Genomic DNA, 67,210 nt, shown 5'->3' on the forward strand with positions numbered 1-67,210 from the left:
TCAGACAAGACTGTCACCCCAAAACTATATCTTGATTGTCAATTTTGCTCATTTAGCAATTTAATAATTGTACCCAGGTTCTGATCTGGCTCTGAGGCATTAGCTGGAGAGGATGTCCTTTTCCCAGTGGAAAGTTAACTTGAGAAATAAATAAAGGTTAGAAGATTGCCTGATGAGAATAGTTAAAATGTCCGGCAGCCTAAGGCATCAAAAATGACCAGGCATACACTACACTTCATCCCATAGCTCCCACACCCCAAATCTGGCCCAAATTACAATAATCAAAATTTGTAATAGCATCCTACACTGGAAAATGTCATACATGATAATGATGAGATCAGAATTTTACCTGATGGCATTGTTGTATGGCAGAAACCAATACAACATTGTAAAGCAATTATCCTCTAATTTTAAAAAATGAGAATTTTACCTGATGATATCCCCCAACTTAGTTTTTCTAGCTGAGATTGCTGCTTACTGTCGTTCTCTCAAAGCCATTTCTTTTCAGTTCTTGCTTCTTCCTCTAAAGCTGCAATACAGCTTTATCATATTTATTGTCCAATACAGTAGCCACTGGCCAAATGTAGCTACTGAGCACCCAAAGTGTGGCTAATTTAAACTGAGATGCATTGTAAAATATATACCAGGTTTGGAAGACATACACTAATGAGAATATAAAATATTTCATTAAGTTTTATATTGAATACCTGTGGAAACGATAACACTGAAATTTATTTAGGGATACATTTGGTTAAATAAAACATATCATTAAAATCCATTTTACCTATTCCCTTTCACTTTTTAATGTATCTACTAGAAAACTTAATGTTACATATGTGTTTCACATATTTTTATTGGACAGTACTGATGCAATGCTTCAGAAGGCCTCCTCTGCTACCTTTAGTTGTTTTTTTGTGGTTTGACCTCTCAGTCATTCTTTGATTTTCTGTTAACTGCTTAGACTTAGAAGGTAAAATAGCAAGTCAAACTCTGTGGCCAACCTTTAAGATAAGATAAGTAAGTACACTGATAGACAATGAGAATCATCCATTCTTCAACTTACTGGATTGGTGCTTTACTGCTGCTGCTGCTGCTAAGTCGCTTCAGTCGTGTCCGACTCTGTGTGACCCCATAGACGGCAGCCCACCAGGCTCCCCCGTCCCTGGGATTCTCCAGGCAAGAACACTGGAGTGGGTTGCCATTTCCTTCTCCAATGCATGAAAGTGAAAAGTGAAAGTGAAGTTGCTCAGTCGTGTCCGACTCTTATCGTCCCCATGGACTGCAGCCCGCCAGGCTCCTCCGTCCATGGGATTTTCCAGGCAAGAGTACTCGAGTGGGGTGCCATCGCCTTCTCCAATTGGTGGTTTAATATTAGAAGAAAAGGGAGGAGTGTGCAAATAGCCTTCATTGGCGTCTGCAGAGATGGACTGTGTGTATATGGAGTACTAAAGAGGGAATGCAAGAGCCATTCTGGGGAGGAAACACACACACACACCCCCTGCAGTAGGAAGAAGAATATATTCCATCTCCAATCTTCCCCACCTGTCTAGGTTTTTTAAATCTATTTTTCTTTTGGCTATACTATTAATAATTTGTCTCTCTTCTGTGTGTACTAATTTAAGACTGTTCCCTGGATGGAATGTAACTATTAAGATGATGAGAAACTGCTGGGAGATGAGGATACAGGGTAATGTATCAGATCTAAAGACCAAACAACATAGATGTTTACTTCAGTTGAAAAAGAACTTAGAGATCACCCTGTTCCATCTTCCACCCAAATGCAAAATCTTTTTATATATGGGATAAAGGCTGTTTGTGTTAAAATATCAGTATTCATTTATCATACCAAATATATACTGAGAAATGGGAGAAATCCTCTGAAAATATTTTTAACAGGAAAAAAACATGAAGAAGAAAAAACACGATGCCACTGTTTATGAACCTAAAGAACTTCTGAATCCCTCTCCCAATGTAACAAATTGTTGCAAATCACTGTGGGTGAAATACAGTTTTCAGAATGTTTACATGACCCAACTTGTCAGCTCCCAGCCAGTTTCAGCCATGTCAAGGAACCCAGGTAAGATATTATTTGTATTAAACTAAGTTAAATATTCTATTTAGCTTGTATTTTTCCTGGTACTGAAGATATAAAATTGGGCACTGGAGTATTTAAACATTAAGAAGTAGTGTAAATCTATTCATCGACGTTCTTACATAGTAAAAATCTAAAACTGACTTTGCTTCATGGTATAAACCTCCTAGTTTCTTTTGGCTCTGAATCACTGATGTGACAACTAATTAAGATGATCCCAAATTCACTAAAATAGATCAAATTCATCTTTTAATAAAAAATATACCTTTAAACTTGACCTGAAAATGTCTGCATTGTTGAGGTAGGGAAAATTCAGTGTAGGTTCCTTCTTAATATTGTCAATATAGGAAAGAACATGAGGGAAAGATAAACTTGAAATTTTGTTTTTCAAAAATGTATGATTCCTAAATGTCCCAAAATGTTGGAAAATTAAAGTGCTGTGTTTGAAAAAGCATTAAAGAATGTTAGTGTTAAATGCACGCGGTTTTAGACTTTTAGATGAAAAACACGCTAGACACCTGAAAGGATTTAAATTAATCTCAAACTATTTTCCACTTTAAAAGAATTACATGCCACTAAGAAAGCGGAAATTTCAAGCATCCTAATGAGACTCTGGCCGCCACATCAAATATGGTATCCATTTTCTAAAAAGAACTCAACTGACCAAAATTTTGAATTTTCATCTGGACAGGTGTCAACAATGAAATCTCCAAACCCGAGACTGTGTCACCTATGATTACCTTATGGAACATACATTTCGCTTTTCTAAGTTGAGATGTAACTCGTACCATAAAGTTCACACTTCTAAAGCACACAGTTCAGAAGCTTTTAGTATATTCACAAAGCCGTGCACTATTCTAGAACTTGTCTTTTACTGCAAGACTTTTCCAATGTTTTCACACTCACTGTATTACTTAATCCTCACCGATCCTTATGAAACTGAGGTGCACTGTGGGCGGTTGCCACATTTACCCCCAAAGCTTTCCTAATTAGTTTCACCTCAAAAAAAGCAGAAGGGTGAAGAATTACTAATGCTACTAAGTTACAGTGACAGCCAACAGCCTAATCTGCATATATATATATATATTTTTTTTTGCATAGAGTTCTCATTTTACTACGTATGTAAAATCTTTGTGTCTGGCATTTTTGTCTGGTGCGCTAACAGTGCAAGCCGCGGCCGCCGGTTACCGCCCAGTCAGAGGCGGTGGCGGCCAGAAGCCGCGCCCCACCCCCACTCCCATTTCCTTCCCTCACAGGCTCAGCAAGAAGCGTCGTGTTTCTCCTCTTTTATCGCTGAAGGAATGGAGACGCGCAGACTGAAGGGGGCAGTGTGAGGGACACTGAGTTGTTATGGCGTCGAGAACGCTAAAGCCAGGGTCACTGGAGGGGCCTGGTGGTATACCCCGAATACCTAGTCTCCCTCCTTCTCAATCGGATTTGAAGCAGGTAGCGAACAAGTTCGCCTGGAAAATCCCATGGACGGAGGAGCCTGGTAGACTGCAGTCCATGGGGTCGCGAAGAGTCGGACATGACTGAGCGATTTCACTTTCACTTTCAAGCATTGGAGGAGGAAATGGCAACCCACTCCAGTGTTCTTGCCTGGAGGATCCCAGGGACGGGGGAGCCTGGTGGGCTGCCGTCTGTGGGGTCGCACAGAGTCGGACACGACTGACACGACTTAGTAGTAGTAACGCACAAGGGGCGCCACCCCCCGGCGCCGGAGACCCCCTCTGGGCACACCGCGCCGTGTGCACTTCCCACTGGGCACAGCCGCTCACGTGACCTCTACTGCCAGCCCCGCCCCAAGGGTTTTCCGGCCGACGACGGGGTCTGGGCAGCGCGTCTGGGGAGAACCCTGAACACGCAGTCATCCCGGTGTGGTTGGTCGCGTGGAGGACCCTGGGACGCTCTCCTGCTGGGCACCTGATTGGATGGATGGACGGATGACAAAGATAGATAGGTTAGATAAATTAGATAGAGCGAACTCTTAATGAAGAGGCTGATTGAGAAGATCCCTTTCTCCTTTTAGTGCTTTTGTCCCAGGCTGCAATACAGACTGAAAATGAAAATCACAAGCCATTGTTGGCTGGAAAGTGACCGGTTAAAGCCCAAACTTATCTGTTACTTTGGGGGTATTCTCTTGATGAAAGTGAAAAAGGAGAGTGAAAACGCTGGCTTAAAACTCAACATTCAGAAAACTAAGATCATGGCATCTGATCCCATTACTTCATGGCAAATAGATAGGGAAACAATGGAAACAGTGACAGACTATTCTCTTGGGCTCCAAAATCACTGCGTATGGTGACTGCAGTCATGAAAGTAAAAGACGCTTGCTCCTTGGAAGAAGAGCTATGACTAACCTAGACAGCATATCAAAAAGCAGAGATGTTATTTTGCTGACAAAAGTCTGTCTAGTCAAAGCTACGGTATGGATGTGAGAGTTGAACTATAAAGAAAGCTGAGCACCGAAGATTTGATGCTTTTGAACTGTGGTGTTGGAGAAGATTCTTGAGAGTCCCTTGGATTGCAAGGAGATCAAACCGGTCAATCCTAAAGGAAATCAGTCCTGAATAGTCTTTGGGAGGACTGATGCTGCAACTCCAATACTTTGGCCACCTGATGCGAAGAACTGACTCCTTGGAAAACACCCTGATTCTGGGAAAGATTGAAGGCAGGAGGAGAAGGGAACTAGAGAGGATTTGATGGTTGGATGGCATCACTGACTGGATGGACATGAGTTTGGGCAAGCTCCAGGAATTGGTGATGGACAGGGAAGCCTGGCCATGCTACAGTCCATAGGCTCGCAAAGAGCTAGACACTACTGAGCAACTGAACTGAACACTAGCCATATGAACATATCTGTTTGGTGCTGGGGGAGGAGGAACCCACAGTATTTGTATGGAGAATGTGTGTGTGTGTGCACACGCATACACCTGTGCTCAGTCGTGTCCAACTCTTTGCGACCCCGACTATAGTCCACCATGCTCCTCTGTCCATGGGGTTTTTCCAGGCAATAATACTGGAATAGGTAGGTTGCCATTTCCTCCTTTAGGGGATCTTCCCAGCCCAGGGATCGAACCTGCATCTCTTTCTCCTGCATTGTCAGGATTCTTTATCAGCACCACCTGGGAAGCCCATGTACAACTAAAAGACACTTAGAAAAGTTGAGGAGGTGCATAGGATTTGGAGAAGTCCAGAGCAACCGTCCTGATACATCATTTAAGATAAATTAGACACTCTTGGGAAAACAAAAATGATTAAAAGTGGAAAGAGGCCCTGCCCACTTCTAAAAATGTAAAAAGTATTGATAGGAAAAGTGTGTGCGCTCAGTCATGTCCTACTCTTTGTGACCTGTGGACTACAGCTGGCCGGGCTTCTCTGTTCATGGGATTTTCCAGGCAAGAATACTGGAGTGGGTTGCTGTTTCCTTCTCTATTGATAGGAAAGGGCAGACATTTATACACACACATAGAAAAATTTCTTGGCATCCAACAGGACTCTGCACTTCCCAATGCAAGAATCCCGGGTTCAATCCCTGGTCAGAGAACTGAGATCTCACAAGGTGTGGGGTGTGGCCGAAAAAGAGTCTGTCAGCAATGAAAGAGACCCAGGTTCAACCCCTGGGTCAGGAAGATTCTCCAGAGAAGGGAATGGCAACCCACTTCAGTATTCTTGCCTGGAGAATACCATGGACAGAAGAGCCTGGTGATCTAAAGTCCATGGGGTCACAAAGAGGCGACAACTGAGCAACTAACACAGAGACACTCATAGATATATAGGTAGTGTAAATGGGATATATTAATTGTAGAAGTCAGAAGAGGGTCCAGTTTTCAGCTGCTTTCTGCTTCTGAGAGTGCTTGTATTGCAGAAAGGGGGGCCCCCAGGGTCCCCCTTCTGGCAACACTCGGGTGTTCATTTTATATATATATATATACATATATAATATATATATTTTTTACTCTCTAGTTGTGGTGCATGGGCTTCCGGTCGCAGTGCCTGCTTCTTGTTGCCAAGCATGGGCTCCAGGGCATAAGGGCTCAGTAGTTGTGGTGCATGGGCTTAGTTGCTCCATGGCATGTCGGATCTTAGTTCCCAGACCAGGGATCAACCCTGGACCCCTGCACTGGCGGACAGATTCTTAACCACTGGACCACCAGGAAAGTCCCTTGGATGCTCATTTATGCTTTTTTCTTTTTTTGGTGCTCCTAAGGCTCACCATCTCTCTCTTTCCTCCTCTAGATGGACACATTGACTTTTTAAATTCATTTTAAAAAATACTAGGGCCAACTGTATTTTAGGCACTGCATTACATACTTGGGTGACAATAATAAACAAAAACAGCAACAGCCCCTTCCTTCCTGGCACAGATGGTCAGGTAAAGAAGGCAGACAGCAGTCAATCACATATACCAATGTTAGATGTAATATGATAGGGTGCTAAGAGGTCCAGATGCTATAATGGGGCTTTGGCCTAGGAGGGAGGTTAGAGAAGGCTTCCCTGGAGACGTAACCCTGGACTGAGACCTGAGGGGGTTAAGGAGGGTGCAAGTTGCAGGCAGAGGGAATGGCTTGGGCAAGGGAGAGCTAGTAGCCTTTCCCCTTCGATGACTGCTCATCTCACCCATTTCCACTAAACATACACTGATCTTGCCTCCAAGTTCTCAGAAAATACTCTTTTCTTTTAATTCTAAGTTCTTAGGGAGTAACGGTGACCCATAATTACTGACATAGACAATGTGTATCCAATAGGTAAGTATGCTGATACACACATCTCATATGCAGTATCATCTCTGTTATTTTGGGCTTCCCAGATGGCGCTAGTGGTGAAGAACACACCTGCCAATGTAGGAGACTCAAGAGATGTGGGTTTGATCCCTGGGTCAGGAAGATCCCCTGGAGGAGGAAATGGCAACCCACTCCAGTATCCACAACTGGAAAATCCCATGGACAGAGGAGCCCAGCAGGTTACAATCCATGGGGTCAAAAAGAGTTGGACATGACTGAGCACACACGCATTTGCCACGCTGCAAGTGTTTCACCAGTAATTGTTCAAACATGCATGAAATACAAATAGTTGTTATGCTGAGTTCCAGAATACAAAACACACTTCTTGCTTTGAGCACAATCTTCTGTTGTGTTCTATCTCTAGGTCCTTCCTTCTCTGCCCCTTTGTCTACCCAGCTGAAATACCCAAGGCTTGTTAGCATTCTTATAGCTGCATTTCTCCCAGCGTCCATTACTGGAACTTACCCAACTTGTATTCCATCTTCATACTGAAGATACTAGATTTTGTACTTCCCAGGTGACAGTCAGTTAAAATGATAGTTGCAAATCATCATGCTTTTGATTGGCACAGGTAGGGCTGGTCCTAAACCCATTTTGAAGTTGATGATACTCATTTGGAAGGTCTCCCCACTCAGTTGCCCTTTCTTCCCTCCACTTGCTATGTTACAAAGGTAAAAGGTTATGCAAATACTCTTTTTTTTTCTATTTTTATTTTATTTATTTATTAAAATTTTTATTTTTACTTTATTTTACTTTACAATACTGTATTGGTTTTGCCATACATTGACATGAATCCGCCACGGGTGTACATGAGTTCCCAATCCTGAATCCCCCCTCCCACCTCTCACCCCATATCATCTCTCTGGATCATCCCCGTGCACCAGCCCCAAGCACCCTGTATCCTGTATCTAACACAGACTGGCGATTCATTTCTATGCAAATACTCTTCACATTCTCCTAAGGCTCTGGGATTCAGGAGTGGTTGCTACCACCAATCAAGTTCATAGGTACTGAAGTGATTTTCCCTGAGAATAAACATCTCCAAGTAATGAAATAGTGGATTAAAGCTGTGATTGCTTAAATCAGGCTGAGTGCCAACAAAAAAAGTTGATCAGTTGGTCTAAGAAAGAAACAGAAATTTTATTTTGAGCCAAATTGAAGATTGCTGCTGCTACTGTTGCTAAGTCGCTTCAGTCGTGTCCGACTCTATGTGACCCCATAAACGGCAGCCCACCAGGCTCCCCCATCCCTGGGATTCTCCAAGCAAGAACACTGGAGTGGGTTGTCATTTCCTTCTCCAATGCATGAAAGTGAAAAGCGAAAGTGAAGTCGCTCAGTCGTGTCCGACTCTTAGCGACCCCACGGACTGCAGCCTACCAGGCTCATCTGTCCATGGGATTTTCCAGGCAAGAGTACTGGAGTGGGGTGCCATTGCCTTCTCTGAAATTGAAGATTATAACCCTGGAATAGCCTCTCAGAAAACTCTGAGAACTGTTCTGTCCATTAAAGGTCAAAGCACAGTTATGTATGGTTTTGAGACAGTATGCTGTACATTAAATGATGGATTGTTGACAGTTTACATAATCCACATCTACAAGTAGTGGGTCATGGAAGTGAAAGTTGCTCAGTCGAGTCTGACTCTTTGCAACCCTATTCCTTCTCCAGGCGGATCTTCCCGAACCAGGAATCAAACTGGAGTCTCTTACATTGCAGGCAGATTCTTTACCAACTGAGCTATCAGTAGGAATCGAACTGGGGTCTCCTGCATTGCAGGCGGATTCTTTACCAACTGAGCTATCAATTAAGCTTAAAGCTTTAAAGGAAATCTTTAAACTTAAGCCACATCTTAATTGGCTTCTCATTTGCACCATAAACTTTCTGTATTACCTTTGTTTTCTGGACTTTCTCACTGCCTCTCCTCCACTGCTGACACGATTTGTAGTTATGATATCTACAAGTTTCCCAAATTTTCAATCGTGCTATGTTTTTGATCAAATCTCCCTTTCCTTGGGGACTTCCCTTCTAGAGCTGTTCTCTTGTTCCAGTCTCATCACTATCTGGGCCTGTCATCCTGGGACTTCCCTTCCCAGCGTTGGATCCACCTTTTGGTGATTTTTGTTTTCCCCTTGATTTAGTCATACTCTGTTTCACTGGAAAACCTCCTCAAGAGGCTTCCTAAGAAATTGTTTATGGGAGAACAACTTCCTGAGTCCTTGCATGTCTGCAGATGTCTTTATTCACCTCTCACAAATTATCGAGAATTAGGTAGGCAGAAACTTCTAGGTTGAAGAGAATTTTTTATAAAATCCTCGAGGGTGGGAATTCCCTGGTGGTTGTGGTTAGGACTTGATGCTTTCACTGCCAAGGGCCAGGGTTCAACCTCTGTGGTCAGGGAACTAAGATCTTGTAAAGCATGTGGCATGACCAAAAAAAAAAAATTCTTGAGGGTATTAATTGTCTGCTATATTCTAGAATCCATTACTGATGGGAAGTCAGTCATCAAACTAACCCATGTTTCTCTTTGGAGATCTTTAGCATCTTTAGCCAAAATGACATCTTTTGAAATGTCAGTATGGTCCAGAGGTGAGGATTTTATTTCCCCCTTTTGTTGTCCTGAGAATTTGGTGGGGCTTTTTTCTTGGTGAGATGTTCTAGCCTGAAGTTTGTGCTGGGAAGCTGTCTTATGCTGTTTAACAATTTTCCTCCTCTGTTTCTTTCTGTGACTCTTACTAATCTGGTGCTGGTCTTTCCAGATTGGTTCTGTATATCACCTATCTTATCTCGCCTATTTAAAAATTCTGATTTTTTTTTTCTGAGTGATTTTCTTTTCTCAGACGGTCAATTGTGTTTTTAATTTTAGCAATCATATTTTTAAAAACTGAAAGATTTTGTTGTAGGTTTAATCTTTTTTCATAGCATTTTCTTTTGTTTCCTAAATGTAATATTTTCTTTCTTTTTTTAAATAAAGATTTTGTTTTTGATGTGGACCGTTTTTTAAACATCTTTATTGAATTTGTTACGATATTGCTTCTGTTTTTATGTTTTGTTTTTTGGCCACAGGCCTGTGGGATCCTAGCTCCCTGACCAGGGATCAAACCCACAACCCCTGGGGAAGGTGAGTCCTAATCACTGGATCACCAGGGAAGTCGCTAAATGTAATATTTTCTTAAATCACTCTAAAGATATACATTAGAACTTGCAAACATTCTCTTCTGTTTCCTGAATTACATCTGTTTTCTTCAGGATCACTATTTTGTTTGTTTATCTGGTATTTCTCTTTCATACTATGGTTCTTCTCAGTTGCCTGGTGATCTTCTGTTATTAAAAAAAAAAAATACTGACCAGGTAACTCACTTATATAGCATTTATCCATGTTCCAGGTGTGGTCCTGCACAGTTAAATGTATTAACTCACTTAATCATTTCAACAACCCCTCTACAAGGTAGTTACTATGGTATCTTATTAAGTTTGTGCTGTGTGCTCAGTTGTATCTGACTCTGTGACCCCATGGACCGTATCCCACCATGCTCCTTTGTCCATGGAATTCTCCAGGCAGGAATGCTGGAGTGGGTTGCCATTTCCTTCTCTGCTCATTAAGTTTAATTCCATCAATTGTAAAATGTACTATAATTTTGTTTCCTACTAAGGAAATGAACAATGCTGTTGGAATATGACATGCCATAGACTATAAAACATATTCTCGGAGGCATTATAAAATCTTAGAATTGATAAAATAAGATAGTACCATTCCCATTTTAGTTGAGGAAACAAAGGCATAGAGAGATTAAATAACTTTCCCAGGTTACAGTTTTATCTATAGATTTTACATTTGAACCCAAATGATTTGGCCTCAGAATCTTACCACTATGCCTCACTGCTTCCCAGGGCTCCTCACTGAATGGGGACTCAAATAGGGGGTCTGAACTGGGGGAGTTTTAGGGTGATGAGTTAGGGGAGCTGACTTTCTGGCTCCAGATCCCTCAAATGCCAGAACAAGGCACCAACATTCATAAAGAAGTTTTAGCTCTCTCCACAAGATTCATTCTCCTGTTGGAGAAGAGTGGTCTGGATTTTCCACCTGAAATCTGATGGGTCCAGTGGGCTGGGGTTGCCAAGGGCGCCAAGCGGGACAGTAGATCCTCATCAGCCAATGGCAGGCTTCCCTTTCCCAGCTTCCACGTCCTGGTGAGTGAAGGGGCTTCCTATCCTGGGTTCTTGGCACTTTCTCTTTCTGGCTCACTCCTCTATATCTTGTCTTTTCTTCTTTCTGCCTTCTAGAAACACGTATAGATCTCTCATCTGCTGTTGACTTTGCTTCCCATTCTTTTCACTGTTGCAGCTTTACTCTTTTTTATACTTTCATTTTGGTGGGGTCTTGGGAGGGACTAGGAGAAACGGAAAGGTCAATGCTTGTGCTCAGTCTTAAACCAGAAGGCCCTAGATCTCTCTTTTTTATTAAATAAAATCAAGATTATAAAAAGATGACCATCATCTGAGACAATAAAATATTCACGTCATAGCTGGCAGTGGAAAAGCACTTACAAAACCTTAAAGTCATATTTGCTTGAAAGTTTTCCTAAGTGCAACAGAAAGAACCTTTTGTATGTTGATAGAACATTTTTTAAAGTCCCAATACACTGAGGCTTGTTATTTGCTTTAAGAAGGAATTATTCTTTTGAAAAAATTAACAATGAGATTTTTGCAAATTCCCCACTAGGTCATTTAGATGACAGTTTTATTTTCAGAATTTTATGTGGATATATATCTCCACACAATTTTCAACATAAAGTGAGATAATTTTTTCTTTTGGATATTAAAAATTCAGTATTGGAATATAATAGAGCACTTGAAATGTGGCCAGTGCAATTGAGGAACTGAATTTTAAGTTTTTTAAAATTTTAATTACATTTAAAAAACTGATACTTGATTTAGTTGTTGGACAAGTTTTAGGTATGTGTGGAACAACTTGGATATATGAATTTACTTTTTAATTGTAAACTTCATTAAATCTAAATACAAATCAACACTTCATGAAATAAAATACAAGGTTTTCCAATGAAATTAGTTAATATCTGGATTGAGATGTGTTGCAAGTATAAAATAAACACTGGATTTTGAAAGCTTAAATTAAAAAGTGCAAAACATATCACTAATAATTTTATATTGATTATATGTATAATACTTTGGATGTGAGAGTGTATAAAGAAAGCTGCATGCCAAAGAATTGATGCTTTTGAACTGTGGTGTTGGAGAAGACTCTTGAGAGTCCCTTGGACTGCAAGGAGATCCCACCAGTCCATCCTAAAGGAGATCAGACCTGGGTGTTTACTGGTAGGACTGATTTTGAAGCTGCATCTCCAATACTTTGGCCACCTGATACGAAGAGCTGACTCATTTGAAAAGACCCTGATGCTGGGAGGGATTGGGGGCAGGAAGAGAAGGGGACGACAGAGGATGAGATGTCTGGATGGCATCACCGACTCAATGGACATGAGTTTGGGTAAACTCCAGGAGTTGGTGATGGACAGGGAGGCCTGGCGAGCTGCGGTTCATGGGATCGCAGAGTTGGATGCGACTGAGTGACTGAACTGAACTGAGCTTTGGATATACTGTCTTAAGTAAAATATATTACTAAAATTATTTTTTACCTAATTTTACCACTAGAAAAATTAAAATTTATATATAGCTTGAATTATATTTCTACTGGACAGAGCTATTTATTCCATTGCAAGGCTTTGCTTTCAATAATCACTATGATGATGGGATTTCATTCCTCTCATTGTCTAAGACAGTTTTAAGTGACTAGTGGTGAGTGATAGTTAATGCAGTTATCTCTTTGAACTTTTTTCTATCAATGTAGGTCACAATCCACCTTCTCAGCCAAAGGAGGATAGTATTGGCCAGAACCACCACCAGGAGGAAATAATTCACAAGTTGGTCGTGCAGCTGAGAAACATTGGGGACAGCATTGAGCAGAGAATGGTGCAAGAGGTGAGACTTAAATTTCCCCAGCAAGGGCCTAGCTGGAAAGAGCAAACAGAACAATGGCTGCCAAGTAGCTGGAATGCCCAGGAATTAGCAGAACACGTGGATTAATAATGTCCAGATTACCAAGCATTAGATCTGAAAATTGAGAACCTGAGCCAATGCCAGTATTTGATCTCACATTTGCCTCGCAAAAAACTGGTCCACGGACCAGTGGCATCAGCATTATTTGGCAGCGGACCAGATGTGCAAAATCTTGAACCCCAGCCCACAGCTCTGGCATCAGAATTTACCATTTTGCACACACCCTCGGGGATCTGAGTTATAAATGTGAGAAACTTTGCTTCACACTCTCAAACTAGGATGCATGTGAGAATCACCTGTGGAGTTTTAAGAACTACAGATGCTGGGCTCCACCTTGAGAGATGAGTCCAGGTGAATGTAATGCTCCATCATGGAGGAGAACCTTTGACTTAGATTGTGGTTATCCTCCTTGAACCAACCCAGGTTATGCTCTAAGCCCAGCTCTCCTTGATTTCTTTGTTTCTCCTGATTATTATAAGAAGTAATAAGGGAAAACAGAAAGATTACTGTTTTAAATTCTGTGAAAGTGTTAGTCGCTCAGTCATGTCTGACTCTTTGTGATCCCATGGACTGTAGCCAGCCAGGTTCCTCTGTCCATGGAATTCTCCAGGTAAGAATACTGGAGTGGGTAGCTGTTCCCTTCTCGAGGGGATCTTCGTGACCCAGGGATCAACCCTGGTCTCCTGCATTGCAGGAAGATTCTTTACCAGCTGAATCACCAGGGAAGCCCAAATCTTAGACGTGATGAAATCCACAGCCAACTTAGTTTTCCTCCAGAACAACCTGTAACTGGCAGCAGAAAGAGAATAACCATGTGGGGCTCTGTGCTAGGACAGGTGGCTGACCCTTAGAGCCCAACTTCTTGCCCTTAAATTCATCACAGGACCAGCACCTGCGGCGATTTCTTGTTTGTCCCTGCTGCTGCCATCATGCTGACCTCAGGGAGTGCCAGGCCCCTTTTTGTGCTCTGGTTCAAATGTGGCAGACTCAGCCATCCCCTCAAACAAAACATTCCTGGAGACAAAACAAGAACAGAAGGTCCCAACAGTAATGTTACTAAAAGTAAGAAGGAAACAATCACATAAAATACCGATAGACCGATTATGCACATATTTATTGAGTACCTACTATGCGCCAGACTCAGTCCCAGGTATTGACAGACCAAGTTCACTCAAGTATTTATTGAGTGCTTCCTATATGCCAGACTCAGTTCCAGGCAGAGAGCAGGACGGAAGATGAGCCTACTCTCATAGGACTCATAATGTAGGAGAGGGACAAACGGTGAAGTAGATGACTAGACTGCCGGGGGTAGTGAGTGATGGAGATGACTCGAATGGGCCGTCAGGAAAGGCTTCTCTGAGGCGGTGATATTTGAGCAGAGACTGGAAGTGAGCCAGGGAAATACCTGGGGAGAAAGTGTTCCAGGCAGAGGGAACTGGGAGTGCCAAGCCCTTGGCGTAGAAACAGGCGTAAGGAACAGCAAGGAGGCCAGAATGGCTGAGCGGGGTGGGTGTTGAGGTCCAGGGGCTGACCTCTGTCTTAGGAGTGGTGGTTAAAGGTTTTTGGGTTTTACCCTAAGTGTTTATAAGAGAAGCTTCTGGAGAGGGAGAGTAAAAGAGTGCCATGTTCTGATTTATATTTAGAATGAAGCCAGTAGACTGTTTGAACACTGAGTGAGATAATTCGATGGAAAATAATCAGTATGTGTTATCAAAGCCAACAACTTAATTTGTTTCTGGCCTTATTTGAGTTGAACACTTCTTGGCCATGTATCATTTATTACAGAGCATTCATAGTACTCTCCACCTTCCTCCGATGCTCCACTTTCTTCTGCGGTTTTCACTGATGACTGTGCTTTATGAATTACGGGCAAGTCCTTAGTTCAGCTTTTCTGCTTCTTTATCAGCTAGCACTCTGAATACTCCTGCTTCCTTCTAATTTTTTCTCTGGAGAGAGCAGAGTAGGAAAAATCACAACCACCTATTTGCTACATTTATCTCAACCCAATCAGGAAGCCACTTCTCCCTGTCACCTCCGCTTCCATTTCCCTTTTCTTCCTTTCCCTTACCTTTTTTTTTTTTTTTTGGTAATGATTTTTTCCCCTTACCTTTTAAGCTATAATTTACTTATGTGTTAAATTTACCTCTGCAGCTTAATAAATTAACTTTTCTTTAAAAAAACTTTATTGAGAAAATTCACATGTCATACAATTCATCCATTTAAACAGTATAATAGTGGCTTTATGTTTATTCATAGAGTTGTATAGCCATCATCACAATCAATTTTAGAACAGTTTCATCACCCCAGTAAGATACTGCACACCCAATAGTAGTCCCCTCTTATCTCCTCCCGTTTTCCTTCCAGCCCCACCAATCTACGTTCTGCTTCTCCGGATTTGCCTATTCTGAAATTTCATATAAGGGAACTAATATAATATGTGGTCTTTATGTGTGACTTCTTTCACGTCAGTTCAGTTCAGTTGCTCAGTCGTGTCCAACTCTTTGCGACCCCATGGACTGCAGCAGGCCAGGCCACCAACTCCCGGAGCTTGCTCAAACTCACATCCGTTGAGTCACTGATGCCATCCAACCATCTCATCCTTTGTCATCCCCTTCTCACTTAACAGTGTTTTTTTCAAGGTTCATCCATGTGGTAGCATGAATCAATGCTTCATTTTATTGATGAATAATTTTCCAGTGTATGTATACATATCACTTTGTTTATTCATCAGTTGATGAACGTTTGGGTTGTTTCCACTTTTTGACTATTATAAATAATGATGCTATGGACATCTGTGTGGAAGTTTTTGTGTAGATGAATGTTTTCAGTTTTTTTGAGAACATACATAGGAGTGGAATTGCTGAGTCATATGACAACTTTAACTTTTTGAGAAACTTCCAGACTGTCTTCCAAAGTGGCTGTACTATTTTACATTGTGGCCCACCAGCAAGGTATGAGGGATCCTGTTTTTCCACGTTCTTGTCAAAATTAGTTAACTATCTCTTTGATTATAGCCAGCCTCGCGGGTGTGAAGTAGAATCATACTGTGGGTTTGATTTGCACTTTCCTGATAGTTAATGTTGTGCATCTTTTCAGGTGCTTATTGGTTATTTGTATAAATCTCTGGAGAAATGTCTATTCAGATTTTTCATTTTAAAATTGGGTTGTCTTAATTCTTGAGTTGTAGGAGCTCTTTATGTGGGCCTGCCAAGTGGCGCTAATGGTAAAGAACCCGCTTGCCAATGCAGGAGATGTCAGAGATGCGGGTTTGATCCCTGGGTCAGGAAGATCCCCTGGAGGAGGGCATGGCAACTCCAGTATTCTTGCTGAGAATCCCATGGACAGAGGGGCCTGGAGGCCTACGGCCCATAGGGTCACAGAGGCACACATGACTGAAGTGACTCAGCACAGCACAGCAGCATGGTTCTTTATATATGCTGAATATAAATCCCTTATCAGATATGTTATTTGCAAATATTTTCTCCCATTCTGAAGGTTGTCTTTCGTCTTGACAGTGTTCTTTGAAGTGCAAAAGTTTTAAATTTGATGAATTTCAGCTTACCTATTTTCCTTTGGTTGCTAGTGCTTTTGGGTCATATCTAAGAAATCATCATGAAGCTTTATGCCTATGTTTTCTTTCAAGAGCTTTAGACTTTTAGCTCTTAAATTTAGGTCTTTGACTCATTTGGAGCTAATTTTTATATATGTATGAGTTATAAGTTCATCTTCATTCTTTTGCATATGGGTATTAAGTTGTCATAGCGCATCTGTTGAAAAGAGTACTCTTTTCCTGCTGAATTGCCTTGGCACCCTTGTCGAAAATCAACTGACTATAAATTGGGGATTTATTTCTGGACTCTCAATTCTATTCCATTGATCTGTGTCTATACTTATACCTGCCCTAGTTTTCCTTGCAATGTTTTACAAAGCTGGCTTTGGCCTAGACTTTTAAAGTAATCTTTCTTGTATTGCAAAATTGTCTTTTAGAACACTTCAAATAGACCACAGAATATTTTTAAAATATTTTTAAAAATTCCTCCTCAGTTTGACTCTAAAATGCTAAAAGGCTTTACTCTGCTGCTTCTAGGCTTAACTCAAGTAACTTTAACAAAATATTGAATCTGGTATGTATATTTCTTTCATATGCAATCATTTATTCACATTTTATACTTTGTTTAATCAAGTGGTCTCATTGATTCTCCAGATGCCTTCCTGCTTTTGATGTATTTAAAGAAACTTTGATTCTTGCTCTTGGAACTCCCTGGCAAGGAGCTCACCAAGGTGCATTTTTATGTGCTGAATTGATTGTCCTCAAGCTATCACCAGCTTGACTTCTTATTCTTTTCACTTAAGCAAGTGTTTGTTTTCAAATAGGCCTTGATTCTCAACCTATTTTGCCATCTAGTTTTGAGGGGTTTTGGGTCAAGGACCTGTTTTTTTTTTAAAATCTGGGGCATGTAATTTTCCTAGCTATACAGTATGTTTTAAAACAGTCTTTCTATGTTTTTAGGATCTTAAATATGGCTTTGAAATTTTTCTCCATAGACTCTATCCTGGGTCCTAGAAGCTGCCTCCTCCCTGTCCCTATAGGCTTGCTGTTGCTGCTGCTAAGTCACTTCAGTCATGTCTGACTCTGTGCGACCCCATAGACGGCAGCCCACCAGGCTCCACTGTCCTTGGGGTTCTCAAGGCAAGAACACTGGAGTGGGTTGCCATTTCCTTCTCCAATGCATGAAAGTGAAAAGTGAAAGTGAAGTCGCTCAGTCGTGTCCAACTCTTAGCGACCCCATGGACTGCAGCCCACCAGGCTCCTCCGTCCATGGGATTTTCCAGGCAAGAGTACTGGAGTGGGGTGCCATTGCCTTGTCCACCCTATAGGCCTAGGAGTGGCAATAACTCTGCTGTTATGCCACTGTTATGCCTCCTCCCCCCACTTTTGTAAAGCGTCTTCATCCGACACTGTATTATCCTAATTTTAGTGTGTCATCTGTCCTCTCTGGGACCCTGACAGTAATGTATAAGAAATTTCTTAAGTCTGTTAGAAGGACAGATGGGAAATGAACATTTACTAAACATTTTCTTTCAGGTACTCTGAGATACTCTTATTTGTTTCATTTAATTTTCCAAATAACTCTATGAATTAGTGACTCAGTATATCAGGAGAAGCATTTGAGGTTCAGCAAGATTAGATAACCTATCCAAGGTTACTCAGCAACTAAGTGGCAAAACTGGAATTTAAATATATGAGCATCTGACTCAGTGCTCTATACATTTTCTTGTCTGCTTTGCTGGAAGGAAATTCAATTTTTTTAATTAAAAAAATTTTAATTTTAATATTTTGGCCATGCCATATGGCATGTGGGATCTTAGTTCCCTGAGTAGGGACTGAACCTGTGCCCCCTGCAGTGGAAGCACAGAGTCTTAATCACTGAACCACTGGACCACTGTCAAAGTCGCTCAATTTTTTAAATTGATATCAATTATAAAAGGGGAAAACAAGTTCTTTCGTGGTTTCCAGTTACAGTGGCATTTACTTATGGGCTTCCCCAGTGGCTCAGTGGTAAAGAATCTGCCTGCAATGTAAGAAATGCAGGAGGTGCAGGTTTGATCCCTAGGTCAGGAAGATCCCCTGGAGGAGGGGATATGGCAACCCACTCCAGTATTCTTGTCAGGAAGATCCTATGGACAGAGGAGCTGGTGGGCTACAGTCCATGGGGCTGAAAGAGTCAGACACAACTGAAGCGTCTGAGCACGCACCAGAAACCTGCTGAGGTCTTTGCTTCCAACCATGCTCACACTCACCCCTCTTCACCATCTAAAGTCCATTCTTCAACCCCAAAGCAGACTCCCTTGGTTCTTTGGGAGGACTAAGAAAGTGCTCTGGGACGCCAGAGGAAGAGGTTAATCAACCTGGAAAACAGTGCCCAATTTGCTGATAGTGAAGATGGGAATAGATGTCCAAAGGAAAACTTCCCCAGGTTGTGTGGATGGTACGGATATCACGAACAGACCAAGATATTCTTCCACTCAGACACTTCACGGAGCAGCGCAAGAAGCGAGTTTGTGGCACTGACTGAATTAATATTAATACTGAACTTCTAACTTTGGATTATTTTATCGCCTTTTAAAAAAACTCACCCTCCCTCTCTTGCTTCCTTTTTAAACAGAACTTTCAGCAAGAAGGCAGAGCTGTCCTGGCTCACTATGTCTTCGTTTTCTTTGGAGGAGTTCACATGTTGCTGCGCTTTCTCTGGAACAACCATTTGATGTAGAAGGAACGTAAGCGGCAGGCTCTGCCTTCCTTCCATCCTCTGAGAAAACATGAATCCCACTGGGGCAGATGCAAAGAAGACCCTTCTCCTCCTCCTCTCCTTGTCACCCGTCGTTGCTGCTTTTGTCTGGTTTGTTGAAGAACTGTGGACCCACTGGCCATTTGTCTGTTTATTGGTCAACCAGCGATGAGACGTCTGTGACGGTCTCATGGTGGAGCCCAAGGAACCTAGGAACCCAGGAGGCCTTACTGCTTAGGAGACACCAGCACTGAGGATAGCCCCAGTGCTCTGTATAAGGAAGCCTTGTAAGGGAGCCTCCCATGAGTACCACTGAACCTCATTCCCAAACCAGAGGTCACAGAAATGGGTGCTTTCTCCTGGGCCCCCTCCCTGGGTAGCAGGCCCTCCAGTGACCTATTGGCCTCATTCTTGTTGCCTGTGTCCAGATCTGTAGCGACCCCTGCTTTTTTTTTTTACCGTTCTGTCTACCTCATATTCCCTCCCTCTGCCCTCTGAGAAATATGGCGAGTATTAAGAAAGTTTGTTGTTATAAACTGCAAGTTCTGAGTTCTTTGTAGGAAAAGTGTTATTTTAGAAAGTTAATAATTAAAAATGAAATAAATATGGTTATTTTATCGAGCATGAAACACCTGTGCATATTTCTTTTGTGAAGGAGGGATTCCCCTTGTTCCCGCTCATACAAGTTCATAATTTTGTGGCTTGATCATACATAGTGTCATCTTTGTCCTTCCAAAGGGAAATATTCCCATCTTTTAAAGTCTGTTTCAGGCAATGCCTATCATCACCTATGTTTTGGCTTCCCTAAAATATCTTCTTTATTTTTTAACTCTTTTGAGTATGTATTTATTCACTTATATGTTTAAAAAATCAAAACCATATAAGAACATTTACAATGAAAACACTTGCTCTTATTTGCTTTCCTGAATTCTAGTTATAAGTTCATTACATACCCTTCCAGAGTTTCTTTATACAAATACCTGCCTGGAAGAAAAGCTATAACAAACCTAGGTCTGTACAGTCAAAGCTATGTTTTTTTCCAGTAGTTATGTACAGATGTGAGAGTTGGACCATAAAGTAGGCTGAACACTGAAGAACTGATGCTTTTCAAACTGTAGTGTTGGAAAAGACTCTTTAGAGTCCCTTGGACAACAAGGAGATCAAACCAGTCAATCCAAAGGAAATCAATCCTGAATATTCATTGGAAAGACTGATGCTGAAACTCTAATACTTTGGCCATCTGATGAGAAGAGATAACTCACTGGAAAAGACCCTGATTTGGGAAAGATTGAGGGCATGAAAAGGAGATGACAGAGGATGAGGTGGCTGGATGGCATCATTGACTCAATGGACATGAGTTTGAGCAAACTCTGGACAGGAAAGCCTGGAGTGCTGTAGGCCATGGGATCTCAACGAGTTGGACATGACTAAGCGACTGAACAACAACAATATATATTCACACACAAAAGGTAGCATGTAATTCCCTAGTGGCTTAGATGGTAAAGAGTCTGCCTGCACTGTGGGAGACCTGGGTTTCATCCCTGGGTCAAGAAGATTCCCTGGAGAAGAAAATGGCAACCCACTCCAGTATTCTTGCCTGGGAAATCCCATGGATGGAGGAGCCTGGCAGACTACAGTCCGTGGGGTTGCAAAGAGTTGGACATGACTGAGCGACTTCACTTAATTAACAGACCCTGTTCTGTACCTTGATAGATAGCATGGTGGTCAGGTACTACTCGTCTTACAAATGTTAACTTATTTACTCTTCATAAGAGCATCCAGTTCAGTTTAGCCAATCAGTCGTGTCCGACTCTGCGACCCCATGAATTGCAGCACGCCAGGCCTCCCTGTCCATCACCAACTCCTGGAGTTCACTCAAACTCTTGTCCATCAAGTCGGTGATGCCATCCAGCCATCTCATCCTCTGTCGTCCCCTTCTCTTCCTGCCCCCAATCCCTCCCAGCATCAGAGTCTTTTCCAATGAGTCAACTCTTCGCATGAGGTGGCCAAAGTACTGGAGTTTCAGCTTTAGCATCATTCCTTCCAAAGAACACCCAGGACTGATCTCCTTTAGAATGGACTGGCTAGATCTCCTTGCAGTCCAAGGGACTCTCAAGAGTCTTCTCCAACACCACAGTTCAAAAGCATCAATTCTTCGGTGCTCAGCTTTCTTCACAGTCCAACTCTTGCATCCATACATGACCACTGGAAAAACCATAGCCTTGACTAGACAGACCTTTGTTGGCAAAGTAACGTCTCTGCTTTTGAATATACTATCTAGATTGGTCATAACTTTCCTTCCAAGGAGTAAGTGTCTTTTAATTTCATGGCTGCAATCACCATCTGCAGTGATTTTGGAGCCCCCCAAATAAAGAACATTAGGAGATAGGTATCATTATTATTAGCTCTATGGTAAGTCCCCTACATCCAAATGAGTTCCACTTGGAGAGTGTGTTCCTAAGTCCAATTTGTTCGTAGTCCAAAAAAGTTAGCCTAGGTACTCAACTAACATGATTGGCCATCAGTTCAGTTCAGCCACTCAGTTGTGTCGGATTCTTTGTGACCCCATGGACTGCAGCACACCAGGCTTCCCTGTCCATCACCAATTCCCTGAGCTTGCTCAAACTCATGTCCATCGAGTCGGTGATGCCATCCAACCATCTCATCCTCTGCCACCCCCTTCTCCTGGGCCTTCAATCGTTCCCCGAGTCAGGGTCTTTTGCAATGAGTCAGCTCTTCGTATCAGGTGGCCAAAGTACTGGAGCTTCCGCTTCAGCATCAGTTCTTCTAATGAATATTCAGGGCTGCTTCCCTTGTGGCTCAGCTCATAAAGAATTCACCTGCAATGCAGGAGACCTGGGTTTGATCCCTGGGTTGCGAAGATCCCCTAGAGAAGGGAAAGGCTACCCACTCCAGTATTCTGGCCTGGAGAATTCCTCGAACTCTATAGTCCATGGGGTCGCAAAGAGTTGGACACAACTGAGCGACTTTCGCTTTTCCTATAGAACTGACCAGTTGGATCTCCTTGCAATCCAAGGGACTCTCAAGAGTCTTCTGCAACACCACAGTTCAAAAGCATCAATTCTTTGGCACTTAGCTTTCTTTATAGTCCAACTCTCACATCCATACATGACTACTGGAAAAATTATAGCTTTGACTGGACGGACCTTTGTTAGCAAAGTAATGTCTCTGCTTTTTAATACGCTGTCTAGGTTGGTCATAGCTTTTCTTCCAAGGAGCAGGCATCTTAATTTCATGGCTGCAGTCACCATCTTCAGTGATTTTGGAGCCCCCCAAAATAAAGTCTCTCACTGTTTGCACTGTTTCCCCATCTATTTGCCATGAAGTGATAGGACTGGATGCCATGATCTTAGTTTTTTGAATGCTGAGTTTTAAGCCAACTTGTTCACTTTCATCAAGAGGCTCTTAAGTTCTTTTTTGCTTTCGGCCATATGATTGGTTATATAGTACTGTAATAGGTTTATAATATTTTTCACACAAATAATGCATAAAAACAAACACAAAAATAAAACATTTAAAATCTTACAAAACAGTACTTTGAAAAGTATGGGGACTTCCCTGATGAGGAAGGTTCAAACCTGGTCAGGGAACAGCTAGATCCCATTTGCCACCAACTAAAAAGATCTCATACGCTGCAATTAAAGACCCTGTGTGCTTCAACTAAGACACAGCACAGCCAAATAAATAAATATATTTTTTTAAAAGTCCAATAGTATAGTACAACAGGTAGCATACAGGGGCTGTCATTGAGGGACTAGGCAACAAGAGTTACTGACTGGAGGAAGGAGGGAACATGGTAGATGGTAGAGCTGAAGGATCGTCAGCCCTAAGAGATGGACAGCAAGCTGCAGGTTCACTCACATCTGACGCTGATGACACAAGTTCCAGTTCCTTGCTGGAATAAGATGCACATTCGCATCTTTGAGAGTTCATATGTAAGGGACACACTGCTGCTGCTGCTGCTGCTAGGTCGCTTCAGTCGTGTCCGACCCTGTGCGACCCCATAGACGGCAGCCCGCCAGGCTCCCCCGTCCCTGGGATTCTAGGAAACTAAGGCAGTATTTTGTAGACAGAGGCAGTACAGAAGGTAACTAAGTTCCTCAAGGGCACATAGCCAGTAAGTGACATAGGTGGGTTTCCAAGCCAGCAGTTATCCTGAGTCCAGGGACTTAACCACTCTGCTGTACCGCCTCTAGGAGAGCTGGCCACGGTCCACAGAGAACCTGTCAGACGACGCACAGGGTTGTTAAATAAATGGATGCAGCGTCATTTATTTCATCAGCCCTCTCTTTATGGATGCCTAAGTTGTTTCTAATCACTCGGTACTGTAAGCCATGCTGAAATAAATAACCATGTCCCTTCTGTATATAGGCAGGTCTATTTGTTGAATAGGGGCTTCCTGGCGGCTCAGTGGTGCAGAATCTGCCTGCCGATGCAGGAGATGTGCGTTTGCTCCCTGGGTCAGGAAGATCACCTGGAGAAGGAAACGGCAACCCACTCCAGCGTGCTTGCCTGGAGAATCCCAGGGACGGAGGAGCCTGGCGGGCTACAGTCCGTGGGGTGGCTAGAGTCAAACACGACTAAGCGTCTGTTGAATAATTCCATTGGGATTGCTAGGTGAAGGCTACACATTTGCCGCTTTGCTAATCCCGCCATCCGGCCTTCCGCAGGGCTACACCACTTTACATGTCCTCAGTTCTCGGTTCCCCTCAGCCTCTCCAGCAGATTGTTAGGAAACTTTTAAATTTTTTCCAAATTAGCAGGTTAAAAATGATTATCTCAGAATAATGTTAATTTGCACATCTTTTACAGTGAGAGAGTCTGGGCATCTTCTATGCTCAGAAGCTATTTGGCATTTTGTTTTAATGCGGGTGGTCTACGCATGTCCTTTGCTCATTCTTCTATTGGCTCTCTGGTCTTGTTCTTACTGGTTTCTAGGTGCTTATGATTTATCAATGCTAAGCCAATAGCGTCTACACCTTGGCTTTTTTTTTTTAAGGATTTTCTTGAAAACAAACAAACAAACAAAAACAAAAACAAAACAAAACTGTTTATTTGGCTTCAAGGCATGTGGGATCTTAGTTCCCCAAACAAGGATCAAACCTGCACCTCTTGCATTGGAAGTGTGGAATCTTAACCACTGGACTGCCACGGAAGTCCCACCTTTGGCTTTGGGGCAGGTTATTAAGGCTTCTTGCCTCCTTTTCTTCCACGTGTATTGGTTTGCTTTAGGTGTTACAATCTCCCTCGCTTCCCCTCAAGGCAGAGGGAGCTGAAGCAGGTACACACGGGGGATGGGCAGGTGGGCACCACACCTGGAGCAGCCGGGGGCTGTGAAAAGGTGGCAGTTGGAACCCACTAAGTACCTGGGTCTAGGTCAGAACATCACAGCCTCTCTAACGGTGGCATTCGGGCCAAAGGGGAGGCCGTGGTGGGGTCGGAGGTGTAAAGGTCATTCACCCTTAAGGCGAGAAGCGCCTGGTCTGGGTGGACAGTCCGGGAGGCTCCCCCACTCCGTGTCTGCAGAGATGAACATGAAGTTGGTCTGTTGCTGCTGCGAGACCAAAACCAGGGGTTCCCTTGGCTCTGCAGGTCTCACAGAATACCACCTCTGCCCCCTGAAGAGTGCTGCCCACCCGCGAAAGGGGAGCGAGCAAGACCTGTGCCTCCCTGCCAGTGAGCCCTCGGGCACTCTGGGACTCCGCTCTCACAGGGGCCAGCCCCCTGCCTCCCCCAAGCCGACCCCGTGGGCGTGGAAGCTGCTCCCGCTCCTTCATTTCCCAGGAGGATACCAATTACCAGAGCACTCCGTGGACCTGCTCAGCTGGAACCCCAGCGCACAGCACCTGGCACTATTTGAGATTCCATCCCATCAGGCTTTCCAGTTTTGGGGGTCAAGTTCGGGGTTTGGGGAAGGAGGGCCTAGGAGGGCCTAGGAGCGCTGGCTAGGGCCCAGCAGCCGCAGCCCCTGGAGCTTCCTGAGGGACAACCAGCGGCTCCGAGTGCAGTGCAGGTGAGCGCCTGATGGCTGAACCACGGCAGCGCACAGGGCCGCCCGCCCTCCGCCCCTTCCCCACCTCAGGGCCTGATGCAGATTCTGCTGGCTGACCTCGTGCTTAGAACCTGGGCCATTCCTGGGGCACAAGTCCTGTAGGAAAAACCTTTTCACCTAATATTCTTTGAACACGTGAGGAACAGAAAAGTCCCTTTAAAATTCTCTGTTGATTTCCAATGTCGTGTTTAATGTCAGTTGTATACAAAGTGACTCAGTTATATACGTTCTTTTTCATATTCTTTTCCATTATAGCTTATCGCAGGATGTTGAATACAGTTATCAGTGCTGTACAGTAGGACTTTGTTGTTTATCCATCTATATATAATCGTTTGCATCTATTGCTAATCTCAGCCTCCTAATCCTTCCCTCCCCAAAAGCCCCTCCCTCTCAGCAACCACAAGTCTGTTCCCTGTGTCTGTGACTCTGTTTCGTGTTGTAGGTAGGCTCATTTGTGTCATATTTTAGGTTCCACACGTACGTGCTATCATATGGTGTTTGTCTTTCTCACTGCACTTAGTACGATCATCTCTAGGTTCATCCACGTTGCTGCAAATGGTATTATTTCATATTTTCAATGGCTGGGGAACATTTAACATTCAGTTTATATATATACATAACTGCGGCTTCCGTGTCTTGGCTGTTGTAAATAATGCTCCTGTGAACATAGTGGTACATATATCTTTTTGGATTAGAGTTTTGTCTGGGTATGTGCCCAGGAGTGGGATTGCTGGATCATATGGCGATTCTAGTTTTAGTATTTTGAGGAACCTGCATACCGTTGTCCACAGTGGCTTCGCCAATGTACATTCTCTCCAACAGCGTAGGAAGGTTCCCTTTTCTCCACGCCCTCTCCAGCACTTGTTATTTGTAGACTAAAAAAAGTCCCTTTTACTTATCACTGGACTGGAGGTGCTGACTGCAAGAGAATGAAAGGTGAGGGTAGGAGTCAGCACGTGGAAATGAAAGAAAAAACAAATTACATTCCAGGGAGACGACAGGCTTCAAAGTTTCAGGTGCTACTGGGGGTTGTGTGTGACCTTAGGTCCTTCAGAGACCGCGAGGGAAATTCCTGCCCGTCTCTCTGGACCTGGGAGGGCCACATCTGAGGTTGATAATGCCTGCAAAATTCAGGGGTTTCCCTCTCAGCCTAGTTTTTGTATTTTTATGGAGGCAGAACAGCCAGAAAGGAGTGGAATTCATCCCCACCCTCCAGCCAAATACAGAAAAACAGACCCCTCTGACTCAGGTATTATAGTTTTGAATTTGGGGGCTGTTGGTCTCAAATATCACAGAATAGGGAACCACATTCAAAATGCAATTGGCAGTTGGTCCCTAGAGTTCCTGGCAGTCCTGCCCCGACACCTGCATGACACCGCACGCAGTCTCTGAGCTTTACACCATGCAGCTTTTAAAAAATTAATTATTCTATTTTTTGGCTGTGTGGGTCTTCACTGCCACACACAGGCTTTCTCTAGCTGTGGTGAGCGGGGGCTACTCTTGGTTGCAGTGCACACGCTTTCTATTGCAATGGCTTCTCTTGTTGCAGAGCACGCGCTCCAGGGCTCGTGGGCTTTAGTAGTTGCAGCACGTGGGCTCAGTAGTTGCTGCTCTTGGGCTCGAGAGCATTGGCTCAGTAGTTGTGGAGCCTGGGTTTACTGGCTCCATAGCATGTGGGATCTTCCCAGACCAGGGATCAAACCTGTGTCCCTTGCATTCCAAGGCAGATTCTTAACTACTGGACCATCAGGGAAGCCCCAGCAAGCAACTTTCTGTGTCTCCCTTCTGCATTATCAGACTGATCTCCCTTGGAGACTCTAAAGTCCTATTGCTATCCTCCACACATCTTTTTCCTTGCATTCATGCTAGGAATAGGTGTGTTATCATTAAAATGACGTCTGATTCTGCTCTCTGCCTGTCCCTGACTACTGAGGCATCTGCCACATGTTTATTAGTGGATCCGCTCTACTGCAGAGCTTCTCAACTGAGCGGTTTTTCTCTCCCTCCCCAGGGACATGTGGCAACGTCTGCAGATATTTTTGGTTATCACAATTGGTGAGTTGGGGAGGGGTGAGGCTGGCATCTAGTGGGTAGGCACCGAGGATGCTGCTATGTATCTTATAAAGCGCCCGCAGAAGGGGCTGTGAGACCCAAAGTGTCTACAGTGCTGAGGCTGATAAATCCTGCTGCACTGTGAACTGCTGGGAAGGTTCTTTGTCTTAAAAAAAAAAATCAATTTAGAGATGCTCTTGACCTGTCACAGGCATTTTACTTTTTAAATAATGTATTTACTTGTCTGTGTTGGGTCTTCTCTCCAGTTGCGGCACATGGGCTTCTCATTGCAGCGGCTTCTCTTGTTGCAGAGTCCGGGCTCTGGGGAGCGCAGGTTTCAGTGGTTGTGGCACGTGCGCTCAGTAGTTGCGGCCCCCCCCCGCCCCGCCCCCGGCTCTAGAGCACAAGCTCAGTGGTCGTGGCGCATGGGCTTAGTTGCCCCACGCCATGCGGGATCTTCCCAGGAAACGAGGATCAAACCCGTGTCTCCCTGGGTTGGCAGGCAGACTCCTTACCACTCAGCCACCCAGGGAAGCCCGCAGGCATTTTATCTGCCATCTGCATTGCCACGGGAAATTTTGGAATTCCCCCCAATCCATCCTCTTTTCATTTTGTTTATGGTATCTTTGGACACACGTATAAAAATTAATGCAGTCACATATGTGCTTCACTTTTTATTACAGTCTCTGAGTTTCCTGTCCCAGTTGAGTCTCTGCTACCCTTGTTCAGGGCATATGGTTTTCTATTTCCAGTTCTGTTAGGGTTGCTGTTTATTGTTCAATTCATTAGGCCTTAATCCATCTGGAACTGATTTTTGTGACTGGTGGGAGGTGAGGGTCCAAATACAGATTTTTTTCCAGGTAGAGAGCCAGTTGTGGTTTTATCAGACCTCAAATTAGCTATCCTTTCCCACTAGATTAATGTCACACACAACATACGGCTCCCTCTTCTTTTCCAGTGATACTTGTCAATCTTTGGTTAGTACCATCAGATGCTGATTATGTGGTTTTGTAGTACCACAAAGGCCAACTCTCACTTCTATTCCTTTTTTTTTTCCCTTAAATAATTTTGGGGTCAATTCAGACATTTCTTCTTTCTTAGGTCTCCAAATAAATAACGGAAGCCTCTTCTTCCTCCCATGCTGGGTTTTGTTGCTCCGCTTTCTGTTTGTAGCCCAGTGCACTTTTCGTCTGCGTCGCTGGTGAGGACAGTCATTGGTTCCTGGGGTCCCTCCTGCCAGCCCCACTCTGTGCCCTGTCGCAAGCAGCAGCACGGTGCCTGGCACGTGGCTGGAGCTGGAATAAACGAAGGAATGTATGATGCATATCTTTTTTTTTTCCCAAACAGGAAAACTAGTTCTCTCTTTTGTGTTGGTTTGGGACCTGGCAGTCAGAGGTTGGCTTAGTCCTTGTCATTGTCAAGGGGTGGCCTCAGACAGTCGTTTCCCTCCTCTGCTTCGGTTTTCTTACCCGTCAGGCTGGACCTGAGGAGCCCTGAGCACCTTCCACTCTCACGCAGCTGGGGGCGGGGAAGTGATGAAGAGCTCTAGGGAGAAGCACCACACAAGCGGAAACGCTGGGTTGACTCATCGCACGCACAGTGCAGGGGCCTCCATACTTTTAGGGGCCCATGAACATGGCCCAGTGTCTTTTAAAAATTGGAAGAAAACGAGGTCATACCTTTTAAGTCACATGATCTGGCTTTAAATCAGTCATACTCCCTTAAGTCACATGACCTGGCTTTAGGTCCCCCTAGAAAAGGGCGAGGGGAGGGAAGAGGAAGAGGCTCAGATGGGAAGGGATGGGAAGGGAACACTACCGTTTTTGCCTGCTCCATGTTCACGACCACAGCCGCATTTTCCAGATGCCAACACGCACGCAGGCCTGTAGCTTAGAAACTGCAAGCCCAGGAGTCAAGCCCAGTATTTCTGGGCCGAGCCCCGCCTCCGGGGAAACAAAGGGCAGTCACACCGCAGGCTTCCTCTCAGGCTGCCCAACCACTGCACCACCCGACCAAGCTGGAAGTGTCCCCATCGGGTGCTGAAGGTAGACCTCTGGGCCCTCTGTGAGGCGAGGCAGTTTGGGCCGGGGTAGAAGTTCCCGGTACCCAACCCCTCCTCTCTGGGCACGTCCCTGGGATTCCACCCGCCCCGGCTCCAGCTCCTTTCCCAGCCTGGAGGGCCGGCCCGAGAGGCTCTGCCGGCGCTCTGGCGCCCTCCAGTGACCATCTGCTCTAAGGCCCGCTCTCAGCCCTGCCCCCTCCCTCCCTCCCCAGCCCTTCCCCCTCCCTCCCTCCCCAGCCCTTCCCCCTCCCTCCCTCCCCAGCCCTTCCCCCTCCCTCCCTCCCCAGCCCCGGGCAATCTGCTGCCTGATTGCTTCCTCATCTCCCTCCAAGCACAAAGAAGTGACCTGCAGAGGGGGCATTTCTCTTTCAAAGCCTCCCAGGTCACTTGCCCCTCCCTAGCCCACCCCACTACTTTAAGTCAGTCAGCTTTAAATCAATCAGCATCCCCTGAAATCACATGAGCTGGCTTTAAATCAGTCACTATGGAGAACAGAATGGAGGTGCCCCAAAAAACTAAAAATAGAGTTGCCATGGGATCCGGCAGTGATACTCCTGGGCATATATCCAGGGAAAACTCTCATTCGAAATGTACCGCAGTGTTCACACCAGCACTAATTACGGTAGCCAAGACATGGAAGCAACCTAAATACCCATTGACAGATGAATAGATAAAGAAGATATGGTATACAACTAATATGGAATATTACTCAGCCATGAAAAAAGAACAAAATAACGCCATTTGCAGCAATGAGTGGACCTAGAGATTATCATATTAAGTGAAGTAAGTCAGACAGAGGAAGACAAACGCCATATGGTATGACTTACATATAGAATCTAAAATATGACACAACAAACTTATTTACACAAAAAGAAACAAACTCATAAACATAGAGAACAAACTCAAGGTGAGCAAAGGGGAAAGGAGGGAGGGATAAATTAGGAGTTTGGGATTAGGAGATACAAATTATTATACATAATAAATAAACACAAGGTACTACTGTAGGAAAAAACAGGAGGAAGCCCCCTCCCCCCAGTGTGTGTGCACACACACTCATATTCTCTCTCTCACACACATACACACACACTCACACACTAACACCAGCCCAGGCACTGACTCTGAGGTCACAATGAACAGGCTGCAGAAAGCAATTTCACTGCCAGGCATTCTGATAATACAATTATTGAAACCGCTAGCTGACAACAGTTAATGCAGTAACTAAGATAACTTGGCCTAAAAGCTTTGATTTAAAATTACCCTGGCATGTGTATACCGTCTAATTATTCTCTCCCATGATCTACCCTCTCATTAAAGTCAAATTTCTTTGTGAGAAATTCTACATTTTGTACCACGATTGGGAAGAAGCCACATGCACTCACCTGCTCATGACAGGGGTGGGCTATCAGAGGAGCTAAAGGGGAACGGCGTGTCCTGTCTTCCCAGGTGCGGGGAGATCCGTCCCTGCAACAAACCACACCCTCCTTCCCACCTTTCCCTTAGGAAAGGACCGACAGAAATCTACTAAACCTGCATCAGCTGAGGACCCCAAACAACTAGGTGCCTAAGTGGGAGGGAGGTGCCCATGGGGCTGGAAGAGGCACCTCAAACTCAGAGAAAACTCAATAAGCTGGCATCCAATTCACTTCTCCACCGGTGAGAAAGCCCACGCCGACCTGCTGGAGACCAAACACCAAGCCGGTGGCAGCAGTGGGAACAGAAACTGTTTTCAGCGCAAAGCTGCTCTCGCTGCACCTGCCATCACGTCTCCTTCTAACTCACGGTTTCCTGGCCCATCCCCACCTAGCAGAGCTCCAGGCGTGGTGTGTGGCTCCTGGCGTGGAGATGCTGTTGGCTGGACCAGGCTTCTGAGGCCACGCTCCAGGGTGGCCCCTGGCTGTTGGGCGGTTCTCTTTTGTCTGCATCTCTAGCCAGCTGCCTGCCAGGCCCTCGGCCAATCTAGAATTCTGCGATGGGGTTGGGCACCTGACGAGGCTCACCTGTGGGAGGAGGGTCGTGGCCAAGTCTTCTGTTGGCAAGCTCTCGGCCAGTGTCTGAACAAACAGCATCCTTGCTGTGTGTGTAAACCCTCAGAGGTACTGCGATACTGTTTTTTAAACATAAGCCCCACTTGGCATATTTCGGAGATAAAGAAATTCCCCCATTAAAGTTCTGGGATGACATGCATTTAGAATGAGCAGGAAGACACAGTATGCTCACAGATGATCTATTACTTGGGGGACTTTAAAACTCTCAACAGAAATCATTCACCCTCTTCACCCTTTTGGGCATCAGCACAGGCAAGGCTTGGCTGCACTCTGTATTTATCCCTGTGATTTCTCTAGACTCTTTCCTTCCAGGAAGAATCTCTGGCCTCTGCAGGGACTGAGTGGTGACAGGTAACTCTGAGGCTGAAATGCTGGAACAAGAGAGACAAGGTCTGCAAACATTTGGATAGCTGGGGCAAAGGAGATTTCTCCGTGGAGAGGTGTAAACACAAGTACTGAGGCCTGGGCATGGGGCAGTCAGGTGCCCTGACTGATGATGAGAGGCCCGACAGGAGATGCCCTGAGGGGCCTTCTGCCTAGGGGCAGGGCAGTGGCTGCAGTTCCCGCTGGGGAGGTGGGGAACACATGGGTCAGGCCCTTTTTCTGACCGATCCTGGGAAGCGGGTCAGCTCCCGGCTGATAAGCCCAGGGCGGGTCTGGGACTGTGTGGCCTGTTCAGGAAAGGGTGGATCCTGGCAGTCCAATGGTTGGGACTCCTCACTCTCACTTGGGTTCAATCCCTGGGCGGGGAACTAAGACCCCACACGCTGTGTGGGGTGAGGGTGGGGTGTGCAAAAAGAAAAAGAAAAAAAGGAAGGGGATAGTTCCAGTAGAATCTTTGTGGGGAAGGTTCTTCATAGGAAGCCATTTCTCAGACACAGAGGGTGAGGAGATTTCTAGACCTTCAGGTCACCTTCAATATTGTTGAAAGGCAATGGGCTGTGGAGGGGTCAGGAAGGGGAGACGCTCGAACCGTGGGCTGTGACAGGTTGGAAGGAAACACAAATGCATCTCAGGGGTCAGAGAGGCAGGACTGCTGCTGGCTGGTTGGAAAGTGCAGGCTGTGACCTCCCAGTTAAGTGAAGTGCATGCTCCCAGTTGGCAAGCCTGCGGAAGACATTAAATTTGGAAAATCAAACTGAAGTGGAGCCAAATAACCCATGACTTCTCCAAAAAATAGCTATAGAATAATTAATTGGAAACCACATGCAATCAAAAGACTGTAGACACAAACTTTACAATTTACACCCAAACTCACTAGAAATTGTTCACAAACACATTTAAAATGCAAAAGGATAAAAACTGTTAGATGAAAACGTAGAAGGAAATCTACATAAACTTGGACTTGGTGAATTTTAACACAAAACCTCAACAGCCTATTCACAAAAGAAATAAAATTTTGAATATGGACTTTAAAATTTTTAAACTTTATGAAATATTCAGGAAACTGAAAGGCAAGTCATAAATTGGGAGAAAAAAATATTTGCAAAATGCATATCTGATAAAGAATTTGTACAACTATAAAGCAAACACCTTCATTACAAATGAGTGAAGATTTGAACAGACACCTGGCCAGAGAAGATATACAGACAATAAGTATGTGGACAAAATCTGATCAGCATCGTATATACCATTAGAGAATGACAAATTAAAACAACAAGACAGGGGCTTCCCTGGTGGCTCAGCGGTCAAGAATCTGCCTGCCAATGCAGGGGATATGGGTTCCAGGCCTGGTCTGGGATGATCCCACAGGCTGTAGAGCAACCAAGTCTGTGCCCCGCAACTACTGAGCCTGTGCTCCAGAACGAGAGCAGCCACTGCAGTGAGAAGCTCACACCCCACAGCTAGAGAGTAGCTCCTGCTGCTGCTGCTGCTGCTGCTGAGTCGCTTCAGTCATGTCCGACTCCATGCGACCCCACAGACGCCCCTGCTTGCTGCAAATAGAGAAAAGCCCACGCAGCCATGAAGACCCAGCACAGCAAAAACAGACACAACAATCTTAAAAACAAGACAGCCCACCCCTACTAGGGCTGCTAACCTCCTCCCAAAATGACAAGATAAACTGGAGGAGGAGGAACAGCAGCAGCCCTCCTTCGCTGCGGATGGGACTCGCATCCGGCCTCTTGAGACACAGGGTGGCAGTATCTTCCAAAGCCAAACAGGTGTCACACCTTGAGAGCCACCCTTCACATGTCCAGTAATCATGCAACTGCTTCGAAAAGCTGTATCCAAACAAAAACAAGGATGCTATTACGCACAGAACATTTCTCATGTCTGAACCTTACAGCAATCAGGATGTCTTCAGGAGATAATGCATAAGCAAATTGGGGTTCCTTCATGTGAAGGAGAGCAGAATATGACACCTGAAATATGGAATTTCAAGAGAACTTAAAGAGAGCTAAACCATTTTTTAAAAAGAAAATCCGTATTGGAGTTTCACACTTACCAACCTCCAATGATAGCACACGGCAATACTGAATAAGACACTGTGATACTGGCATGATGATACACATATAGATGAATGGAACGGAATAGAGGTCCCAGAGATAAACCCGTTTGTCTTCGATGAATGGATGTCAGACTACAGTCAACAGCAATAAAGATGGGGGGAAGTGGGGGACTTCCTTGGCTGTCCAGTGGTGAAAACTCTGCACTTCCACCGTAGGGGCATGAGTTTGATCCCTGGTCAGGGAACTAAGATCCTGCATGCCACACAGCCAAAAAAACGGAAAGAAAGAAAGAAAAAGAAAAGAAATGGGGGAAATGGTGTTTTCCACAAATGGTGCTAAGTGATTGGCTATTCACAAGCAGAGGAATGAAACTGGACTCTTACTTCATACCACACACAAAAAGTATCTCTAAACACACAGAAGTCTTAAACGAAAAAAGTAAAATTTCACTTAGTCCTTTGTATCCGCGGGTTCCACGTCAATGGATTTAACTAATGCCAGAAGAAGGCAATGGCACCCCACTCCAGTACTCTTGCCTGGAAAATCCCCTGGACAGAGGAGCCTGGTAGGCTGCAGTCCATGGGGTCGCAAAGAGTCGGACACAACTGAGCCACTTCACTTTGACTTTTCTCTTTCATGCATTGGAGAAGGAAATGGCAACCCACTCCAGTATTCTTGTCTAGAGAATCCCACGGATGGGGGAGCCTGGTGGGCTGCTGTCTATGGGGTCGCACAGAGTCGGACACGACTGAAGCGACTTAGCAGCAGCAGCAGCAGTAGCAAAGCAAAAAATATTTTTTTAAAAATCAAAAAAGTTTCAAAAGGAAAAACTTAAATTTACCACATGCCAGCAACTATTTACATAGCATTTACATGTTTTACAACATTTATATAGCGTTTATATTGCATTAGTTCTTAAGCATAATCTAGGAATGATTCAAAGTATACAGGAAGACATGCCTAAGTTATTTGCAAAACTCGATTATTTTATATAAGAGATGTGAGCATCTATAGATTTTGGTATCTGCAGGGTGTCCTGGAGCCAATCCCTCATGGTTGCTGAAGGAAAACTGTGTAAAATCTCCAATAAGACATGGGGATAAATCTTTAGAATCTTGGATTTAGCAATGGGTTCTTCAATCTGACAGCAAAGCACCAGCAACCAAAGGAAAACAGCTTTCCTCAAAATCAAAAACATTTTTTGCATCAAAAAATGCGATTTAGAAAGTAGAATGACGGCTCACAGAATGGAGGAAAACAATTCCACATTATATATCTGATGAGTCTTTATCCAGTGTGCATCAAGGACTTTTACAACTTATCCACAAAGACAACCCAGTTTTAAATACGGACAAAGGACTTAAATAGACTCTTCTCCATACAAGACATGCAAATGGTCAACAAGCAGATGAAAAGATATGATGGAAATGCGACTTACAATCACAAGGCAATAACTCCTTCACCCACGTTAAAATGAGTACAGGCAAGAAAATTAAAAATAACATACGTTGGCAACAATGCAGACACACTGGAGCTTTTAAACCTTATTGTGGAAATGGAAAACGGTGCAACCTGTGTTTACTCTATGAATATGCAACTGACATATGGCCCAACAGCTCCACCCCTGGATGTAGAACCCAAAGAACTGAAAACAGATGTAGCATCTATTGAAAGCAGCGTTGTTCACAATAGTCAAGAGAGATCAACCACGCTAATGTCCACCAACGGTTAAATGGGTAAGCGATACAGGGCTGAGCCATAGTATGCTGCCAGAAAAAGAATCAAGTGAAATGACACCACCTCAGTCGAAAAGAGTATGGCTGTTCCTCAAAAACTTCAACATAGAATTAACATATGATCCATCAACTCCACATGAGGGTATATACCTAAAAGATTGAAAGTAGGAAATGATATGGGTACACCCATCTTTGTAGCAATATTAATCACAATAGCAAAAGGTGGAAGTGATCCAAGCGCCCATCAATCAATAAATGTGGTATACACAAAAAGCACTGAAAATTCAGCCTTAAAAACTAAGGAAATTCTGACACAAGCTACAACATATATGAAAAATGATATGATTCCACTTAAACAAGGTATCCAGAGAAGTCAAATTCAAAGACAGAAAGCAGGATGCAGTTGCCAGGGGCTGAGGGGAATTGGTATCTAATGGCTACAGAGTTACACTGGTGAAAACGGAAAAGATCTGAATATGGACGGTGAGGAAATTTGTACAACAGTGTGAGTGTGGTTGGTGCCATGGAAGTGCGCACTTACAGTGGTTTAAAGGGTAAATGTTGGTGCATTTAATCACAATAAGAAAGGAAGTACTAATACACGGTACAATACAGAAAAGGCCACCTGCTGCTGCTAAGTCGCTTCAGTCGTGTCCGACTCTGTGCGACCCCACAGACGGCAGCCCACCATGCTCCCCCGTCCCTGGGATTCTCCAGGCACGAACACTGGAGTGGGTTGCCATTTCCTTCTCCAATGAAAAGGCCACCCAGATCTTACTTATTTTGTGCACTTTCAATCCATCAGGGTTGCGATAATGAGGGAAAAGTATCATGATGGTTCCAGAAGAACAAACAGGATCAGAATGAAGAGAGACATTTCCCCAGAGCTGGGGCAGCTGGTGAAAGTTGCAGTGGGCCTGAAGATTGGATCACGATGTGGAACCACAATAATTTCCTTACGTGAAGGCCTCGTGCTGGTGCCCTGGAAGACTGTCCTCATTCTGGGTAAGGCACACTGGCGTGTTTTGTGTGTAGTGGCAAGAGTCAGTACTTTGTACTGCCACTGAAGATTTCCTGTACATTTGAAATTACTGGTAAATAAAGTACCTTTCAAAACAATCATGTCAATAAAAGGACAGAAAACAACAAGCTTTGCTATAGAGGCCAAGGCCTGCCCAGATGATGATGTCATTCACCTTTATATGATTTCACATATTTTAAAAGGGCACTGTGGGAAGATTATATCAGTAGTCACTGTGTCTTGGGTGTTATGGACGAGTGGGATGTGGTAGAAACAGTGGGATCTCTAATTCCAGCTTTCCACATCAAATCACCAAAAAAATTTGTTAGGACCAATAAATGAATTCAGTAAAGCTGCAGGATACAAAATCAGTATACAAAAATCACTTGTAGTGTTTCTACACACTAACAATGAACTATCCGAGACAGAAATCCAGAAAACAATCCCATTTACAAAAACATCAAAAGAACCAACTACCTAGGAATAAATTTAACCCAAGATGTGAAAGAGCTGCACATTGAAAACCTTAAGACATCGATGAAGAAATCTGAAGACACTAATAAATAGAAAGGTATTCTGTGCTCATGAATGGGAAGAATTAGTAATGCTAAAATGTCCATTCTACCCAAAACAGTATGCACATTCAATACAATTCCCACCAAAATTCCAATGGATTTTTTCACAGAAGCTGAACAAACAATCCTGACATTTGCATGGAACCATGTTGCTGCTGCTGCTGCTAAGTCACGTCAGTCTGTCCGACTCTGTGCGACCCCATAGACAGCAGCCCGCCAGGCTCCCCCGTCCCTGGGATTCTCCAGGCAAGAACACTGGAGTGGGGTGCCATTTCCTTCTCCAATGCATGAAAGTGAAAAGTGAAAGCGAAGTCACTCAGTCGTGTCCGACTTAGCGACCCCATGGACTGCAGCCTACCGGGCTCCTCCGCCCATGGGATTTTCCAGGCAAGAGTACAGGAGTGGGCTGCCATCGCCTTCTCCGGCATGGAACCATAAAGGACCCCAAACAGCCAAGACGATCTCGAGAAAGGAGAACAGCAGCTGGAGGAAACTCACGCATTGACTTGAAAACGCATTACGAAGTTACAGAAACCACACCCTGGAAATGGCACCAAGAGAAGCACACGGGCCAGAGGAATAGAGACCCCGGGAGAGGATCGCTGTGTTGGTGTCTTGGGGACATCTGGAGGAGTTTCTGACTGTGGGGACGCAATCTGTCCATCTTTTCCCTCCTTGGTAGAAGTCGCCATGTGACATGAGCCTCTCTAAGAATCCTCCCTGAATTGGCACCTGAGGGAATCAGAGGTGAGATTCAAGGTACCCTCACAGACAATAACACAAGTGTCACTTCAACAAGATAAATTTAGATGCTTTCATCAGGAATTCCCTGGCAGTCCACTGGTTAGGACACTGCTTTCGCTGCCAGGGGTGTGGGTTCAATCCCTTGTCAGGGAACTAAGATCTCATAAGCCCCTTGGCATGGCGAAAAGAAAAAACATGCTATTATTGCCCTCTATTCCAAACATGAAGAGGGGGAATGTCACCAGGGCAGGGGCCTCGTGTTTAGAGCTGTCTGATTTGACTGGACCTGTTCATTTGCCCTCAACTGGCCTCACACCCACTTGAGTTACTGGCGATGACCAAACTGAATCCGGACTTGCCAGCAGGAAGGACACTGATGGAAACTTTTCTATTGGCTGTCTTTTGGTTTCTCTGCATCTGCTGGTCAGTAGGTTGTGTCACTCCCTATTGCGCCTGGGTATCAGATTTTTAATATAGTTATCACCAATTATGAGGATGAACAGAAATCAGCTATCCCATGAAATCTCTCTGAAACTGGAGGACAGTCACTTTATTTTCCCAGTTTAACAAGTCAATTAGTCACTACTCATTACTAACTAGCCCTGTTTTACCATCACACCAGGCAGTCGACTGAGATTTACCCATATTTGTATTTATACTAGTTCTACTTCAAAGAGCCTCCTGGATCAATCAAACGTGTGAGCAATGTCGCCTCAGTGTGGACATACTGGAAAGGCAGAATAAATTCAGTTTCATGTAATTTATATAAATCATTTCTTATAGGGTAAAGGTCTTCATGGTGAAGGCCAATGTTTGTCACCTAGTTAGAATAAATATGTAATGCCAATCTGATCTCAAGATTGTGCTTGCTATATACACACATACCAACACACGCACACTGGCGTGGACTCATACATGTGCACACGGTCAGACAGACCCTCGCTAAAGTTATCAATAGCTCAGGTAACCAAGGGCTTCCCTGGTGGGTCAGCTGGTAAAGTATCCACCTGCAATGCGGGAGACCTGAGCTCGATCCCTGGGTTGGGAAGAGCCCCTGGAGAAGGGAAAGGCTGCCCACTCCAGTATTCTGGCCTGGAGAATTCCTGGACTGTACAGTTATGGGGTCCCAAAGAACTGGACATGACTGAGTGCCTTTCACTTTAAAGCCAGTGAACCCCACAATTATGAGCTAACGGTGCGTAAGGAGCTGCATCTGGGTTCAAATCCCGCCTCTGGCTGTGTGACAGCACTTCACCTCCCTGCATGGCTTTCCTCTGCTATTGAACAGCACCCACGACAGAAGGGTTAATGTGAGAATCAGATGGAATAGTGCCCGCTAAACTGGTGCTTCTCAAACTCCAGAGTACACACGAATCACCAAACTTCCTGGGAATCGTGTTGCGAGGCTGATGCCGATTCAGATTCTCAAGTGGGGCTTGATGTTCTAAGTTCCTAGGTTATGCTGTTGGTCCACGGAACCAGACTTTGCATTGCAAGGCACAAACTGAAACTTCACAAAAGGGAAACCGAAACCACGATCCAGTGGTCCTGCCAGTCAAGGAGGAGAAGCAAGCTGAGCAAGGATTGTTTTTGGTGCTCAGTGTGAGCTTGGCATGAACTCAGTTCCCCTCGATGTGGAGACGATAACACGTGGGCTTCATTCTGCCCCCTCCTTAGCCTTAGCATGACTCAATTTCCCTTCTTCCACACAGGGTCATCCAGGGGCCATGGGAACCCACAGAGATGGGGAATCTCATATCTGGCAGAGTCCTGGCAAATCTCCCCCGCAGCCACCAAGGCCTTCAAATACTTGCTGGGCTGCTAGTGGTGGATGTAGTGTGGAGAGCAACTGTTCCTGGGGTCCCCGTTCAAGGCAGTAGACTCTATAGCTACCTGGAAGGAGAGATAGGCAAATGCGTGGACTTACAGTGAATGCATCTTACAGGAATTACAATCAGCTCTGAGAGACACACGCGGCCTGGTGGGAGGAAAAGCAGCATTTTACACACCTGCCGATAATAAACGGAGTTAGAGAAGAAATTCATTATACCTTTAAAAACTAGTTACTAGATCATACACTGTAAAGCAATTTTCCTCCAGTTAAAAAAAAAGTTACAGTCCAGTGGTTAGGACTCAGTGCTTTGACTGCTGTGGGCCTGGGTTCAATACCTAGTCAGGGAACTAAGATCCTGCAAGCCCTGCTGCTGCTGCTGCTAAGTTGCTTCAGTCGTGTCCGACTCTGTGCGACCCCATAGACGGCAGCCCACCAGGCTCCGCCGTCCCTGGGATTCTCCAGGCAAGAACACTGGAGTGGGTTGCCATTTCCTTCTCCAATGCATGAAAGTGAAAAGTGAAAGTGAAGTCGCTCAGTCGTGTCCGACTCTTAGCGACCCCATGGACTGCAGCCTACCAGGCTCCTCCGCCCATGGGATTTTCCAGGCAAGAGTACTGGAGTGGGGTGCCATCACCTTCTCCGGCAAGCCATGAGGCCTGGCCAAAAAATGAAAAATGAGCAAACAGAAAACAACCAGTCACTAATTTAGTTACTCATCAGCTTGAGGTCACCTCTGTCATCTTCAATCTCCCTCTCCCCCCACGCCCACTCATCTCTGTATCCAAAATGGAACTTGAGGTTGATGTTCAGGTCAGAAAGCCCAGCCGCTGCTGATCAACAGCGTCATCAGGCAGCAGAGCTAAGGGCAGAATATTGTAATTCACTAAGTCTTTTGTGCTCTCCAGGCAGGATGATTCCATCACTGAGGCCTAGATAAAAACCCCCTTAAAACTCAATTCTGTGTTAAAGATGTGTTCTGTATAACAAAGCCATTGTTACTTTCACGAGTGGGCACTTGCAGAGAATAAGGTAAAGTGGTTATAAAATTTCTGCCAGAAGTAGCTCTGCGAAAGGCTCCATTTATGTAAAAACTCATGCCCATGCTGGAGAAGACGCCTGACTGCTACAGCATTGTCTGCGGCAAGTGGAGAAGAGAAACCTCTGGCCACCAAGTCGTCATTATCCTTTAATTTCTTAAATTTTTTCTGACCCCCAATATTATCATCATCTAAATAAAAGTTGACTCACTGGACACTTCTTAACAACAACAAAATGCCCAAGCCTTGGGGAGTGTTGCTAAAACAGAAAGGCATGTCTCTTCTGATTTTTAACATCATCACCATTTCAATAAAAGTTATCCCAGCAAACACAGCTCCAAAGAAAAGCTTACGTTTGGGGGTGGCAAGTGGGGAGAGAAGGTTGAGGTCTGGAGGTACAGTGGGGAGGAGGGCCTTCTGGTCCGAGGGGTCAGGGACAATGTGGGGTGCAGGGCAGGCTGCAGAGGCCCATCCCTGGCGAGGGCAAAGGGGTCCCTGAAGCTCGTGCTGGGGTCAGCCTGGCTCACTCAGACAGGGAAGCAGATCAGGACTGGGGGTGAGACCCTGAGAAGGTGAGGAGAGAGCCCTCTCTTTCTCATTGGTTCTGTATCTAACCAGTGAGGAACGCAAGCGGAAACTCCCAAGAGCAAAACCTGCACATAACCTATTTCATGCGGTAAGTGATGCTCTGAGGATAAAAAAACTATCTGAAGCCCATTCACAGGGAGCCTTCACCCAACAGACTTTCCTGAGAGGTGCAGTCCCAGGTCCCGTACTGGGGGCTCTGCTGCACCCCGTCGCTGGCCCCTGACAGCTAGATCCAGGCTTGGGGTGGCCCACTAAGTAAACCTGTGCTCTTTCCTCAGGAATGAAGTGAAACCAGGAGAAATCGTGAGAAGAGCAGCCGGTGCAAGATGGGGGCTCGTTCTCTGTGGTTCACCACCCAGAGCAGAGCCTGGGGCGGGAGCTGGGGGTGAGCGGAATGAGGCTCACCTCAGATGGGGCTGCACCGACCCACTGCGCTCAGACGTTTTCACTTTTGCTCACCTTAAATGAAATCTCTGTGGTTAAGGCCAATGCACGAAGCTCATCACAGCTCCTACCAGCTACTGCAGAGGCCTTTGACTGATAATAAATGATACTGTAAGATAATAGATAATATACACTTTGGTAGACAAAATCTTTCAGAACCTGATACCCATGGAGCAAAAATATAGAGGGTTTTTTTTTTTTTTTTAATGACGGGGGTGGGGTTTTATGGGTGGTTTCGTGGAGGCTCATGCAGAACTGAACTCAATTTGGGAATTTTACTTCTAGGCAAAGATAATTCAGGGTCATTCCCAAATATAAAGATGAGCAGAATGAACAAATGAGCCTCCTCCTCACCTCCCCCAACACCCCATCTCCATGCCGCCGCCCCCACTCCCACTTCCCCCAAGTAGCTTCCCAGTTTGTCATCCCGGGAATCTGGAATAAAGTTTGGGAAAGAGGTGTTCCCTTCAAATCCAGGCACGTGCTCAGAACTCCTGAGTCCTGTTAATAAGTCCTCCCTGTAACAGTGACCTCTCTGATAGATGCCTGTGCCTGGCCCAGTGCAGCCCTGCCCCCCTGCGCCCCCTCACCTTTCCGAGCTCTCACTGTGGTTCTGAAATGGTTGGAAACTGGCTTCACTGTTTAGGATTCCAGGGACACTCAGGCTGTAGGCTTCTCTCCCTGGAAGGGCCTGCAGTTTAAACCCTTGTCCACCAGGTGGCGCAAAGCCTCTTGTGTTGGTGTTTGGGTCACGAATCTGCAGAGTGTTCTGAGACAAAAGGCCTGCCTTCTCCTACCAAGATGTATGTAACTCTCCAACTCAGGTGTGCTCTGTAAGGAGACATCCAGCCCCCGCTTGAACACTTCCAGTGATGGGGCGCTCACTACCTCTCAGGGCAGAGTTAGTAGCAGGAGGGAGGGTGGAACTGCAGGCACCAGAAAGCTACCTGTTCAAGGATGTCACTTCTCCTTTCCCAGCCAGCCGGGCAATGGTGTTTGCAATTCCTAGCTTCCCAGGCTCTTTCCTGGGAATAACTTAACTCCTTTTCTTATCACCTTATCTTTGAGTAGGTCACCAACTCGCTGAGCAGAGGCCCAGATGAGACCTGTGTGGGGCACATGCCTCCCTACCTTTGACCCACACCCTCAGCCGCTGATTAGGAATCAAAAGGACTGAGCTCCCTCAGTTCCCTGGTGACTTTAGTGAAGTCAAGCATCTGAGCCTAAGTTTCCATATCTGTAGAATAAGTAACAGCATTCTCTGCGCTACTGGCTGCATTTTGTGGAGAAACTTCAAATGAAATCATGTATTTACTTAACAACTATTTACTAAGTACCTACGATATACTACCCCATCATGGATCATAGTCCTGTCACGGTGAAGGGGCTTCATAACTCAGTGAAGCTATGAGCCATGCAGTGCAGGGCCATCCAAGACAGATGGGTCCCAGTGAAGAGTTCTGACAAAATGTGGTCCACTGGAGAAGGGAGTGGCAAACCACTCCAGTATTCTTGCTGCTGGAACCCCATGAACAGCATGAAAAGGCAAAAAGATATGACACGCCCAGGGGAGATGAGCCCCGCAGGTCGGACAATGTCCAATATACTACTGGGGAAGAGCGGAGGGCTATTACTACAGATATTATTACAGCTCCAGAAAGAATGAAGCAGCTGGGACAAAGCAGGAGCGACGCCCAGCTGTGGATGTGTCCGGTGGTGAAAGCAAAGTCTGATGCTGGAAAGACAATACTGCGTATGACCCTGGAATGTGAGGTCCGTGAATCAAGGTAAATTGGACATGATCAAGCAGGAGATGGCAAGATTGAATATCGACATCCTAGGAATCAGTGAACTAAGTAAAGTGAAGTTGTTCAGTCGTGTCTGACTCTTTGCGACCCTGTGGACTGTAGCCCACCAGGCTCCTCCGTCCATGGGATTCTCCAGGCAAGAATATTGGAGTGGATTGCCATTTCCTTCTCCAGGGGATCTTCCCGACCCAGGGATCGAACCCAGGTCTCCGGCATTGCAGGCAGATGCTTTAACCTCTGAGCCACCATGGATGAGAGTGGGCAAACTTAATTCATATGACCATTATATCTACCACTGTGGGCAAGTATCCCTTAGGAGAAATGGAGTAGCCCTCAGAGTCAACAAGACTCTGAAATGCAGTACTTGGGTGCAAGCTCAAAAATGACAGAATGATCCTGGTTCATTTACAGGCAAACCATTCAACATCACAGTAACCCAAGTCTATGCCCCAATCATTGATGCTGAAGAAGCTGAAGCTGATTGGTTCTATGAAGACTTACAATACCTTCTAGAACTAACATCAAAAAAAAAAAAAAAAAAAAAATGTCCTTATCATCACAGGGGATTAGAATGCAAAAGTAGGAAGTCATGAGATACCTAAAATAACAGGCAAGTTTGTCCTTGGAGTACAAAAGGAAGCAGGGCAAAGGCTAACAGTTTTGTCAAGAGAACATGCTGGTCACAGAAAACACCCTTTTCCAACAACCCAAGAGACGACTCTACATGTGGACATCACCAGATGGTCAGTACCAAAAGCAGTCTGATTATATTCTTTGCAGTCAAAGATGGAGACACTCCATACAGTCAGCAAAAACAAGACCGGGAGCTGATCGTGGCTTACATCATGAGCTCTTTATTGCAAAATTCAGGCTTAAATTGAAGAAAGTAGGGAAAACCCCTAGGCCATTCAGGTATGACCTAGATCAAATCCCTTATGATTATACAATGGAAGTGATAAATAGATTCAGGGGACTAGATCTGATAGACAGAGTGCCTGAAGAACTATGGACAGAGGTTCGAAACATTGTACAGGAGGCAGTGACCAAAATCATCCACAAGAAAAAGAAATGCAAGGAAGCAAGGTGGTTGTCTGAAGAGGAATAGCTGAGAAGAGAAGAAGAATGAAAGGCAAGGGAGAAAGGGAAAGATATACCCAACTGACTACAGAATTCCTGAGAATAGTGAGGAGAGATAAGCAGGCCTTCTTAACTGAGCAATGCGAAGAAATAGAGGAAAACAACAGAATGAGAAACACCAAAGATTTCTTCAAGAAAACTGGAGATATCAAGGGAATATTTCAAGCAAGGATGGGCATGAGAAATGGTATGGACCTAATAGAGGCAGAAGAGATTAAGAAGAGGTGGCAAGAATACACAGAAGAACTATACAAAAAAGTTGATGACCCGGATAACCATGATGATGTGGTCACTTACCTAGAGGTGGACGCCCTGGAATGTGAAGTCAAGTGGGCTTTTGGAAGAATTTCTATGAACAAAGCTAGTGGAGGTGACAGAATTCCAGCTGAGCTATTTAAAATCCTAAAAGATTTGCTAAAATTTGTTGTAAGATTTGTAAAGTAAATTTTCTAAATTTGTTGTAAAATCCTAAAAGCTTTGTAAAGATTCGTTGATGTTAAAATTCTGTACTCAATATGTCAGCAAATTTGGAAAATTCAGCAGTGGCCACAGTCTTGAAAGAGGTCAGTTTTCATTCCACTCTGAAAGAAGGGCAATGTCAAAGAATGTTCAAACTACCGTACAATTGTGCTCATTTCACATGCTAGCAAGTTTATGCTCAAACTCCTTCAAGCTAGGCTTCAGCAGTACTTGAACCAAGAAATTCCAGATGTACAAGTTGGGTTTCAAAGAGGCAGAGGAACCAGAGATCAAATTGCCAACATTCACTGGATCATGGAGAAAGCAAGGGAGTTCCAGAAAAACATGTATTTCTGTTTCATCAACTATGCTTAAGCCTTTGTCTGTGTGGATCACAACAAACTGTGGAAAATTCTTAAAGACAGCTTACCTATCTCCTGAGAAACTGGTATGTGGGTCAAGAAGCAACAGTTAAAACTGGACATGGAACAACTGACTGGTTCAAAACTGGGAAAGGAGTATGACGAGGCTGTATACTGTCACCCTGCTTATTTAATTTATATGCAGAGTACATCACGTGAAATGCCAGACTAGATGAATCACAAGCTGGAATCAAATTGCCAGGAGAAATATTAACAACCTCAGATATGAAGACGATACCACTTGAATGGCATAAAGTGAAGAGGAGCTAAAGAATCTCTTGATAAGGGTGAAAGAGGAGAGTGAAAAAACTGGCTTACAACTCAACATTTACATAAACTAAGATCATGGCATCCAGTCCCATCACTTCATAGCAAATAGGAAGGGAAAAAGTGGAAGCAGTAACAAATTTTATTTTCTTGGGCTTCAAAATCATGGCAGATGGTAACTTATACTTGCTCCTTGGAAGAAAAGCTATGACAAACCTAGACAGCTATTAAAAAGCAGAGATATCACTTTGCTGACAAAAGTGTATATAGTCAAAGCTCTGGCTTTTCCAGTAGTTGTGTATGATGGACCATAAAGAGTTGGATCGTAAAGAAGGCTGAGTGCTGAAAAACTGATGCTTTCTAATTGTGGGGTTGGAGAAGGCTCTTGAGAGTCCCTTGAACTGAAAGGAGATCAAACTAGTCAATCCTAAAGGAAATCAACCCCGAATCTTCATTGGAAGGACTGTTGCTGAAGCTCCAATACTTTGACACCTTGATGCGTAGAGCTGACTTATTAGAACAAACCTTGATGCTGGAAAAGATTAAAGGCAAAAGGAGAAAGGGGTAGCAGAGGATAAGATGGTTGGATGGTATCGCCGACTCAGTTCAGTTCAGTTCAGCCGCTCAGCCGTGTCCAACTCTGCGACCCCATGAATTGCAGCACGCCAGGCCTCCCTGTCCATCACCAACTCCCAGAGTTCACTCAGACTCACATCCATCGAGTCCGTGATGCCATCCAGCCATCTCATCCTTCGTCGTCCCCTTCTCCTCCTGCCCCCAATCCCTCCAATCAGAGTCTTTTCCAATGAGTCAACTCTTTGCATGAGGTGGCCAAAGTACTGGAGTTTCAGCTTCAGCATCATTCCCTCCAAAGAAATCCTAGGGCTGATCTCCCTCAGAATGGACTGGTTGGATCTCCCCGCAGTCCAAGGGACTCTCAAGAGTCTTTTCCAACACCACAGTTCAAACGCATCAATTCTTCGGCGCTCAGCCTTCTTCACAGTCCACCTCTCACATCCATGCATGATCACCGACTCAACGGACATGAATTGGAGCAAACTCCAGGAGATAGTAGAGGACAGGAGCCTGGTGTGCTGCAGTCCACAGGGACGCAGAGAGTCGGACACAACTTAGCCACTGAACAACAACAATAACGATACCCGCAGCAGCAGCAGCAGGCATTGTTTTAGAGACCAAGGAGTACGATGGCAGCCAAGACAGACAGGCGAGCGGGAAGCACAGCATATGATGTCAGATGGTGATAAGCGATACGAAGGCGAACAGAATCAGGTGAGAGTTTATAAAACTGAGCTGCCAAAGGTATGAAACGCTTGTGAACGTAGAAGCACGTCATCATGGCCTGCATCAGCTTTCCCCTGTAGACTGCCTGTCCCCCTTCTATCTGACCTGCGGTTCCCACCCAGGAAAGTCATGTCTGAGACAGACAGTGTTGTTCGTCTCTGTTATGTGCAACCTAGTGCTATCCTAATGGATATGAATTATGTAGACAGGAAACCAGGAGACGATCAACACGGCACAGAGCTCTCCTTTTTCTACCTCCCTCCTCTGCCCATGGCGGAGCTGTAAGATAAGATCAAAGAGATCATCAAATCTACTGAACAGACCTCAGCTCTCCAGGTTAGGCCCATCTAAGCATACCAACTCAAGGAAGTCCTGTGTATTGTCCACAGTGATCTGGTTGGAAAGCCCCAGAGTTCTAAATACAGCCCTTGAAATCCCAGCAAGTCTGATCAGGAAGGGATTTCCCCTCTGTCAGATGCTCGTCCACTTCAGCCAGTGACAGGCTCAGGTTCTGAACCCACGGCGTGGGATGAAGGTGTACATATCAGATTCCCGGGAAGCAAGCAGGCACAGGGAGGGAATCGCCAAGAGATTCTGAAGCAACTGACAAGGCACTTTGCTTCCCACCAGCCCTCAGGAGCATCAGAATCTGGCCCAGTTTAGGGATGGGGAAACTGAAATCCAAAATGTGGGGGGGAGCTTGAAGGTCTGGAATCTGGATTTCCTCCAGAACCCCCTCTCCAAGCTTTGGACTACACCATGTCAACTTGATCTCTCCACAGACTCTAAGGTGTTTTGGAATATTTCAAAAGTTATGTTTCCCTGGCTGAACAGCGAATAATTCACCAACCCAGGTCTCAATCAGTATCAGAAAGAGAAAAGGGACTTTGACAAAGCAGAAGATCTGAACTAACAGTGCAAGGTCCTCAAAGAAATAACAGAAACAGAAGCTCGGTGGTTCAACCACATCTGATTTTGAGCAAAATAATACAGATTATTTTATCCGACTCCATAGTGAGGAAGACATGCCCAGATGAAAACCCATCTCCTCTTCAAAGGAAGCCAGGCCTGATGATTCTGCTCCTATTGTTTTTAGTTAAGGTAGCTACTATATCAGTTACACCCGTAGTATATGAACTGAAATCTCAGTGGCTTAGCATGGCAAACATTTTGTTCTCTTTTTGACTATGTTTAGTTTTATTGAGATATAACTGACATACAACACAACAGAAGCTGAAGGTATACAGGATAATGGTCTGACTTACACATATCGTGAAATGATTATCACAATAGGTTCAGTGAATATCTGTCATCTCATATAGATACAAAATTATGAAGAGATAGAAAAAGACTTTTTCCCCTTGTGATGAGACTCAGCATTTACTCTCAACAGTTTCACATATAACATACAGCAGTGTTCATCATATTTATCGTGTTGTACATTAACACCCCTGGTACTTATTTATCTTTTAACTGCAAGTTAGCACCTTTTTACTACCTTCTTCCAATGCTTCCCCCACCCCCGACACACTGTGCCTCTGGTAACCAAAAATCTGATCTCTTTGTCTGCAGCTTTGCTTGTCTGTTTCTGAAGTACAGTTGACCTACAACTGTATGTTAGCATAACACAGTCATTTGGTATTTCTGTACCTTTTGAAATGAGCATCAAGATAAGCGTATTTACCTTCTGTCACCATACAAAGATATTATGTAATTACTGACTATACTCCATGACTCATTTATTTGTAACTGGAAGTTTGTGCCTCTTAAATCCCCCTCACCTGTTTCTCTCCTCCCCCTAGCTCCCTCCCCCCGGCAGCCGCCTGCTTGTTCTCGGTTATCTGTGACTCTTAGTTTCTGCTTAGTTATGTTTGTTCATTTCTTTTGTTTTTTAGGTTCCACGTAAAAGTGAAATCATACAGTATTTGTCTTTTTCTGTCTGATTTGATTCACTTTTAGCATAATACCCTCTAGGTCCATCCATGCTGTCACAAATGGCAAGATTCCATTCTTCTTTATGGCTGAGTAATATTCTGGTGTGTGGGGGGCATCACATCTTCTTTATATTCGTCTATTGCTGGGCACTGCGGCTGATTCCTTATCATGGCTATGGTAAATAATGAATATCTTTTGCCATCCCCTTTCAGTCTGTTGTCTTTTAGATCTGAAGTGAGTCTACTACAGGCAACATATTTATGAGTATTTTTTTGTTTCCATTCACCCACTCTATATGTCTTTTGATTGGAACATTTAGTCCGTTTACATAAGGTGACTATTGCTAGGAACACATTTATTGTCATTTTAAAAACTGTATTGGGTTGTTTTTGTAGTTCTTTTTTCTTCCTCTCTTCTTTTGTTCTCTTCCCTTGTGATCTGATAACTATCTTCAGTGTTACGTTTGGATTCCTTTCTCTTTTTTGCGTTGGTATCTATTATAGATTTTTGGTTTTTATAAATCTATAATAAATATATTCATTTATAATAAATAGTTTTTATAAATCTATTTTTGGTTCTATAAATCTATTATAGATTTTACCATGAGGTTTATATATAACTATATACATAATTTTATGTATACACAGACAGGTTGTTTAGTCACTAAGTCACGTCCGACTGTTTGAGACTCCATGGACTGCAGCACAGCAAGCTCCCCTGTCCTCCACTATCTCCTGTAGTTTGCTTACATTCATGTCCACTGAGTCAGTGACGCTATCTAACTATCTCATCCTCTGCTACCTCTGGGAGTATCAGACCACCTTACCTGTCTCCTGAGAAACCTGTATGCGTGTCAAGAAGCAGCAGTTAGAATGGGACATGGAGCAACTGACTGGTTCAAAACTGGGAAAGGAGTATGACAAGGCTGTATACTGTCACCCTGCTTATTTAACTTCTATGCAGAGTACATCATGCGAAATGGGCTAGGTGAATCACAAGCTGGAATCAAGATTGTTGGGAGAAATATCAACAACCTCAGATGAAGATGATATACCACTCTAATGACAGAAAGTGAAGAGGAACTAAAGAACCTCTTGATGAGCGTGAAAGAGGAGAATGAAAAAGCTGGCTTGAAATTCAACATTCAAAAAACCAAGATCATGGCATCCGGTCCAACAGCAGACAGAAGTGGGAAAAGTGGAAGCAGTGACAGATTTTATTTTCTTGGGCTCCAAAATCACTGTGGACAGTGATTGCAGCCATGAAATTGAAAGACACTTGCTCCTTGGAAGAAAAGCTATGACAAACCTAGAGAGCATATTAAAAAGCAGAGACATCACTTTGCTGACAAAGGTCCATACAGTCAAAGCTATGGTTTTTCCAGTAGTCATGTACAGATGTGAGAGTTGGACCATCAAGAAGGCTGAGTGCCAAAGAACTGATGCTTTTGAATTGTGGTGCTGGAGAAGACTCTTGAGAGTCCCCTGGACTTCAAGGAGATCAAACCAGTCAATCCTAAAGGAAATCAACTCTGAATATTTATTGGAAGGACTGATGCTGAAGTTCCAATACTCTGGCAGTATTGGAGGAGCTGACTCATTGGAAAAGACTTTGGTGCCAGGAAAAATTGAAGGCCAAAGGAGAAGGGGGTGGCAGAAGACACATATACACACAGGCACACAACCCTGAGTGATCCGTGACCTGCCATATACCTTCTAACTTCCTCTTATAGATTGAATTCCCCCAAATTCCTGTACTGAAGCCCTCACCTTCAGTACTTCAGAATATGACTATGTTTGGAGAGAGTGTCTTTAAAGAGGCAATTAGGTTAAAGGCCCTAATTACAGTGGGCCCTAATTCAGTCGGACTGATGTCTTATAAAAAGTGGAGATTAGGACAGTCAGAGAGACACCAGGGGTACGTACACACACGGAGTAAAAGCCATGGTAGGGAACAGTGAGAAGCCAGCTGTCAGGAATCAAGGAGGGAAGCCTCAGAACAAACCAACCCTGCTCACACCTGCACCTTGGACTTCCAGCCCCCAGAACTGTGATAAAGTAAATATCTGTTTAAGCTACCCAGTCTGTGGTACTCTGTTATGGCAGCCCTAGGAAACTAGTACCTGTTCTGTCCTTTAAGGCTTCTCTGTGTTATGGTTCAGTACCTTGATAAATTAACCCGTGATGACGTTTTAATGGAGGTGATGTATGCACTCAGCTGCTCAGTCACGTCCAACTCTTTGTGATCTCCTAGACTGCGGCCCACAAGGCTCCCCTGTCCGTAGGATTTTCCAGGCAAGAGTACTGGAGTGGGCTGGCATTTCCTGCTCCAGGGGACTTTCCCAGCCCAGGCAATGAACTCGTGTCTTCTTTGTCTCCCTCACCGGCAGGCAGATTCACCACTGCACCACCTGGGAAGCCCCATGGAGGTGTTGGAGTCCCTCAAATTTCCCTCAGTAACGTATCTAAACTTAAACACGAATCTTCAATGCCTAACCCCTAAAAGAGACTGGCAGTGAGGTAATATAGGTATTAGCTCAGCACCCCTCTTGCCATCTCCCTGCTAATAATTGATTTTGCCTCTGGGAGCAGCTCCCCTTCTATTCCATCATAGTCTCTTGATCCTGGCAATGGGGGAGAGCTCTGTGACCTCGGCAGTTTCACTGAGAGAAGTTCCCTGACCACAGTGACTGTTCCAGAGATTGCACATGACCCAGGACAGGCCATCAGAGACCTTCCCTAGGATTTTTCTAATTGCGGTGGCAAGGAAGTTATCCTCAAGCTGGTGGTGCCCATGTCCTCTGCCATGAGGGGATGCCAGGGAAGCAGGAAGGTGATGTGGGTGCCAGCATGGACTGGTCTCTCACATCCAATTGGCAGGATTTCTGAGCTGTCCTAATCCCTGTGGGTCTCCCTTCAATTCTTTTACAAACTTAATAGCTTTCTAATAAGTCTCTCATTTAAAATGGTTTGAGCTGGTTCTGTCTTAGGTAAATAAGAAGAATAGGACTAGATTTTGAGGAGAAGGTATACTTTCAGTCAAATGATTACTTGGAACCTTTCAAGTTCACACCCAAGCCTGCTACTTTTCTCTTTCCTAGAAGGTAAGGTTTTCAAGCAGAGAAGGGATGTTCTTTGTCTGGGATGAATCAGAGGGAGTTATTGCACTGGAGTTCAAAAGATTTAACGGGTGGCAAGAATATTCCCAGTAAAATCATTGATCCTGCTGTGTACAGAGTCCTCCTCTTTTCTCTTGAAAAGAAAATCAAAGTTGGAGGAGCCACACTTCCTCATTTCAAAACTTACCACAAAGCTACAGTAATCAAAACAGTGTGGTCCTAGCATATGGATAGACATGTAGACCAATCAAATAGAATTGAGAGTCCTGGAAAAAAAAAAAAAAGAATGAAGGGTCCTGAAAGAAACCCACACATTTTCAATAAGGGTGTCAAGAGTATTCAATAGGGAAAGAATAATCTCTTCAGCAAATGATCCTGAGAGAACTGGAGATCCACATGTAAAAGAAGGAAGTTGTACCTTTATCTCACATCATATATAAAAGTTAACTCAGAATGTATCAAAGACATAAATTTAAGAGCTAAAACCATAAAAGTCTTAGAAGAAAATTAGGAGTAAATTTTCATAACCATGGATTAAGCAATAGTTTCTTAAACATGACACTAAAAGCATAAGCAACAAAAAATTAGATAAATTAAACTTCATCGAAATTTAAAACTTTGGTGCTTCAAAGGATACTATCAAGAAACTGAAAAGATAACACAAAAATTGAAGAACATATTTCCACACTGTATACCTGACAATGGACTTATATCCAGGATATAGGAAGAATTCTTACAACCCAATAAAAAAAAAGACAAATAACCCAATTTAAAATTGGCAAAAGACTTGAATCGATGTTTCTCCAAAGAAGATATACAAATGGTCAATAGCACATGAAAAGATTTTCAACATCACTAATCATTAAGAATGTGATCAAACCACAGAGAGATACTATTTCACATGTACTAAAATAGCTGTAATAAAAAAGATGAACGGTAACAAGTGTCAGAGAGGATGCAGAGAAACTGAAATCCTCATATATTGCTGATATGCAGCTGCTATGAAAAACGATTTGGCATTTTCTTAAGCTAAAGCAGATTTATGATATGCTCCAGGAATATTATTTCTGAGCACATAACCAAGAGAACTGAAAATTTATGGATATGTATATTCATACACAAATATTCACAGTAGCATTATTTGTAAAGCCAAAAAAAAAAAAAACCCAACCCAAAGAAACAAATAATGGAAGAATGGATAAACAAACATGGCAAATCCATACAATGGAATATTATTTGGCTATAACAGGAAGAAAGTTCTGATACACGCTGTAACATGGATGAAGGTGGAAAACATTATGCTAAGAGAAGTCAAATACAAAAGGTTTCCTATTGTATAATTCCATTCACATGAAATGTCCAGTACTGGCAAATCCATAGAAATAGACGGCAGATTGGTGGCTGCCAGGGGCGGGAGGGAAGGGGGAATGCGGAGCGACGATTAATGGCTACGGGACTTCTTTGCAGAGTGATGAAAATATTCTGAGGAGCTGAATGTCTTCTTCTCGTGAATATTTGATTCTTATGGAATCAGCTGGTATTTATTTCATTCTTTGCAACTTTTCTGTCATTTTCAAATTTCTTTCGGGGATGAGGTATCTGATTAAAGTGCTATTAGGAAAGTCATAATAAGCATGATTCACGGCTGCACTGCCCTTTGCCTACCCTTTTCTTCCTTGTATCTCACATGGCCCTGTCAAGTGTAAGTATAATATTTGTGAGTTTTATCAGTCTGGGTTTAGCTGGAGGAAAACAGAAACTCCATCAGCTAATTTTAGCAGAAAAGGAAGCAGGGGTTCACAAAGTCATTGAAAGGGCTGGAGGAGTAAGTTCCAGGTAGGATCTCCAGGAATGTTCCAGAACACCACCACCAGACAGCAACATGCTGGAATCTTGCTGCTACAAAGAACACAGCTTCTCTTTAACCCTGCTTTGTTCTAGCAGCATCTGCATCCACAGAAATTTGCCCTTATCTCACTTGCTCCTTCCAAGTCATGGGCCACGGCATGTGAACTGTCAGATCTGAACTCAAACCAGAAACTCGAGCTGTTGGTCTGGGAAACGTACTCCAGTTTTCCAGCCTATGAGGTAGAGGAAGAGACCCTTGGAGGAGGTTGGGATACATGTGAATGGGGTCAATCCTTCAGGACAATCAAGATCTTAACATTTAGGGACTTCCCTGGTGGTCTGGGGAGAAGGCAATGGCAACCCACTCCAGTATTCTTGCCTGGAAAATCCCATGGACCGAGGAGCCTGGAAGGCTGCAGTCCATGGGGTCGCTAAGAGTCGGACACGACTGAGCGACTTCCCTTTCACTTTTCACTTTCATGCATTGGAGAAGGAAATGGCAACCCACTCCAGTGTTCTTGCCTGGAGAATCCCAGGGACAGGGGAGCTTGCTGGGCTGCCGTCTATGGGGTCGCACAGAGTCGGACACGACTGAAGCGACTTAGCAGCAGCAGCAGCAGCTGGTGGTCCAGTGGTTAAAAATCTGCCACAGGGCACATGGGTTTGATCCCTGGTTGGGGAACTAACATCCCAAAGGTTACAGGGCAACTAAGCCCAGGAACCACAACTACACAGCTCAGGAGCCACAAACTACAGAGAAGTCCACAGGCCGCAATGAGTATCTCCTGTGCTGCGATTAGGACCTGTCGCAGCTAAATAAATATTTTTAAAAAGACCTTCACATTTACTAAAATTTAAATAAATTTAACATTTAATATATTAAATTATATTTAACATGGTTCAATACTTACTTGAGCTAAATAACTGATGACCCTTTTTGTATGTATCTGTGTAAAATTTGTGTTTGTTTTGTGAAATGACTTGTTTCCATCTGTGGAGTCTAGAAATTGACCCCTAAAGCAGGTCCTTGGAATCTGGAGAAGTGGTTTCCTTTGAGAAGTCCTCATATCTGACTCTGAGTGCTTTGCATGGCTGATACTGAAGTGAATAACTGCTTTCTCTACAGGAAGTGAGACACTCCTGTGCATAATAGATGGGAAGCAAGAGCTTCCTTGGATTCTCTTGAGCATAATGAGCACTTCCTGGAGGAAACAATACAACTTGATAAACTGAATATTTTTTTTCAATTAAAGAACCAGCTGCTCATGAATAAACTCAGAAGCCTAGAAGTATTTGAGAAGATGCTTAACTTCATTAATAATTGAATAGTTCAAATGAGAGTGGCTTATGGATTGACAGCAATGAACAGGCTCAGGGGTGTCAGGAGTGGGAAGAAGTAGCCATTCACAAACCACAGCTGGAGGTGTGAAGAAGTGCAAAGTTTTGGAAGAGAATTTGGTAGTCTACCAAAGTTTTAAACGTGTCTTCCTTGTAACCCAGCCATTCTATTTCTAAGGATATACCTTTCAGAAAGTCTCACATAGTACAAACATATATTTAAAGAGAGATTCTCTGAAGCACTGTGTTATTGTCACAAAAGCTTAGGAAAAATCCAAGTGACCAGCAATGGGGTTTGGATAAATAAATACAGTGAAATACCAGGCAGCTAATGTAAAGACAAGTAGATTCGTAGGTAGTGACCTGAATGGATATGCGGACACTTCTGCAGGCACAGGGCTGGGGGTCTTGTTCTTTTGTCAAATGGTGATGCTATCCTGGTCTATGAATATTTGGAACTGGTGAAACCCTGACTCAGAAAACATGGCACAGCAAGGCTTGGGTTGATTTTGTTACATAAGATAGTTTATAAAAACCGTATCAAGGAATTAAACTGAAAGCATGGGATATTTGCCAGTCTTCATGTCTTCCACTGAGTCATGAGAATTTTACTTACCTCTCAGCACCTCAAGTGAGAAAGGAAATGTTCAGCTTGGATCTCCTTATTGTCAACCATCTTGGGTTAAAACTTGAGGGAGTTTTACCTTGGGGAGGCAGGTGGGGACCCAAATGAGGACAAGCTGATGTAAGCCCACCTCCTGGTCTCCTCCCCCTCCCCTGCCTGCCTAAGTTGAGCTGGGAGTTCCAACTTTTGAAAGTTTCAAGGAGAAAAGTCATCCATAGAAGGCTGAGGAGCCAGTGTGGGTAAAATGCAATTTTCTTCATGTCACCTTGCATGGGAAATACAGGGACACTGCTGAACACCCCTCCAGAGTACTGACTGCTTCTTGGAGTTCTTAACATTTTCATATACTAAGTTTAAAAAAAAAATTATCTGGGGTTTAGAAGGCAGAAAGGAGTCTTCTTTTCTCTTTTGCCAAAAACTCCTTTAAGACAGTTTATTTGTCTTTGTGTTTATTGTGGAACCACCACAAGAACATCTTAAAACAAAAAAGCAAGTTGTGGAACAGTATACGATGAACAGTAACAACAACAATAAACCATGGAAAACAGCAGATACTTTTTGCTATTAAAAGTACCCCATTCTGGAGAAGGAAATGGCAACCCTCTCCAGTATTTGTGCCCAGAAAATCTCATGGACAGGGGAGCCTGGTGGGCTATAGTCCATGAGGTTGCAAAAAAGTTGGACATAACTTAGCAACTAAACAACAAAATAATAAAATTGGTTCATTACTTATAACAAATTAGTATTGTGTCATATTAATGTGATACATTAATAGGGGAGACTGAGTGTGAGGTATATGGGAACTCTGTACTATCTTCCCAACTTCTCGGTAAATCTAAAACTTCTAAAAAAATTAAGTCTAGAAAAATTGGAAAAAAAAAAATCCCAGAAGAATATATTCAAAACAGTGACTGTCTCCCACATGTGGGGGTGTTATGGGGTCCTGGTATTTTAGGTCATACACAGAGAAGTATTATTACACAGTGCAACAGCTCTGCTCCCAGCAAAGTTGGCCCAACAGGCTTGCCTCTCAGTATGGCTTTTGTTTTGATAAGACCTTCAAATTCTGTTCTGGATAGCTCCCCGGTGAGTGGAGTGACCTTCCTTATCAGCTGAGAGTGCAGTCACCTGCTAATACTAAGGTCCACCTATTCCTTGAAACACAGCTCCTTCTCGGCTGGACCCTAGTACCTGAAATCCCACCAGCTGATAACTCTCCCAGGGGAATTTCAGAAGCGTCAGAAGAGGCTGGCTCTCAAGTTTCACCTTGTGGGCAACCTCTGCAGGTGGAAACCTGGTCCTACCCCAGACTTCCATAGAAAGCCAGCCCTAAGAACAAAAGTCACTAAGGACAGAAAAACCTGTGAGTAATGCTTTAGGGATCAACCTTAGGCTCACTTTTTTCGATGTTGGTTTTGCATTTTTCATTTCAGGATGAACTATTTACTCTTTTATTTCCTTTTATTTGCTTATTTTTTAGAGTCCATGAAGGGAACACTTTGAAAGTAACAGGATGGTACTATCATCTGCCTGGCACGCACCCCTTCTACTGGACAGTCAGGCAAATAAAGTCAGTGCTCCTGAGGGCTTCCTCTAGGAGGAGGGGGAATCTCAGTGGGTTCGTGACTCAGAGCAGACAGACAGCTGAGTCGTGAACCTGGACTTGAGTCAGCTGGGTGGGGGTGCCCAGACCTGGAGACCTAGATTGCTGAATGACTGTGTGTGAGAGTCTGTACTAGTTCCCTGTAGCTACCATAACAAATTGCTACAAATCTAGAGGCTTAAAATGACAGAAATTTATTCTTGCACAGATCAGAGGTCCAAAATCAAGTTATCAACAGGGCTGGTTCCCCCTGGAGGTTCTGAGGGAGAACCCATTCCATGCCTTTCTCCTAGATTCCAACGGCAATCTTGGGCATCCCTTGGTTCACGCCAATCTCAGCCTCCATCTTTACACGGCCGTCTTCCCTCTGTGTGTCTCAAACAGCCTTTTGCTTTTCTCTTATAAGGACATCTGTCATTGGGTTTAGGGCCCACTCTCAATCCAGGATAATCTCATCCTGAGGTCCTTAACTACACCCCAGACTTTTCCCGATAAGGTCACATTTCATAGACTCCAGGGGTTTAGACTTGGACACAGGCTTTTGGGGGTCATCACTCAGCCCACCAAAGAAAGGAACACATTGGGGCGGAAGATAGCTGCTGCTCTCATTGCCCTTCAAGCTACTGCCATTATTCATGGCATGTTGCAAAACTCTCTTTGCCTAGTAATTTGCATAACCTCCTATCTGTAAAAGAGGTCCCAGCTCCTAGGGACTAAATTGCATTGTTTCAAACAGTTCAGACCTGGCAGGGAGATGGGTGTAATGAAGCCCATTTGCAGAGGATGCAGGGATGCTGAATGGAAGGAGAAATAGACGGGTATTTGCGGGTGGGTGGCCAGCTCCTGAGGAATAGGGCCTTCTTGAAACCCCTCTCCTCCCTTCTGCTTGTTGTCAGTCCCAGGCCCTTCTGCTGGTGGGGATCTCTCTCCTCAACAACCCTCCCAAATGGGAAGATTTGATTTGGGTTTGTTCAGTGGCCAGAAAGCCAGAGCCACTGCTTGGCATTCTTTTTGGGAGGGAGGTAGTGACAGAGAGGGCCTGGCCTGCAGCCAGAGTTTCTCTGTGAAACTGAAGCCCTGGGTGATATGTTTGAGGTGCCAAGTGAACAGGAAGGAAGCTTTCTGTGAGACACAGCAACCTGGAAGCTGTCATTGGGGGAGATACTCCCGGAATCCTCTCTTTGAACCCCCATTGATAAAGGGGCAGGCCATTTTCTCATTACTGCTGGTTTTTATGTCAACATTCCTTTATCGAATCATGTATACTACTGAAATGTAAAGAAATCACAAGAGTTTACAGGAAGATTGCCAAGACTAATGTTATTAATTCAACATGAGGCTTAATGTACTGAAACAATTCACCTTCATTATCAGCACAGAAACGTAAATCTTTGAAAAGCTAAATAAAAGTCTACTTAACTTCAAATCCTGTTCCATGAACATCCTTAACAATCATTTGACATAATTTTAGGTGCTATACGAATAGCAAATAATTTAACAATAACTTTAACAAAACGATTTCATTTAACTAAATTAAAAGTATAAAATTCTGGTCATACTTTTTTTTTAAAGTCAGATGGTAAAAGCTATAAATTATTGAGTTCCCTGCCCCCTAAACATCTGGAGTAACCCTGCATACAATAAAAAAATGTAAGTATAAAATTTTATTGTTAAACTATTAATTGCATAAGGAAAAAATGTAGGCCTCACCATAGCAAAGATGACTACTAGCTTTGGTTACTATTAGATTCAACCACCATTCAGTCACTGAGTTTTCTGAGTACCCACAACAAGCCTGGCACTATTCTAGGCACTGGGAGACAATGAACAACAAAAATTAATAGTTTTTAACCATCATGGGACTTTCATTCTGCTGCGGGAAATAGACAAAAACAAACACAAAATAATAAGAATCATAAGTGTGGTAAACTCTAGTAAGGAGACAAACAAGACTTTGCCACAGATTAGTCCTTGAAAGCTGAACTGTGGCATTCTAAAACCTAAAAATAAAAAATTCATGAAGAGTTACATCAAGATGACATAGACTCTGGACCTTTGCTAACATATTAGAAAACTACAGACACTGCCAGCAGAGAGAGATCAGTCTTTTCACTGTCAAAGCTATGAATGGCATTACTCAGCAATATAGTAGCCTCATAAGATAATTAACCAGTTCCACAGAGTTAAAAAGTTTGTAAACACAATGTTAAAAAAAAATAAAATTAACAGGTGCTCAAGGAGATAGGACAACCAAATGTAAGGTGGTATCCTAAATGGAGGGACTCCTTGGTGGTCCAGTGGTTAAGACTCCATGCTGTCAGTGCAGGAGGCCCAGGTTCCATCCCTGGTTAGGGAACTATATCCCACATGCCACAACTAGGGACCAGGAATGCCACAACTAAGACCTTGTGCAGCCAAATAAATACATTTTTTAAAGAGAAGAGTAAAAAATATCCTGAATGGAATACTGAAACAGGAAAAAATAAAAAAGGAAATCTGAATAGGCTACAGACTTTAGTTAATAATGTATCAAGATTGGTTCACTCATTGTAACAACTGTACCATCCTAATATAAGATGTTAATAACAGGGGAAAGTGGGTGGGGCGATCTGCATGATCTTAATTTTTTGTAAATTTAAAACTGTTCTAAACAAAATCAATTATACTTTTAAAAAACATATATAAGATGGCTTCAGGAATTATGGTGGAAGGAAGGGAAGTTAGTAAAAGACTTAAATTAAGAAATGATAAGCCATAAAACTCTGCAATGTGAATTAAAATATAACTCCAAAGGGACTTCCCTGGCGGTCCACTGGCTAAGACTGTGGACTCCCAGTGGAGGGGGCCCCAGTTTGATCCCTGGTCAGGGCACTAGATCCCACAAGCCACAACCACGAGTTCGCAGGCCACAACTAAAGATCCTGCCCGTGACAGTGAAGATGGAAGGTCCCTTGTGCAGCAACTAAGACCCAGCACAGCCAATAAATAAATATTAAAATACAACTCAAGAAATTCAAAGGAAATGCGCAGATACTTATGATCTCTATTCATTCGAAAATCTTTCTAGGACAGAGATCAATGGATTTTTTCATACAAACTAAATAGCTCTGCATCAAAACACAAGACAGGCAATAACACCCTTGGAGTGCACAATAAGTATTTTAGATCCCTATTTAATAATGACTAATAGACTATATTTTATGTATGGCACTGTCCTGAAATTGTCATACAATGCCTGGACAAGGATCAACCTCATAGGTCTAACTACATTATTTCCTTTAAGAAACAAGTTTACTTGTTCTGTGTTTTCCAAGTCTCCTGTAAATGTACCACACTTTGATAATCCAAAAAAAAAAAAAAAATTTAAAAACAAAATAAAACAAGTTTATATTTACTTCAGGGAAAAAAAGCAGAGGAGACCTCGTAAGGGGGCAGGGAGATAAGATTATGTATGAAAGGAGAAAAATTATTTCCCAGGTCTAACAGAAAGGAACTGCATAAGGCAGTACATACTTAACTCTAACTGAGATAACGAAATGATGAATCTATTCCTTCTGTATTACTTCTAACCCCGAAAGAAATCCTACAAAACAAAGATGTCCCTTATTCTAAAGTCTTCTCTCACAGAAATCTTAAATATATAATTGGAAAATACTCAAGAAGAAATGGAATAATTAACATTTCCCCAGTAATTCTTGTTTGCACCACTCTGAGGAGGATCAGACACTGCTTCGTGTTGAGACGAGAAAAAGGAGAGGAAAGGTGTGAAAAATTCCAAGTAGGCCGATGAATTACACTGCATCACGACTTCCCCTGTGGTCGAGTGGCTAAGACTGCACACCCAATGCAGTGAACCTGGTTCAATCCCTAGTCAGGGAACTAGATCCCACATCCCTTGCCACAACTAAGACCCAGCGCAGCCAGGTAAGTAAAATAAAAATAAACATTTTTAAAAACTGCATTTGGCACAGATTGGGAAAAGCATCATCGTTGCCAAAAGAACTGTCAAGGATGCAAGTCAAGAAAAGGAAAGGAGGTTTTCCAACAGGCCACAGCCTAACCCAAGGGGTACAAATCGCCACCGCCCCCACCGCTCCCTCACTCCCCAACCACTCCATCTTCAAGTCGCCTCCAATCCAAATAGACATCCTCCATGCTTGGTGGTTTTAGTCGCTAAGTCGTGTCCGACTCTGCATTGCAGGCAGATTCTTTACCGACTGAGCTACAAGGGAAGCCACATCCTCCATAACCCACACCAGCTCCACATCGAGGGGGAACACCCCAAGTAGCACCCAGGACCTCCACTTCCCTCCTTCCACAAGATTCGCACTTCTGGGGGCCAAGGCTCTGGGGAAAGCAGAGCCCAGACCGCAGCCTCCCTGAAGGACGACGAGGCCGGATCCGGAGGGGGGCTTCCCGGGTGGGCCTCACGGAGCTCACCAGCCGGGATAAGAGCCAGGAGCTGGCTGGGGTTCGAGCAGGGAGAGGGGGTGAGTGAGCCCACGTGCCCCGAAGGGGCGCTCAGGCGGCGGGGCTGGCCGGGGAGAGGGCCGGGTGGCGGGAGAGGAGCCGGCGGAGCCGGGACGCGAGGTCGAAACCCGCCCGCGGCCGCGGCGAAGAGGAAGCGGCGGCCGAGAGCGGTGGGTGAACGCGGGCGGCGGCTGGGGGTGGGGCCCGGCGCGCGGAAGCCGCGCACTCGCGGCTCTGCGGCCCCGCGAACGCCGCCCGGAATCTCCTCAGCGGCGCCCGGAGGCCTCCGCCCGCGGACGGGAGGGGCCGGCGGGGCTGCCGCCGCCTCAGCCCGCGAGGCGTCCGGCGCCGACGCCGCGCCCGCTCGCCGGCGGAGAGGCTCGCGGAAGGGCGGGCGCCGAGCTGCCGCGGCCCCTGCAGGCCCGGCGGCGGGCGAGGCTGCGGGCAGGGCTCCTCCTTCCCAGGCCGGCAGCCCCCGGCGTCGTCCGGCACCGAGCGGGGCCTGCGGCTAGGGAAGGAAGGAGGCAGCGGCTGGAAGCAGCCAGGGGCGTGCTCGGGGTCCCCGGGCTGGAATCGCTGCCTCCTCAGCGTCCGGTCGCGAGACGGCGGTGTGGGCGGCGGGGCCTGAGCGAAGCCTCGGCTGCGGCCGCCAAGTGCGCCCCGCGAAGCGGGCGTCTGGTTATTATTTCTGTTATTACAAAGTCTTTCATCCAAATTTAGTTACCTACCTTTTTTTTTTTTAAGTTCTTTTGTTTGCTTTTTTTTTTAAGTGGAATTATTATACGTAATGCTTTAATGCGTCTGGAAAATATTTTAAATTACAGTATAAAATGTAGACCTAAAACGATTCTCTGATTTCCGGCCAGTTTCTCCAACATCATTTACTACATCATCAATCCCCTCTTCTTTTTGGCTTGTGAGCTTTCTTTCTCAATAAATTTGTATGTTATTTTGTATGGCTTCAGAGCTTATTTTTTTCTTGATTGATTTGCCCATTAATTCTTCTGGATGCAGCCTGATTTACTTCTTTGTTTATAATACATTTACTGTCTAGCAGAGAAAACATCCCCTCCTCATCTTAATTATTTTTCTTTTCCAAAAATTTGTAACCTCACTTGCTAATTTTCCAGTGATATATAGCTAGGGAAATTTTTGTCAGTTTTAAAATTCTGTGTCAATTTCTTTTGAATTTTAACTGGATAGATGATGGATTATGAATTACCAGAGTTGAAATTTTTTTCATGGATGTTTCTAAATTTTCTCACATCTTTTATGGATCTCATGCATTTCTTCTTAGGGGTAACTAGAATATTTAAAAATTGCCGTCATGGCTAGGATGTTTTCTGCTATCATATCTTCTAATTGGTTATATAGAAATACAGTAAATAGAAAAATGACTTTTTTGTGAACATTTATTTGGCACAGACTCTTGTGTTATTCTGAGTTTTTAGTAGGTTCCAATTTTCTGGCTGCATAATTATATTTTTACAAGTGATAATATTGCCTTCCTATATCTATATCTGTATCATCCATATTTATAAAGGATTTCAATATAAAATGAATGAAAATATGAAATGCAGAATCTCACACATGCGCCCTCAGAATAACAACTTCAGAACAGAGAGACTGGGACTTTCCTGGTGGTCCAGTGGTTAAGAATCCACCTTGCTTTGCAGAGGACTCAGGTTTGATCCCCGTTTGGGGAGCTAAGTTCTCACATGCTGTGGAGCAACTAAGCCCACATGGCAACTGCTGAGGCCACACCACAACTAGAGAGTCAATGTGCCCCAAGGAAAGATCCTGTCTGAACTTAAATATTTTTTTAAAAAAAGAGAAATCGATTTCCATTAAATGTCTGATTTACAGGAGACTGAGACATCTTACCAGTGAACATTTGTCAAGAATCTCTCCCCATTCTCAAGCCAATGAGCTTACTGCTTGGTCTCTGGCTGGACTTCCCCATCTTTGCACTCCTTGCCCATAAATAGACTCCTTCCCAAACCGTCAAATAATTCAGGCTACAGCATGCATTTCCCAAATTGCAATTCCTCTGCTACTCTCAAATCTAAAATTTCTGGTAATTTGAGATTGCCTCAGTTTACCTCCTTATTTAGGTTGACATTGAATGGTGTCAGAAGTGGGATCCAAGGGAGAGCACCTCAGGAGGGACAGTGACTCTCATCAGTGAGCAAGGTACCTGTGCTGAGCCCTTGTGCTCAGTGCTTCTTAGAGTCACTTCTTCTGGCTTGATGAGTCTGCTCTTGGATTTCAAGCTCCCTCCCTTAGGTCAAACTCTCCAAATCTATTTAGGATTTGGATAAGGACAGATTGTCCTTCCAGTGAGTGATCTTTTAAATTTCTGAATTAGAATACACTTGGATTTTCCTGAGAGCAAACCAGAAACTAAAATTGGCAGACACAGATTGAACACCTAAATGCTGCCAGAGTGCTCGCCACTTGTATATGAGAGGCAACCATCCTCAAGGCACAAGACCCCTGTGTAAGAATAAAGTGGTCACAAGTGAGCAAATTTCCCAATAGGCCACTTACCACTCACAAGAAAATTCCATGTAACAGGGACACCGGGGCACAGATTGGACAAAGAGGCAAAGGCTGTCTGCCAGAAAAAAGAAGTATCCCATGAAAGGCACACTGTGAGCAAAACTCAAGCCCCAGCCCTAAGCATATCCCTTTGGCTATCTAGGACTTCGTGTGTTTGCTCTTGGAGAAAAACTCCAAAAATGGGATCCTAGTCATCTAAACGCTTTAAGGCTTTAAGGTTGGTTCCTCTTTAGGAACCCTAGCCAGTTTTATGTTTAAAAAATTACAGTGTCTCCACATGTGAATGGACTAATCTTACTGATGACAACCTAGAATTATACTGGCCATTATGAAGACTGTTCCAATTAGACAAGATCATTCAAGAGATGTGCTTGAAGGCAAGCGTTCCCAAATCAAATAGGATAGATACATATTATAGTTGGTATGCAGACGCCTCCAAAAACTTCAAAATTCCAAAATTTGAAAACTTCACTGAAAGACTCATTATGAAAGGCTAATAAAAAATTAAAGATATAAGAAGTACCTATAACAAAAGACTATGAGACTGATGTAACGCCTACTGCTGCCCTCTGTCCTCCTTGACTTGGGGACTCATTCTACTAATTCTCATCTGAATTGCCTTTCCACTCTGAAGAGACTGAAAGTGAAAGTGAAGTCGCTCAGTTTTGTCTGACTCTTTGCGACCGCATGGACTGTAGCCCACCAGTCTCCCATCCATGGGGTTTCCCAGGCAAGAATACTGGAGTGGGTTGCCATTTCCTTCTCCAGGGGAATCTTCCCCACCCAGGGATTGAACGCAGGTCTCCTGCATTGCAGGCAGATGCTTTACCCTCTGGGCCACCAGGGAAACCCAAAGAGACCGACTGTAAACAAAAATCCACTGAATTAGTTATGCACCCTCAAAGAATGGCCCCCACATGTGTCTGTCCCAGATTTGACAGGATTCTGAGGGGTTTTCTGGTAAACTGCTACCAATTATTCCCTTAAATAGCCAAGGGGAAACTAAATTTAAGAGTAATGGAGGGAGTTCTCTGGTGGTCCAGTGGTTAAAACTCTGAGCATCCAGTTCCAGGGGCATAAGTTCAGTCCCGGGTCGGGGAACTAAGAGCCCGTATGCTATGTGGCATGGCCATGAAAACTAACAAACAAAAGTAATGGAAAACCTTGCCAAAGGTTGGTAAAGACCAGAATTACACTATATTTTAAACCCCACTCACTTTGGAGCCTACACACTGGATCCTAGGAAAACTGGCAGAGGCCAAGTGAAGGATCAGAATTCTTTTAGAGTCAACTCTTCTGAATCTGTCTATCGCCAGAAAGAAGAAAATAGAATTTCATGTTGTGCCTTCCTTTTGGAATCCGGATCCATTGGTTATTGATTTTTTTTCTCCTGAGCTAGCTTCTCCTTTTTGTTTGTTTCATTTTGTGTCCTGAGAACTTGGCTTGGCAATCATCAGGTTGGGGATCCCAAAATATGGCCAGACAGAAATGTCTGTTGCACCCCATTTATGACTAGGTATGGCTAGTACTTTGGCCACCTCATGCGAAGAGTTGACTCACTTGAAAAGACTCTGATGCTGGGAGGGATTGGGGGCAGGAGGAGAAGGGGATGGCAGAGGATGAGATGGCTGGATGGCATCACTGACTCGATGGACATGAGTCTGAGTGAACTCCGGGAGTTGGTGATGGACAGGGAGGCCTGGCGTGCTGCAGTTCATGGGGTCGCAAAGAGTCGGACACAACTGAGCGACTGAACTGAACTGATGGCTAGAGAGAGATGTGGATTCCACTGCATTTGCAGCTAGAATCCTTTTGCCAGCCCTCAGGAGAACCGTCTTTCATTTATGTGGTTATCTTTGGGGATGGCTCTGGATCCTGGGAAGACAATCCCTTCTGTGCTCTCTTGGTGATGCCTGTATGTGTTTATGCCGTATATGTCTTTCTCCCCCTGAGGAATCCTGCTTACTGCTGAACGTGTATATTTTTGCATGTATTCTTACAAAGCTGGCATTGTTGTCTTTCCAGTTTGTATTTTTAATTTACATAATGTTATTTGGTACATCTCATTCTGTTTTTCCCTCCCCCCGCCCCAGCCCTGGTAAACACTAAATCTCTAGGATATTTCCATATTGCTATTGGTTGTTTCTAATGTGTAAATAATTCTCCAGGGTGTCCATCCACTACCTCTTATCTGTCCTCCAGTTCAGTTCAGTTCAGTTCAGTTCAGTTCAGTCGCTCAGTCGTGTCTGACTCTTTGCGACCCCATGAACCACAGCACGCCAGGCCTCCCTGTCCATCACCAGTTCCTGGAGCCTACCAAAACTCATGTCCATTGACTTAGTGATGCCATCCAATTATCTCATCCTCTGTTGTCCCCTTCTCCTCCTGCCCTCAATCTTTCCCAGCATCAGGGTCTTTTC

At 44.1% G+C, this 67,210-nt stretch overlaps 1 protein-coding gene across 1 annotated transcript; it reads left to right on the forward strand.

Moving 5' to 3' along the window:
• On the forward strand, window positions 1,906-19,217 carry PXT1 (peroxisomal, testis specific 1). Its single transcript, XM_013973755.2, has 3 exons — window positions 1,906-2,077; window positions 12,737-12,867; window positions 19,113-19,217. The coding sequence occupies exons 1-3, from the start codon at window positions 1,906-1,908 to the stop codon at window positions 19,215-19,217; spliced, it is 408 nt and encodes a 135-aa protein (XP_013829209.2).

Source organism: Capra hircus, chromosome 23 (assembly GCF_001704415.2).
Source record: "Capra hircus breed San Clemente chromosome 23, ASM170441v1, whole genome shotgun sequence".
Taxonomy (NCBI): Eukaryota; Metazoa; Chordata; class Mammalia; order Artiodactyla; family Bovidae; genus Capra; species Capra hircus.

What these genes read in the sequence shown, in the direction of transcription:
- PXT1 (XM_013973755.2), top strand. Translation starts at nt 1,906, where the DNA reads ATGAAGAAGAAAAAACACGATGCCACTGTTTATGAACCTAAAGAACTT. An exon ending in AGCCATGTCAAGGAACCCAG is followed by an intron (nt 2,078 to 12,736) that starts GTAAGATATTAT and finishes CTATCAATGTAG; the next exon opens with GTCACAATCCACCTTCTCAG. An exon ending in AGCAGAGAATGGTGCAAGAG is followed by an intron (nt 12,868 to 19,112) that starts GTGAGACTTAAA and finishes CTTTTTAAACAG; the next exon opens with AACTTTCAGCAAGAAGGCAG.